The 72,089-nt window shown below is 42.1% G+C and overlaps 1 protein-coding gene and 1 pseudogene across 2 annotated transcripts; both read left to right on the top strand.

The window, feature by feature from the left end:
* The first annotated feature begins 989 nt into the window (after positions 1-989).
* LOC110196087 (aurora kinase A pseudogene) lies at positions 990-1,966 on the top strand (annotated as a pseudogene).
* Positions 1,967-38,686: 36,720 nt separating this feature from the next.
* On the top strand, positions 38,687-59,459 carry STC2 (stanniocalcin 2). Of its 2 annotated transcripts, none has more exons than XM_020969154.2 (5): positions 38,687-38,954; positions 41,371-41,785; positions 44,505-44,647; positions 48,835-49,046; positions 56,647-59,459. In XM_020969154.2, exons 2-5 carry the CDS (start codon positions 41,635-41,637, stop codon positions 57,047-57,049), a joined length of 909 nt encoding a protein of 302 aa, XP_020824813.1. In that variant the 5' UTR covers positions 38,687-38,954; positions 41,371-41,634; the 3' UTR covers positions 57,050-59,459. The 2 variants fall into 2 exon arrangements, with proteins under 2 accessions (XP_020824813.1, XP_020824812.1); XM_020969153.2 differs by lacking the exon at positions 38,687-38,954 and adding an exon at positions 40,979-41,118.
* The last annotated feature ends 12,630 nt before the right edge of the window (positions 59,460-72,089 follow it).

The raw sequence follows: 72,089 nt of genomic DNA, 5'->3' as shown, positions 1-72,089 counted from the left end.
CCTCATAGGTCATGTCATCCAACCCCCTCATTTATAGATTAGAGCCAGAGCCTGGGTGGGGAAGGAAACATAGGCACAGTACCTTTTATGTTCTGGGCACTGTGCTAAATATTATCTCATTTGATGCTCACAACAGCTCTATAAGGTGAGTATTATTATGATCCCCATTTTACAGTTGAGTAAATTGAGGCAGACAAAAATTAAGTGACCTGTCAAAGATCACACTGGTGGTAAATGCCTGAGGCTGTATTTGAACTCAGGTCTTCCTGACTGCAGGCCTGGTGCTCTGTCCATTGCGCCCCTTAGCTTCCTCTATAATTGAAGTGGATTGCCAAAGGTCACACAGATAATAAGTGGCAAAGCTGAGGTTCAAACCAAAGTCTTCTGATTCTAAAGCCAGAACCTTTTCCACTAGATCACGATGTCACGAATGAATGAATGAATCCCCAATTATATGTTTGTGTAGGAGACAGAACGACATCCTGGGAAATGCTTCCATAAGGGGAAAAGATTTTGCATTCAGATGAACTCTGGCTTGACTCAGCACAGCTTCCAGTTTACCTCTAGTAAGGTACTTGTACAGATCATGTTTCCCCATGAGGCTATATTCCTGAATAATTTCCCTCAATTGCTAGTACAACTTGTTCCCATCCCCCACAATAATGGAAATTAAATACCAACAAAGTGAAGAAGTTGCTGGGACTGAACGTGGAGTCAGAGCAATATATGTGAGCAATGGATGGAGCAGATGTCTTGGACTTGAATCTGAATCCACCATTTATAAGCTGTGTGACCTCATCTCTCTGTGCCTCAGTTCTCCCAACTATTAAATGAGTGGGTTGCTTAATCCAGGAGTTTAATCTTCCTGGGGAAGAGCAACATGGGCAAACCCAAAGAAAACAGTGTTTCAGGACCTAGCAACAACACAACGACTTCGCTTGGGGAAGGTCCAAAGCGTGTGCCTGTGACTCAGCAGATTTTTTCTCGGAATGTGCTACCTACAAGGAGTGAGCAAGCTCAATGAGTCTTATGTTCCTCTTCAAGTTTCTTCCCAGGCACAAAAGAATGTCTCTAGTCATGTGACTGAAGTAATTCAGCTCAACAGCCCAGAAGTCACAGCCAGCACCTGTAATTCATCCTACATGAAGACCACCAAGTAGCGCTCTAAACCCCGAGCACTCTCAGACATCAGTGCCTGCAAGCACTCCTGGAAAGGGAGAGCCAGCAAGGCGGAAAAATGAGCAACAAAAAATAGGCGGTGGGTGTTGGATGACTGTGAAATTGGTCACCCTTTGGGAAAAGGAAAGTTTGGAGATGTTTACTTGGCACGAGAGAAGCAAAGCAAGTTTGTCCTGGCACCGACCGGAGAAAGCAGGAGTTGAACATTTGCTGAGGTGAGAAGTAGAAACACAGTCACATATTAGGCATCCTAACATGCTGAGATTATATGGTACAAGAGTTTACCTAATTCTAGAATGTGTACCTCCTGGAGAAGTCTATAGAGAGCTTCCAAAGCTTTCAGAGTCCAATGAAGAAAGAATGGCTATTTACCTCACAGAGCTGGCAGATGCCTTACCATACTGCCACTGATACATCGAGATATTAACAGCCAGAGAATTTACTACTTGGATCAAGCGGAAAGCTGAAGATTGCAGATCTGGGCTGATCAGTTCATCATCTTGGAGGACAGTGCTTTATGGCATACTTGATTATCTACCTCCTGAGATGACTGAAGGTAGGATGCACAATGGACCTCTGGAGTCTGGGAGTTCTATGCTATGAATTTCTGGTCAGAAAACCTCCTTTTGAGGTAGAAACATATCAAGAACCTTACAGAAGCATGTCAAAGGTCAAATAGAAATTCACTGACTTTATAACAAAAGGGGTTAGGGATCTCATTTCAAGACTTTTGAAGCAGAATCCTTACCAAAGGCTGACACTAAAGGAGTCCCTTGAACATCCTTGAATCATAGTAAATTCTTCAAAATCACCAAGCAGCCAAACAAGCAAAGGCGCAAACAGTGCAAAATCTTAATATTCTTGCCTTCTGGGAAATTTGAGCCAAGGTCACTGTGTTACCACACAAGAAATGCTACTAAAATATGATGTAGTTTTGAGAAATTGCCTTCTGTCGGGGCTGTTGAAAGGGAAAAACAAATTAACTTGAATGGTCAATACCTTGACTTGCACTAGTTGTGATCTTCAATTTTGTGAGGTAAGGGAGAAACCTCAACTACACTTAAACGTCATTCTGAAGGAAGACAGTTAAAGGAAGAAGAGCAAACACAAATTCCTGTTGCTTATTGGCTCAGTCTTCTGAGGCAGGTTGACATAGAGGAGCTGCCAAAGAGCTTATGTTAGGGTGCCCTAGACACAGAACGTTGAATTTGCTGAGAAAGTTGGACTATAGTTGTTCTCATCTTGGTATCTTTTAAAGGACAGTGCAACAGCTTCCCAATAACCCCAAGTGGTGGTGGTGGTGGTGGTGGTGGTGGTGGTGGTGGTGGTGTTTTAATTTATTGGGCAAATGAGGCTTTTGTCATGTGGCCTGAATCTGAACAAAAATGGTAAATCCTTATGAACACTGATTTTCTTTTCTATACTGTTTGGGTGTTGACTGTCCTACCAATTTATTAAGTAAGACTTTGAGGGGCAGCTAGGTGGCGCAGTGGATAGAGCACTGGCCCTGAAGTCAGGAGGACCTGAGTTCAAATCCGGCCTCAGATACATAACACTTACTAGCTGTGTGACCCTGGGCAAGTCACTTAACCCCATTGCCTAACCCAAAAAAAAAAGTATATTCTTTGTACTTGATGGATAAAAATGGAAGAACAAGGATATAGTTAGGCTATATATACTTGTAGTTGCAACCAACCAATATTTTAAGAGTTCGGTATGTTTTATAACTAAGCAAGCCCTCCTAGAATATGCACAGGATAGTTGGCAACAATAGTTACCTATATATATTTAGGGGTAACGTCTGTTGCAAAGAAAAACTATTTAGAATGTAACCAATTCATGAAGTTTTTATAATTGCAATAAAATCATTTGCTAACATATTTACCTCATACCATGATTATAACTTTTGACAGAAATATTGACTGACTTTTGGTATAAAATAAAAGAATTTCAATTAAAAAAGGAAGAAAGAAAAACAAATTCATGGTCCCCTGAACTAGTTAGTCAGCCAGTCAAAAAAGACTGTGCTAGGCTCTGGGGTGAGCGCTAAGCATGTAAAGAGAAGCAAAAACCATCCCTGCTGCAATCAAGAAGCATACATGGTGATCTTGGATAATCTCTAAAGTTATGCCACAGTGGAGAAGGGGTTGAAGTAGGGATCGAAAGACATAGGTTTGAATTCTAGTTCTACCTATGTGACTTTGGACAAGTCACTTTACTGGGGACCTCAGTTTCCTCAACTATAAAAAAAGGAAATTGGACTAGATCAGTGGTGTCAAACTCAAAGGGTATAGATTGACTTAAAAAACTATTAATTCACATTATCTAGGTTATGTTGTATTTTTTATTTATTTTGTTAAAGATTTCCCAATTACATTGTAATCTGGTTCCTACCACTTGAGTCTGAACTAAATGACCCACAAGCTTCCTTCCCCCTCTAAAGCTACCACTGTCCCATCTCTAAATCCTATCATCCTTTCTTGTCCCTATTAATTCCAATCTCCTTAGGGAGAAGATATTTTGCCAATACCTCATTTCCTCAGCTATCTCTCTTCATTTACCCAAAGGCTGAAGTGAATGAAAGAAGAATTTCTTATTACTCTGGGACTATTCTGTACTGGGTCCAAAATGAATCTCAGGTTGTATCTACACACACCAAACATCTGGATGGAAACACAAAATCTGGCCCGTAAATCCAAATATCCCCAAATATTTGGTTGTCTAGCATCATGTAGATCAAACATCTAGACCACTGACTGAATTTCTCAGTTTTCCATCCAGATGTTTGGCATCTGTAAACAAAGCGTATACCTCCCTGAATATAGGAGCCATTCAATACATAGATGTCTACTGCCCCTGGAAACACTCAAGCAATGCCAAGCCTGTCACTTTGTGAATAAGAGCTCTACTTTTTTTTTTTAACCTCTTCATCTAGATAGTAACATTTGGCATCATGAATCTCATAGCCTTTCAGCCAAACCTAGTACATGTTTCAACAAAAGCAGTAGTTAACAGAACCCCAGCCTGTTTATCATTCTCTGTCCAGCATTAGCTGTAATCACATCATATTTTTGTTTATATCACAAATAACAAAAACCGTGCATATTTTAACTTCATCTTTGAGATTAAAGTAAATACATAATTCTGGCAAATTACTTGGAATTACGGGCTAGCAGCATCTGGTTCGGATATTCTGTAGTCAATTGTTGGCATCAGCCCTGATACATTTTTCATTTGAACCAAAATGTTCTCAGAAACATGTGTTTTTTGTCCAATTTGCATGTAATCAGTTTTAGAAAGTCCATAAAGCTTAAGTAGAGGTTTTCAAAAATTAGCCACATTACCTGAAGAGTGCAAAGGTCTCCAACCCTCAAAGAAGTACCCTTGACACACAAAGCCATTGGAGCTTTGTTTTCTGGTCCCAGGATCTAGGGCTAGAAGGAACCTCAGAAATCATATAATCCAACTTTATTTGACAGAGGTCAGAAGGCCAGAGACAGAACGAATAAGATGCCTAGGGTCAAACAGGTAGTTTGATCTTAGCCAATCAAACCCTAGTAATACTCAGGTTTGAACAGCCAGGGCCCTGTGCCTCCAAAGCCCCAATGTCCATCTACCACATCATGCTCAGGTATCCTGGCTATGTTCTACTCTCTCTTCTCTTTGCTCTGAAATCCCATACCTCTCTTTTATGTCAAGTCCAATATAGCTTCCTTAGCATTTTTCCCCTTATTCCACATCAAGAGTACCCAATTACTTTTATAAAGACTTGTTTTAAAAAGATCACAGTGGTTTCCCACTGCTTCAAATTCTGAAGGGCTATGCAGGATTTCTGGGTTCTTATAAATCTTTCAAACAGTTCATATTTTATCAACAAAGTGTGCATTTTTGTAAGCCCTGAGGATAACTCCTCACTGAGACCATTTTTTTCAATTAGGTGACCTTTCCTTTTAAAAGAGCAAAAACAGCCATTTAAAAAATAATTTGTGATGGCCACCTGGGATCCATTCACTTTGTCTCCCCCACCTACAAGAGCAGTGTTTTGGGTTAAAAGAAAAATCAGAAGGGATAGCAAATTCAAAAACAGGCTGGCGGAGGTAAGGCAGGGTTAGACACTGGATTATTGTGTTTTCTGTATTTTTTTTCCTGAATTTAATTCCAGGAAGGCCTTGGCTTCAGTTAAAACCAAAAGGGTCTCTTAACTCCAAGCCTGGACCTCTTCATCAGATCATCAGTACTTTTATGCCATCACATGGGGAAATATTATGAGGGTCACAAATGGGATTAGATTCAACACTGTCCCTGGCCAAGGTCCAGTTGCTCAGTTTAACACTGTGTCAGCTCTTATAAGGCTGCCTGGCCTGTATCTGCAAGGCTGTGGTTACAGCTGCTCAAGGGCCTAAAGAGAGGGACAAATCTCAGGGATCCCTGCCGAAGTGGTAAGATCGATCCAATCCAAGAGTGTTTGTTAATGAAAGGGTCTGCTCTGGGTAAGCCAGCATGAATGCAACTGAGCATCCAATCACTAAGCAGCTACTAGGATCCTAGGATTGAAAGCTGCTGGGGGTCTTTGAGACAATCTAATCCAATCCTCTCTTTTGACGGATGAGGAAACAGATCCAAGAAGGCAAAGAGTGTTGCTCAAGCTCACAAAGTTAGGCACAGGCAAGATCCCGATCTAGGTAGTGATAACAAAGGTAGGGTGGCTGGGCTATCATAGATGTTGCTATTGACTTTCAGACATCACTCTAGGAAAAGGGTCCTTAATGAAATCCACAGACCACCCCTCCAAGTGATTTATGGGCAGATTTCATGGGGTCTGTGAACTTGAATGAGAAAAAACTACATCTTTATTTTTACCAACCTCTGACTGAAACTTAGCATTTCCTTGAATTATTTAAAAACATTATTCTGAGAAGGGGCCCCTAGGCTTCACCAGCCTTACAAAGGGGTTCATAACACATACCCCTGTTCTAGGACTTAATGTTTTGGTTAACTGAAGTTCTAAAATACATCTTGGGGCAGTCCCTGTTCTCAACCCCACATTTTTGATAAGGAATCAGAGAATTAGATCTGGGATAGACTTAGATGTCAGTGAGTCCAATCCCTTAATCTTACAGATGAGGAAATTGAGAAATAGAGAGGTTAAATCATTTGCCCAGGGTCACACAGATACTAAGTATCTGATGTAGGATTCAAACTCAGGTCTTCCTGATTCCAAGTCCAAGGCTCCATCCACTGCACCATGCTGCCTTTCAAGGAAAAGTAATCACACATAGAAACAAACGCTCCATAGATTTTCATCCTTTGGACCTCAACTACAGGGCAAATGAATGGGACTAGGGACTTTGAAGTGGGTCTCTGGCTTCCATAGCATTGTTTTCTCCCCCCGGAGTATGTGGAAAAAACCCTTTCATTAGCATCCTACCGTTTTTTTAGTCATTTTCATAGCAATTAGTACATTGGTTAAGGGTTTCGTCTCTTTTTCAATCAATAATCTCCTAAATAATATTCCTGACTCCAAGATCTTCTTTTTTCACTTCATCCTTCACACCACTAAACAAGTACTAATGTTGTTATTTACTTGTGTCCAACTCTTTGTGACCTCATTTGGGGTTTTCTTGGCAAAGATACTGGAGTGGTTTGCCATTTCCTTCTCCAGGTCATTTGACAGATGAAGAAACTGAGGCAAACTAGGTTAAGTGAATTGCCCAGGGTCACACAGCTAGGAAGTGTCTGAAGCTAGATTCGAACTCAGGAAGATGAGACTTTCTGACTCCAGGCTCAGCACTCTGTGCGCTATGGCACCACCTACTGCCCATTATGTCTCCTAAGTCTGTCCTTCATGTACAGTTTATCCCTTCCACATCACTAGGGTTAGGGATGCAGTGCCCCCCCCCTAGAAAATACCCGCAAAATGTTTTGACCCTCCCTTGCTATTAGAGAAGAAGTTGTCCAGCTTTGCAGAGTTCCTTCTCTTTTTTTGTGATATTATACAATGCTCTACATGTATTACATGCATTTCTAAGTTTCTAAACTTTTTTATGTCATCTGCTGGCCTTTGTGTGTCATCTGTGGCTTCTGCAAAACTCCCAAAGAATTCCCCCTTAATAATATCGAAACCTCGATGGAGAAAGTCGTGATGTGGAAGGGATAACTGCACTCGACATCACAACCAAACTTGATTACTCTCCATCCTCAGTTCTCAGCTATTCTCCCTCATCTCTGTACCTCTGTTCACTCTCGCTTAGAACAGACTTCACTGCTCCCTAACTTTACCTTTCTAAAAAAGACCAGTTTAGATGCTTCCTCCTTCAGGAAGCCTTCCCTAAACTCCTTCCCCACTCTCTTATACCTCTCAGAGCACTTTGCCAGACTTCTGCTTTACACTTATCCCAGTCTCTCTTATATCACAGTTAGCTGTGTACATGTCTTTACCTCTGTTACTTGTGAACTCCTGAAGAACAGCTTTATAGCCTGTCTCTGCATTCCTAGCACCTAGTACACAACAGGTATTTAACACAAGAGCTTTGTAAGATTATAGGATTCAGAGCAAGAAGGAGCCTTAGCAAACCTAGTGAAACTCTCTCATTTTACAGAGGTCTCTAAAGGCTATGGCTTGACCAAGAATGATGCAATGGAAAGAGGCCTGGATTTGTAGGCAGAGGACCTGGGTTTGAAGTCCAACTCTATTACCTTTGTAATGGTACCTTGGAAAGACCATGGACTTTGGAGTCAGAGGGCCTGGGTTCAGATCCTGCTGTATGACTTTAAGCAAGACACTTACTCTGAGCCTCCCTTTCTTTATCTATAAAACAAGTGATTTGGATAAAATGGAATCTAAAGCTCCTGCCGACTCTCAGTCTATGATCCTAAGAGTAATTCTAGGGACAAATACTAAACATTTGTAAGTAGCTAGGATTCATTGGATTTACAGCTTAGTTCAGCAGATCCTGGATCCAATGTGCTTTCCCACATTGTCTCTCTTCTATTTGTTTGCTAGTTTTAGAGGGAGGGGGCAAGAGAGCATAAAGAAATCTAAGGAAAGGTCCCTGTCTTTGTCATGCTTACAATCCAGCTGGGGAGACAAAGAGAGACAGGCATTTAAATAACAATGTACAAGCCGGAAAGCCTTCAATGTGTGTCTGGTGATGGACACTACTTCCATTTTCTGAGGATCAGACTAGCTAAATTTGGAGAGACTCACGCTGAGGATGGCTGTAGGATGATGAATGTTTTGGCAACAACAACTCCTTAAAACCATCTACTAAAGCTAGAGAAAGGCTGTGATCTGCGTTGGCAGAAGGAGCCCCCACACCACTGAATTCAGAGCCCCTTGGAATGATGAAGTAACAAGGCAGCACATGATTAAGTCCCCAACATGGGGTATAGACAGGAAGGGGGACAGGGGTTCAGAACAGGGAGAGGCCATTATAGGCTATAACAGTTGGAAAAGGCTTCAGGCAAGAAGTAGGACTTTAAAAAACAAATAGAATTTGAGGAGGAAAAGGTAGGACACAAGGAACAAAGGTAGGGAGACAAATATGCACCATCTACTGGAGGAAAGGCAAACAGAAGCATTTGGCTAGGATGATGGAATAAGAGAGTTTATGGAGAAATAATAACAATAGCTATTATTTACATGACATTTTAAGATATACAAAATACTTTACAAATATTATCTCATTTTATCCTCCCAATAACCCTGGGAGGTAACTGCAATTACTATCCTCATTTGACAGATGGGGAAACTGAGGCAGGGAGTAGGTAGTGACTTGCCCAGGATTATGCAGCTAGTAAGCATCTGAGCCAGAATTTGAACTCAGGTCTCCCTGCCTCCAGGTTTGTTGCTCTATGCACTGCACCACCCAGGTGGTAGATTTAAGGAATCTCAGGATTTAGAATTACAAGGGACCTTAAAAGTCATTAGGAATCATGGGAAGTTGGAAAGAGTGCTGAGCTTGGAGTGAGAGGACCTGGGTTCAGATTCTGCCTCCTGCTACTTACTAGCTGTATGAGCTCAGATTAATTACTTAACTTCTCTAGCTCCCTGCCGTCTCTGATCTCTTATCCTATTACCCCTAAGAGACCTTCTAACTCTAAATCGATGGTCCTATTGTCTTGCTAAACTTCTCATTTTACAGATGAAGCAAATGAAGTTCAAAGAGGTAAACTAACTTACTCAAACATGCGGATCACACAGCAGCAGAGCCAAGATGAAACCTCTCATACCCTGACTTAAGGTGGTATTCAAAGATAAAGCTGGAAGGATGATCTGCTTCCCCCTCCCTCCAAAAAAAAAAAAAAAAAAAAAGAAAGAAAGAATCCTGGAGAAGAGGTTATGAAATCTACCTTTTCCCTCATGGTAGAGAGGTGGGAGACTACTGGAAAAGAATACTGCTTACATCCTTGGACAAAGTTTCTGGATCAGATGTTTTTACTTAATTCTTTTCTTTGCCCACAGGAGGGCTCAGTCTGGTAGGAGCTGGAAATGACAATATAATGACAAAGAGTATTAAAAAGAAAAAAAATTAAGGTAGTGTCACATGAAGGACCTAGGACTTAGTCCTATACGAAACAGGGAGCCATTAGAAGTGTTGGTTGGTTGGTTGGTTTTAAACAGAGAAAAAAATAGGAAATTTAATTAAGTAAATGAAATTAATTAAAAATTTTAGGAAAATTAATCTAGCAGGGTGTCTAAGATGGACTACAGGCAGGAGAGACTAGAAGCAGGAAAGATAGGTAAGCGATAATAGTGGCAGGAGCATCATAGATTTAGAGATGAAAAAGGCTGTCAAATCCAAGCCTAGGTCATTGGCCTAACTTCTCTAACCGAGCTTGTGGCAGAGCCAGGAGTTAGAAGCTGCTAGTTGCAGCAAGCACCAAATACCATCCTATCAAATGCAAACTGATTCCATTCTAACAGAGAGGAAAAGATGGGTTACCATTGTGGAAACCATTTCTAAATCAACTGTCTATTTATAGCTAGACCACAGACTTGTTAGAGAAAAGACCAAAATCAATACCATATTAAAAGAAAGGCTGAAATTGACCTCTAAAGTGTTAACATAAAAGGCCTATCTGTCAAAAAAAATATTACCAGAAAAAAATGAAAGCAACCAAAATGTCCACCAATGGGAGAATGGTTGAATAAACTGTGATGTATTCGTATTGATGAGTATCAAGATTATAATAAAATACGGTAAGAATTTTATGAAATAATGTAGAGTACGGGGAAGCCTTATCAGAAGAGCACAGTTTCCATTAATTATTACCATATGAAAAGAAAAATAATTGGGAATGAATGGACAAAGAATCTTACTGGACATTCAGCAGGAGTGAATGAAAAGCTACGGTATTTTTATGTGTGGGATTTCATTTATTTAAATGTAAATACTTATAAATAAAGTTTTGTTGTACTGAAATTAAATAATGTTTATTATAGTTGTTGGGCTGTTTGTTTGTTTTTAATCGAAGGAGGCAGTGAGGAATATGGCCACAGCACTAGAATCAGGAAGACCTGGGTAAAGCATTTAAAAATAAAAGAGCCTTACACAATTTCCTGGAGGCAATCCCACCTGCTCTCCTCCTCCTTATTTCTAGGGCTAACTTATTATTAATAAATAGGTGAACAAATGAATAAATCTCTATCAAGAGAGAGGAGAGAGAGAGAGAGAGAGAAGAGAGAGAGAGAGAGAGAGAGAGAGAGAGAGAGAGAGAGAGAGAACAGATGATCAGGTCCACAAAGGGAGAGGAAAGAAGAGAGGATGTCACCTGAGGGCTGGTCGAAAGAAATGGGAATGTTTAGGCCAGAGAAGAAAAGACCCGGGGACATGATAATAGCCTTCAATTATTTGAAGGATTGTCATGTGAAAAAGAGATAAAATTTGTTCTGTTTGGCCCCAAAAGAAACAACTAGGAAGAAAAAGGAGGAACTTGAAAAGGGGCAAATTTCGATTCAACAACCAGCTTGCTAACAATGGAAGTACAATGGGCTGTCCCATGAGGTAACAGATTTCCCATCACTGGAAGTTTTCAGACAGAGGTTGGCTACTTGTTGGTACTATTACAGATAAAATGTACCTGTTATGGCATATGATGGACCATGTGACCTCCGAGATGCCTTTAAGATTATCGGATTCTAAGATGGAACGAGGTCAGATACAGTTTTCTGAGATACATAGCCATGCCTAAATATTCAAATAGATCTGGGAGCTTACAAACTTGGCTATTTCCTCCAGTGATGCAGAACTGGAGCCTCCCATCCTGAGACTCTTGTCCATGTCCCTCCGTAATCCACCACAAGGGGGAGTGCCTCCAACATGCTGGGACCTTCCCCCAAATTCTCTTGATATCACAATGGAACACTTAGTCTGCACCTTTTAGCCCCCAAACTGGCCACGTGACCAGTCTGTCTTCTTTTCTAGACATACATTTTACTGATGATATCCTTTACTTCTCCCAAGACCCTTCTTTGTTATATGGTGCAGTCTTGCACCGCCCCCCCACCATGTTCTTCTCCATTACTTTCTGTGTGGGGCTGTTTTAATTCTTCAAAACCTTTTCATCCTATGACTCACCACCATATAACAATATTGATTGAGTACTAGTATTAAAAAGGTGGACTTTTTCTTCTGAAAGAAGTGTGTGTCATTAAAGGTGCCTTACAATTTCCTGGAGGCAATCCCATCTGCTCTCCTTTTGTTTAATTCTAGGCCCATGTTGTTATTTATATTGACTGTCCAAGACAAATCTACTAACAGATAAGCTCCATAGGCCACTCAAAGACCCACACTCAAGAAATATTGTGAATTCCCCATTGGCTGTGGGTGAGCAGCTTCTTGTAAAGCAGATAGACATTTTGCTTTTTGCAGCAGGATAACAGGCCATTTTGAAATACTGCCCCGTCCCACCAAAAAAAAAAAAAGCCCTCTTTCCACTTCCTCCAAACCCCACCCAGTGGTCTGGAATCATGGAAATGTGCCTGGCCCACTATAAAGAGCTAATTTGAGTTAATGGGGATTTGGCCCATGGAAAAAATGTAGAGAATGAAATGATGGAATCATGTCATCATCTGTCACACCATCTCTGTAGCTCACTGTGTGCTGTCAGTCAACCTAACCTTACCCTATCCAGGGCAGAGAAGAACAGGCCTATTTAGGATCTGAGTAGCACTTTACCTCCCAAGATCGGTCTTCACTCAGAAAAAGGCCAATGACAATGGGCCTCAATTTCCTCATCTGTAAAATAAGGGAGTTGGAATAGATGACCCCTAAGGTCCCTTCTAGCACTAGGCATAATCCTATGGCATTCTAGGAAGGTGGGACTGGGGCCTGATTTCACAAGATCTCAGATTCAGGATGCTTCTCAGAGAAAATACACAGAAAATTTAGAGGGATACCTCTAAAAACTGATGCCATGTTACTCAAAACATGGTCACAGGTGAAGTATAATTGCAAAACTAAGGAAAATATTCTTCCTATCTCCCGGTTACTGCTCTACTGCCTTTAAACGTGTCCAGGTCTCACCCATCCTTTAAAATCCTTCAATAGGCCCTACCATCCTATACTGCGCCTTTTTCTTTCTCAAACTGTTTACACTCCAGGCCTCTACTTCCTCCTCTCTCATTCATTCCTTAACCCTTTGTGATCCAGCTTCTGATCTCATCACTCAACTGAAACTTTTCTCTCCACAGTCCCCAATTACATCCCAGTTACCAAATTCAGTCTTTTTCCAATCCTCATCCTTCTCAATTTCTCTGCCATACTTGACCCTGCTGACTATCCTCTCCTGGAGAATCTCTTTTCTGTAGGTTTTCATGGTTCTCCTCCTTTATGCCTGACCACTCCTCAGTATTTTTTGATGGCTTATTCATATCATGCCACTTCTCTATGAGTGTTACTTATGGTTCTGTCCTAGACTCTTGTCTCTTCTTCAGCTATGTGTCTCTCGATGACCTCATCAGCTCCCATGAATTCAATTATCATCTCAATACAGATGACTAACATATGTACATGCACATACAAATGTGTACTATGCATGTATGATATGTGTTCCATTCATGTTATACATGTGTCTAAATAATAAAAGCTTACATTCATATAGTATGTACTATGTGCCAGGCACTGTGCTAAGTGCTTTACAAGAATTATTTCGTTTGATCCTTGAGGCAAGTGTTATCGTTATTCTCATTTTACAGATGAAGAAATTGAAGCAAGCAGAGGTTAAATGATTCACGCAAGGTCACAAACCTACTAAGTGTCTGAGGCTGGATTTGAACTCAGGTCTTCCTGACTCCAGGCCCTAAACTCTATCCACTACACCACCTAACTGCCCCAAATGATATGTACATATCACCAGATAGATAGATATGTATATGTATGTAGAGTATATGTAAATATGTGTGTATATGTGTGTATTAGACATTTCAAACTGAATGTCCCAGGACATCTCAAATTCAACATATCCAAAACTAAACTCATTACTTTTTACCCCAAATCCCCCTTTTCCAAACTGCCCTATTTTTGTTGAAATCATGACCATTCTCATAGTCCCCCAGGTTCATAATTCCAGCATCATCCTGACTATCTCACTCCCCCTTGCCCTAAATATCCAATTAGTTGCCAAATCTTGCTGCTTCTGGCTCTGTAACATCCCACCAATCGAATCACTTCTCTCTACTCCCCCCAGCTACTTAGTTCAAGTTATCATCACCTCTCGCCCAGATTATTTCAAGTCTCCTCATTGATGCCCCTGCCCCCCGGTCTCTCACCGTTCCAGTCCAGCCCATCTCACACAGTAGTTGTAAAGCTCAAATGAAATAACATAAACTGCTTAGCAAACCTTTATCGAGTTCTATATAAATGCTAGATATTATTCCTTCACTGCAGATCTGACCTCCATAATCAACTCTGGTGGCTTTCTATTGCCTCTAGGGTAAAATCATAAATTTATGTTTAGTTTCTGAAGACATTCACAACCTAGCCCCAGCCTATCATTCTAGATGAGCACTGTTCCTCTCTCATACTCTGCCAAGCTGCCCTTTCCATCTCTATGCCTATGCCCAAAGTGCCTTCTTCTTTACCTCCACCTCTTAAACTTCCTCTCTTCCTTTAAGACTCAGCCAAAACATCATCCTTTGCATGAAAACTTTCCCAATCCCCCTCAACTGACTACATTCTACCTTCCAAACTGCCTCCATTTTGACAACTTTGTTTATATTTGTATTCATGTTGCAGTGAAGAGCATGCTGGGCCTAGACTCAGAAAGATCTGAGTTCAAATCCAGTCCCAGACACTAGCTTTGTGAACTTGGGCAAGTCATTTAATCTCTGCTTGCCTCAGTTTCTTCAACCATAAAATGGAGGTATTAATAACATCTACCTCAGTTGTTTTGAGAATCACAAGAGATAATATTTGTGCAGTGCCCAGAACCCAATAGGTACTTAATAGATGCTTATTCTCTTCTCTTATTCATTTTATATTTATGCTGTGTATATTTAAATATCTGTTTATTGTCTCCCCCATTAGAACTTAAGTCCTTTATGAGTCAGGATGGTTTCATTCTTTGTACTTGCATCCCCAGCACTTAATATGGTGCCTAGAGCACAGTAGGTGCTTAATAAATACTTATTGATTTTACGTTTGAGGAAAAAAACATGACTACGCACTCTTCTCTGAATCCCCTGATCACTAGAAATATCCCTAGATCTCCACATAGAAGGGATGCTTTTCCCCTAAATACTGTGTAGAGTGTCAGAGTTAGAAGGCCCCCAAGCACAGAACAAAGAATATCAGTGCCAGAGTGGAACTTGGACTACAGAATAAAGAAATCAAAGCCGGACTATAGAATACAGAACTAGTCTGTTAGAAATAAAATGAACCTTCAAAAAATAAAAGACAGAATTGCAAGGCCCAAAGAGACCTTATGCTCCAGTATGTGTGATCTCATTGATGCAGACATTTCTTCCAACAATACACATCACAACCTACTTACACCTTCCTGTGTGCATGGGGAGGTCAGGGAGGACTACCACCTCTGGTGAACGGGCTTGCTAAGCCCTTTTCGGGGCTGCTCACGCAACCGTTGGTGTCCACCTGTCACCCAACTCGCACCAGAGGCTCCAAGAAGTTGCAGCACGTATAGGGGCCACACCCTAGTAAGACCATCTCAGCAGACAAGCTAAAAAACGTTTACAGGTTGAGGGCAACTGACAGGCCTCAAACTCACTGATGAGTTAGGGGGATGTCTACCCCAAGCAAGACAAGACTTCTCCCAGCAGAATGGGCAGATGAAGACAATTTATTCTAATGGCCATGAAGCAGAGTTTGGTTAAACATCAAAGACTCCAACATCATCCACTGCATTCCAAGCCATCAACCTTGTCTTGCCACTGGACTTTGATGACTCGGAAGTAGAGAGTAAAGCTAATGACTTTGCACAACTCTGCCTACCTTAAATACAATTCATACATGAGTCAGCACATCACCCATGACGTCATTGGTCCTCTTAGAGAACAAAAGAAGTACAACAACACTAGAAATGTTGAGGCCTTCCAGTTTTCCCGACATTTCAAGTATATCAATGGATCTCATTGATTTGGTCATCCTTCACTCTCTCCACATAACAAGCCATCTTCTTCTTAGATCAGATATTTCTTTGTTCACATCCTTCACACAGTTCGTGCCTCATAATTTCCCGCTGATGATGTTCTGGAGCCTGCTCATGCCACCATGTGCCTCCATTATGCTTCCAATAATCACCCATTCAAATTCTTCAGAGATTGTAATATTGTTGCATAAGTTATAGCCATACAACAGCGAAAGATTTTGCTGTTTTTCAGTCATTTCAGTTGTGTCCAACTCTTTGTAACCCCATTAGGGCTTTCTTTGAAAAGATACTGGAGTGATTTGTCATTTCCTTCTCCAGCTCATTTTACAAATGAGGAAACTGAGACAAACAGGTTTAAGTGACTTGCCTAAGGTCACACAGATGGTAAGTATCTGAGGCCCTATTCAAACTTAGGAAACTCAGATCTTCCTGATTCCAAGCCCCATGCTCTATCCCCTGCAACACCTAATTGTGACACCCTCAATGAAAGGATATTGGTATTAAGATGGCCCTTTGTTTCAGAAAGAAACTTGGGATCATTATCTCAGACTATCAAAAAAAAAACAGAATTTAAAATACAGAACAAAAACTGTTTCTTTTTTTGATTTACAAAGTATGTCTAAGTCACAACGATTCATCAGATATAAAAAAAAAAAAGCGCTTTCCTCACAACCCAGTGGGTTAAGAGAGTCAAAGAATTATCATTCCCTATAAAGGAGGGAATGGTTGGGAGAGATTGCAGAATACGTTCTGCAGAAACTGAAAGCTAATTAGAAATGGGTAGTGAAGGAGAAGAAGGAGCCAATGATGAATTCTTGGTTTGGGGTCTGAGTGACTGAGATAAGAGAAAAAAGGGATTTGCTGTGTTGAACTGGGAGATCTGTAAAGTCTAGCCCAAGCACTGTATTCATCTGAGATCATTGGTAATGTTAGAGACAGCAGTTTCTTTAGATTAATGGGGGTGGAAACCAGATCAAGAGGGTAAGGAATGAGTCAGCAGAGAAAAGTAGCTTGAAGGAATATTAGGATAGAAGGAAGGGTGGGTGGGTGGGTGTGTTTGTTGATGGGTGTGTGGGTGAAGGTTAAAGACTTTGTCACTAGAAGGTTACTATGGGTGTCAGAACTGAATCTAGTGGGGGGGCAGAGAAAGCAATACAAAACCACTTTTGAATCAACTTTAAAGACAAATGAAGGGGAGGGTTGGGGGGGCTAGAAAAGGAGATGGAGCAGGGAGATCCTGGTGGAGAGGTAAAATAGTAAAGACCTAATCTTTGTAAGGAGAGGGCAAAGTGGCTGGTAGTGATGGAGAGAATGAAATTTCAAAAGAGAAGTGTAAAATGGAGCCAGATTACCCGACTCAGACTTTGAATTGAGAGCAGATTTGGTCTTTATACTCTGTTCCTACCAAACAATACAGTTATCATGCATAGAGTAGACCCTAGAAAGACCTGTGTAATTGGATGCCAGTAAAGTGAACAAAACTAGGAGAACAATTTATACAGTAACTACCATATGGTAATGACAAACAATTTTGAAAGACTTAAGAACTCTGATAAAAGCAATGACCAATTACAATTCTAAAGGACTTATAATGAAACATGCTAGCCACCTCCTGGCAGAGAGATGACTTAACTCCAGGTACGACTAAGATGTCTATATCTTGGACATGGTCAACAAGAGAATATGTTTCGCTTGAACTATGCATGTTTTAAAAAGTGGGGGCGATTGTGCTTTTCTTTCTTTTTGCAGTGGTGGAGAGGAGTTAGAAGAGACAGAAAAGATTTTAGTAATTGGAAAAAAATTAATTTAATTTTAAAAAACAAAAATAATATTCATACCCAGTTTTGTACACTATAGATGCTTTATCTTTGTAAAAAAAAAATTACTGATGTATTATTCAAGAGCATTATGAACCACATAAAAATAAATCTGTGAAAAATATCTTTTTCAGAAATATGTATGTGAAAAAATGCTTTCCACTCTATTATACAAACAGATGCTTACAATAAGATAGAGAAGGGATTTAGACCTGGAGAGGACCTCAGAAATCATCTAGCCTAGCTCCACTATTTTACAGCTGAGAAAACTGAGGGACAGAGAGGAGAAGTAACTTGTCTAAGGTCATGTAGCAAAGACTCAAATGCAGATCCTCTGACCAAAGCTGTAATTAAGGAGAAGCACAGAAGGCTTTGGCCTGAGTGCCAAAATTTGGAGGGCACTGACAGCACCTCCATTCTTTCAACAATTAGAAACAACTGAGCTCAACACCTAGTTAACAGGAATAATGAGGTAAAATAGGCCGCTCCACCCCAGGTGACCTCTTCCCCAGCAGAATCAAGTGGCCTTGCTATCTCCCTGCTCTGTCCCTCCCCCCCCAAAAAAAAACCTGAATTTGTCTTAAAAGTTGCTTTGACAGTAGTTTTCTGTGGCTTGCTGTGCACCCCTATCAAAAAAAAGGGGAGGGGGGAGTTCTAGCTCCGCCTCTGACCCTTATAATTAGAACCTTCTAATAACAAAATCTCTCTATCCTGCATCACACACCTTCCAGGAAAATGAATCTCAAAACAATTTGGAACGTAGAGCTATTGCAATCAGGCAAAAGAAGCAAAAAATTCCATAAGACTTACAGCTCATAAAACATACTGCCAGCCCTCTTGAGATGTGAGCCCATGCGAGAAAGCAATGAAACCATTCTGTGCTCACCTGGGCATTGAGGGTCTCCCAGGGACTGGCAGTGGTGAGGTGGAGTCTCTCTGAACTCTAATAGCATTCATAGGCTGTGCCTCACTCGCTAGCCTTTGACCATATGTTCTGTCTCCAGTTTTCTAGTCATTTCTCTATTATCCATCTCTTCTACCCAACCAGAAAGAAGTGACTCTGTCTCCTATGCTCTTGTATTCCTCAGAGCTGGATACATAGCAAGAATTTAAGAGATTAATTATAACAAAATGAATCATTAATGTTTGACAGGTTGATGAAACATGTAAACATTGTATGCTTAGGGCATCTATATGTTTCTAGCATACGTTATATGGCAAATTCATGTTTCCTTAAGAATGCATAAACAGATGCATGTCCTTAATCTAGATGCTGGGTGTGTTTCCTTTAGAAAATCCTTTCCTCAGGCTCCTCTTCTGGATTTTTTCCTTTTTGTTTGTTTTCTTTTCCTTTTTTTCTCAGTGATTCTTCTTTCTCCCTCACTATAACATCCATCTGCCACCTTTCTCTTTTTGCCTGTTCCTGTTTTTAGCTGTTGCATTGAAAAAGAAAAGAAGAAAATGTTAACTCTTCATTTCTTTATTAGCTTATTCTTAACTTCTATACATCTCCTGCCTGTCACCTTCTTCTGAGGTCTTTCTCTTATCGGTTGTGTCAGAGCTGCACGAAACCTTAAAATTTGACCTGCCAGTTGTGTAGCAATGGCCAATTCGCTTATCTTCTCTGAATCTCAGTTGCATCTTCTGTAAAATGGGAACAATAATATTGGTATTCCCTACTTCACAAGGCTGTTGTGGGAAAAGCTCTTTGTGATCCTGAAAGTGCTTTGGAAGCTCTTTAACTATTCTTCTTATTGTTGGAAAGCATAGACTATCTGATCTAGAAGAAGCATCCAAACCCAGATTGGCAGGGCTGGGAGGGGCCTCAGAACAGAGTATTAGACAAGGTAGGGTCTCATGGTATGAATACTATTGGGCTCAGAGTTCCATCTCAGATCTAGTGCTAGCTGTGTAACCATGGGCAAGTCCCTTGACCTCTCTGGGCCTCAGTTTTCTCATTTATAAAAGAGAGGTAATAATACTTATACTAATCCTCTCCCCAGGAGGCTGGTAGAAAAATATTTGGTAAATATGAAAGCGTTACAGAAAAGTGAGTTGTCAATGTGAAAGCTAGAAGGAACTTGGAGCACAAGCTATTGGACAGAGCTAGAAGGGACCTGAAAACAGAATGGCAGAAGTGAAAAATACCACACAGATGAACCATTGCAATCTTCTCATTTGACAAATAAGCCAAAAAGGGGAGGGGATGGAGGTGGGGGACTGAATGTCTTACCCAAGGTAACACAAGGAGTTAACATAACAGCTAAGGCTAGAACCCAGGGCTCCTAGCCACTGACTCCAAATGCAGTGTCCTGGAAACTTACAATCAATCTCATAAGACAAGTTCAGATCAAGAATATGCAGTGGCATTTTTTAATATCAGGAAAGTGTAACATTCATTATCTGTGCCTCATCTATATGCTGACGGTTAAATCATCTTCATCATTTAAAATAGTGCAGTGAAAAGAGAGTTGATCTGAAGTCAAAGGACCTGAGTTCAAACCACTTGCTACCTGTGTGACCTTAGATAATTCCTTTCCCTTCATTGGGCTTGAGATACCTCATCTATAAAATGAAGAGGTTGAACTAGAGAGCTTTAAGGTCCTTTCTAGCTTTACAGCTATGAGTCTCTTATTGAAATTATTTTATATTTGAAAAAATCAATACCTTTCTTTGATGGATACATATTTTCTTAAGTGTATAATAGTTTTTGTTATAAATTTAAGCAATGTTAGGAAAAAAGAACCTAGAAAACATGTAAATATGTCTGTGGATCAACATAATCTGTTCCACATACTTTTGAATTTAACATGTGCATAGATTTTTAAACATTTCATCACCTAACTTTGAGAACTAGAATAAAATTCTATGAAACTTAGGAGAGATGTGAAGAAATGACACCCTAAGAGTTGACAGATAATAGAGAAGATGGAGGAGGCAACCCCCTTTTCCCCACTACCACCACCACTTTATCCAGAAGTCATCCTTTTTCTCCCCCAGCGAAGTTATTATGAAGCTGGATAGCTTTAAATTCAGGAAAGTGATATGGTTGGAATAAACGGGAAACCAATCAGTACATATACTTCCTAGAGCTAGCAGCATTCTGGCAGTGAATCCCAGCTGTGCTTCTTACTGTCTTAGAAAAGTCAGTGAACTCTCTGGGCCTCAGTTTCCTCAACTGTAAAAGGAGAGATTTGGACCACATGGTCTCTAAAGTCCCCTTCTAGCTCCAAATCTTATAACCCTTCCGTACAGTGACATCCAAATAAAATAACTAAATTTATTAATTTATATGATAAACCTTACAACTTTTTTATTCTAAAAAAACTTTGAACATATAATATTTTCCCCTTTTGCTGTACTTTACACTTTACTCTATTTAACATTGAGCTGACAAGATTTTGACATTCTTAAATCTTGATCATAAAACTACACTTATTACATTAGATATCTCTCTTGTTTTTAATGAGCAGTCCATTTTTTCCATATCTAGCTTTGATTACATTCATAGATTTTCTTTTACTTTTCTCTTTCTTGTTCTCTTTTCTTGCTTTTTTATCAAGGATTATTTTATTTTTATTAGTCTAGCATGGTATATTGTACATAGTAGAAATTAATTTCTAGAACTTTTTAATTGAAATTACATTCATATAGATCCATAAGGGAATCCCCTGTGGTCATTTTTTATCTTTTTTTTTAATTTTATTTTCATTCTGAACTTAAACATCAACAAAGAACATTTCTACATACACAAAAGAACATAAAGCAGAGTACAAATGAAGCTATAAATCTCAATTTCATGCCACTTGCTTTTAAAAATAAAATACATATTTCCACACATTAATTTAACAACTGCCCTGCTTATCTGTGCCCCATTGGAATGCCTTTCTGTTTTCTTTTGTACCTTAAAAGAAAGGTGCAATGACTGTCTTTTTGTTTTTAGTATCACTGTTACTAGGTCCCCTCTCTATTAAAAACAAAAGGGAGGGACAGCTAGGTGTCGAAGTGGCTAGAGCCCCAGCCTTAGAGTCAGTGGAATCTGAGTTCAAATTTGGCCTCAGACATTTAACACTTACTAGCTGCATGACCCTGGGCAAGTCACTTAACCCCAATTGCCTCACAAAAAAAAGAGGGGGAAGCCTTGTGACAAGTAATCGTGATAAATTAAGATAAACAACGCCCATGTCCAAAAATGCACGTCTATTTCTGCACCATCACTCTCAGTCAGGAGGCAGAAAATATGCTTCATCATAGTCCTTTGGTGATATGGCTGATCAAAGTTCTCAAGTCTTTCTAAGCTGTTTTTCTTAATGATGGTATCATCTTTGTATAAATTGTTCTTCTGTTTCTACTCATTGCACTCTGCATCACCTCAAACTACCCAGAATTCTCTGAAATAATTTTCTTCGTCATTTCTTTTGACATAAAAATACTCCATTGCATTCATATGCCACAGTTTGTTTAGCCCCTCCACAACTGATGAACACACCCTAAGATTCTAGTTCTTTTCTTTCCTTTCAATCACCACTTTCAGATCAGAAGGTTTGCTTTACTTTCCACTAGTGCCTCCAGGGTAATACTGTCCTTCTTAAACCCTACCTCTATCTGTGTTCATTTCCCTGTTGAATTAGATATATTTCTACAACAAACTGCATGCTTAAGTGTGTTCAACCCTTCTTTGTCCATTTCAGATAAGAATGTGGTTCATCTGATTCTTGGTTTCCCTACTGCTTCCTTCACATTGGTGTGTTCTTCTCACAACTCAATTGTGAGAAATAGCAAATTTCAAACCCCTTTATCCTCCTTTCTCCACTAGTGTATTCTTTAGATCTTCTTTTCTTTCCCCTCAAAACAAAACCAATCCATCCTCTGGTCCTCTGTATTTCTCATTTAACTCCCTCAATACTCTTTGAAGACATTAACTTCATAAAGGCACATTTGCTTCTTTTCCCTCTTTAGAATATTAGCACTACATCACTATAGAGCCCCTTCAAATTCCTTGAATACATTTACCTCGCTAGTCAAAGGTAAAAAGAAGGCCAGAGGGCACCTTTCTAGTATCACTGACTTCTTGCCTCAGACATTTTTTAATTACAGAGTACTGTACTGGGTGGTGAGCAGGGAGATGAGGGCAGAGAATGAAAGAGGGAGTTCTGAAGAAAAACAAGTTTATAGTCTGAGACTGGCATTATGATGCACATAACATGCTACACATTAGAATAAATCTTATGGGTAGACATGGACAAGAGTTACACCAGATGATCAGGCATGGGTGAGTTGTGCTCTGCTTCATTTGAGGGAATATCCTCATTGATGGTGTCACACACAAGTTGGAGTTATTGCAGTCAGGAAACAAAGTGAGAAAGAAATTAATTCTTGGTGAGACACAATAAAAATGAACACTTGAATCCCTCATATTTCTAGAAAGCATACACACATACACACACACACTAACTCACTCACTCAACTCGAAAAGCTCCTATTGCCTCTAGGATCAAGTATAAACTCCTCTGTTTGGCATCTAAAATTCTTCACAACCCGGCCCCAGGCTACACTTCTAGCCTCCTTATACATCATTTCCTTCCACAGTCTCCAGTCCAGTCACACTATTCTCACTGTTTCTCATACTTGACGGCTTATCTCCATTCTCCTACCAAGCATCTGACTGTCCCTCAGACCTAGAATACACTCCCCACTCACCTCTGTCTCACAGAATCTACGGTTTCTTGCAAGATTCAGGGAAAGGATTCCATCCCACAGGAGGTTTTTTCTGGTCCCATCAGCTGCTGATAACGTCCCCTTCAAGGTGATCTTGTATCTGTTCTATATTTGTTTCACGCATACCTGTACACATATATGTTGTCTCGCCTATTAAAACTTCAGTTCCCTTCAGTCTGATTGTTCTCATTTTGGTTTTGTATCTCCAGAGCCTAGCACAGTACTTGGCACACAGCAGTCACTTACAACATGCTTATTGACTGCTCCAATTCCCAGAAGAAGCCAGTCCACAAATCTGTGATGCGGCTGGGGCTAGAAATACATCTCACTCAACAGGGCAACAGGAGGGAAAAGGAAAAGAGAGGCGAAGAAAGAAGAAGAGAGGTATATTAAGTGATTTTTTTTTTGGAACATGGACAATGCAGGAATCTGTTTTGCTTGACCATGCATATTTGTTACAAGGGTTTTGTTTTTCTTTCTTCTTCAATCGGTAGAGGTAGGAGGGAAGTGGGAGGAAGTGGGGTAGATTCTTGCTAACTGAAAAAATAAAGCTGTTTTTTTAAAAAAATGTAAATTAAATGCAGCTAAAATTAGAAGAGAAATGGTTAACTGGGGAGGAGAAAGTCTTTGCACCAAGTTTCTCTGATAAAGGTCTCATTTCCAAGACATGTAAGGAAAGGATTCAAATTTATAAGAATAAGAGTCATTCCTCAATTGATAAATAGTCAAAGTGTGTGAATAGGCAGTTTTCAAAGGAAAAAATCCAAGCTATCAATAGTTATATTGAAATATGTTCCCAAATGCTAATAGAGAAATGAAAATTAAAATAACTCTGAGATTTCACCTCACACTCCTCAGATTGACAAAACTGACAAATTTAACAAAACAGAAAGAAAGAAAATGACAAATGTAAGAAGGGAAGGTAGGCTGATTAATGCAAGATTGATAGAGTTGTGAATTAGTGCAGTGATTGTGAAAAATACTTTGGAACTATGCCCCCCAAATTAACAAACTGCATATTCTTGCACATAGAAATACCACCACTAGACCTACACACCACAGAGACTAAAGAAACAAGGAAAATGCACATAGGTACAATGTTCATAGCAGTTCTTTTTGTAGTGGCAGCTGAATGGTCCAGTGAATGGGCTGCTGAGCCTGCAGTAGGGAAAACCTGAGTTTAAATCCAGCCTCTAACTAGCTGTGTGACCTTAGAAAAGTCACTTAACCTCTATTTGCCTCAGTTTCCTCAACTGTAAAATGGGGACAACAGTACCTACCTCAAAAGGCTGTAGTGAGAATCAAAAGACATATTTATGGATTACTTAGCACAGTGCTGGCTGCATAGTAGCTGCTATGTAAATGCTTATTCCCTTCACTTTCCCCTACAGTGGCAAAGAAACTAAAAACAAAGTATGTACCTATCATTAGGAGAATGGCTAAACAAATTATGTCACATGAATGTAACAGAACATCATTGTGCCATAAGAAATTATGAAAGAGATGGTATCAGAAAACTCTCATAAGACTTGTATGAATTGATGCAGACAAGTGAGCAGAACTAAGAAAAATTTATGCAACAACATTATAAAGACCGGGAACTTTGAAAGACTTAAGACCTCTGATAAATTAGATGACCAACCACAATTCCAGAAGACCAATGGTGAAGACCGCTACCTACTTCCTGATAGGAGGTGATAAACTCGGGATACAGAATGAGACATACATTTTCACTTGGCTAACGTGGAAATTTGTTTTGTTTGACTGCATATTTCTTGCAAGGGCTCTGTTTTGCAAGGAAAAAGCAGGAGAGAAAATGAGCTTTTTTAATTCTTTTTTTTTATTTTAAAGCAAAAAAATATGAATTATAATAATAATAATGCCAAGGGTTCATATCTTGGCTCTGACACTTACTGGGTGACTGTGGACAAGAAACTCACCTACTTGAGCCTCCTTTCTAAAAGTTGTCTACTAATTTATATATGAGTTTCAACGTATCAATAACAGCATACAAACAAAATCAGAGATCCTTGATACAATAATAATAATGCTGATGATATTAATAATACTTAATTCAATACTTCAGTTTAGCTGTAAGCTGAATAGGGTGGGTTTTCCTTCTATTGGTACAGAATATAATCCATCCATACCTTTTCATCTTTTGTAGGGTTTTTTTGATAGATTCTTCAATGGATCCCCTCACCTCACTGAAGGTCCACCTCTAGGCTTTTTTTTTTTATTTCATGGGTACAATTGTCATATTTGCCAGCCCGTTTACTATCCCTCATTTCTACAAGGTGATTGGCCCACCTCTTTTTACATTTCAGGTCATTTTTCCATTCAAATCATGGTTGACACCCAGCTGTGCATTCCATTTACACTCTTCATGACTTTCTCTATTCTCTTTTGAATTTTGATGCATGGTAAATAATAATGTTCTAGGATTCACAGTGCTTTAGCATAGCCAAAAGCCACATCTATGTTCAAGAGTTCCAAAAGGAAAGAACTTTGAAAGACAAGAATTCTGATAAACGCAACAACCAACCACAAACACAATGTTCCAGTAATGAAGCACATTATGCATGATCTGACAGGGAGGTAGGGTTCTAGAAATGCAGATTGCAATAGACATTTTCAGACATGATCAATGGGTTGATTTGTTTTGCTTGACTATGTTAATGTGTTACAGGTGTCTTTTTGATTGAGGTTGGAGAATTTGTAAGGAAGAGGTGGACTATAGAGAGAGATTCCGAGAAAAGAAAGAAAAGAAGGTCGTTGCAGCATTTTTTAATGCAAAGAAGAGAACAGAAGGTTCACAAGGAGAAAAAGACAAGCAGGACAATTTTGCTACTAATGTGTTGAAACTTTTTTAATGCAAGCTGTATATAGTAGGTTTATGATTTCACATATAATACTCCTTTTCTATTCTACCGCGTACATGAAAATGTTCATGTTAGTTAAATTTAGAACAAGTAAAAATTAAATTTTAATTTTAAAAAATACAATTTTTGCATTAAGAGATGCTCAAGAACATTCTAAGTCCTAAATAATTCTCCAAATGCAATCAATCTAGGCCAAGCTCCTCTTCTTATTCATTTTTGGACCCAGTATATCATCCACCCATATTTTCTGTCCAGTAGATATGTACATGTACATATACACACTGATGAACTAACAGTATCCTACCCATTCAACTACATATCATAATCTGAACAACAGACATTCTTCACCAACTTGGTTTTTCCTGTGTGAATCATTAAATCACTCTCTTTTGAGCGCAAGTAGATCTCACTGAAGGGGGCAGCTAGGTGGCACATTGGATAGAGACTCATCTTCCTGTTCAAAGCCAGCCTCAGACGCTTACAGCTGTGTGACTCTGGGCAAGTCACTTAACCCTATTTGCCTCAGTTTCTTCATCTGTTAAATGAGCTGGAGAAGGAAATGGAGAATCACTCCAGAATCTTTGCCAAATGGGATAATGTCAGATATAACTGAACAACAAAGATCTCACTGAAGTGGCTCTACAGTATCCTGGGATTTCCTGAAGTCAACACAATAATATGTGCAGACAAGATCATCTAGAAGAACTTAATCGATACAAAGAAACCCTCTTCCACTTGCACTCTATTCAAGACATCCTCCATGACAGTGACAGTAGCAGTGGCATCAATCTATTGATAATCAGAACCACTGAATAAAACTTCAGTCCTAGCAAGAAATATCTTACAATCTTTATATGTTTATAGGTGACATTTTTGGAAGAGAGCCTTTTTAAGACTTTATTCTGCTTTATGGTGCCAGTTTTTTTTTTTGGTTTTGTTTTGTAATCAAAATGATACACATGGCAGGATCTTATATCTTCTACATCATTCAGTTGACTATGACTGAAGATATGTCTCCTATAAAAATGTAGGAAAATATCTATTCCCTTATTATATTTTCATTAAGTCCTAAATAGTGGACTATACTCATAAAGATTTTATACCATGAGAAAAACCTACATATGTCAATAGCTGCTGATGTCTTCTTGTTCAATCTTTTTTCGATTATTTTGCTGAGATATCCTGAAAATAAATTGCTCATTGCTTTTTAAATTGTTTTGCCTCCATCATATTTCTTGTGTGTTTTAGTCTGATCCAGCTGCTCTTCTCCAATTCATCCACCTAAAGTAGCATTTCAACTAACTCACAGAGCACATTGAGATTTAGGATAGTAATATCCAAATATGGTGGTGCCACCATTATTGATAATGACATTAAACCAATGCAGAAATTAAATTCACGCGAATCTGTTCCATTTCACATCCGTCTGTTGGCCTCCATCCATTTATATCTTTAAATGCTCTTGAGAGGATGTGATTTAGCTATATCTCATGCCAAGATTTTTGCAGGCTCATTTTCCCCTCCACTATTTTTTCTTCCTTCTTTTTTTAGGCAACACTGGTCATAATCTTCAGCCATCTGCCTCTGTAATCTTTCACAAATTATCTTTTACTCTAAACCAGTGGTTACTCTCAGCTTCAATGTGTCTTCACTTGTCAAAGTGATCAGTTTTGTTTATGGATCAGACAGTTTGGGGGTTCTTTTGCTCTCCTGATTGTGGTGACTGTTTTGTGCTAGTTAGAATTCCCAAAGACAGACTGATAATCAGAGTCAATGCATTTACATTTGATTTCCCATTTTTTTGAGTGAAAATATGTTAAATTGAATTATAACTTCTGTAATTGCATGCAATCTTGGGATCATAACATTAGTGGTAGGAGGTATCAAAGGTTCACAGAATCATAGATTTAAAACTGAAAAAAGATCTTAAATGTCATTTCAAGTCAACAAGTATTTATTTAGTACTTCTGCCAGAAACCGTGCTGAGTGCTAGGAATACACATACAAGCCAAAAAAAAAAAAAGTCCCTTCCCTCAAGGAGTGTATATTCTGGAGTCTGAGGAGTGGCAGGGAGATAGTACCGACATTGGGACACTGTAAAAAAAGAACCTAGAGAGTCGGGAGCAGAGTGAGGAGAGGAATGAAGAGATGAACATGGCTAATCTGGGCACTTTCCTTAAAATGGAGGTTCTGGGAAGCACTCACTAATCAGAGGAAAGGACAGCAGAGGCATCTTTTAGGATAGGAAGGATTACTATGGCATGGTGAAGAAAGAATTCTAAGGAGCCCAAAAGAGGCATGGCGGAATGAGTCAATCTAGTCCAATAGCAAAACTTAGATTTGAACTCAGGACCTCTAAGTCAAAATCCATCACTCTTTGCACTACATTTTATAGCTTCTTCTAATTTTGCATGGGTTCTAACCTTTGCTAAAATTAGCAAAAGATTTGACTTAGACACACATGATTTAGAAATGACTACAATGTTAATAACTGCAAATTTCCAATCTACTAGTATACAGTATAGTCAATCTCATTTTGCATAATATCACTCACACTAAAATCAATGAGTGTCTAGGCCAGGTGCTCTTAATTGAGGATCATGGACTGTTCAGGGCCTTCTGAACAGATTTCAGGGAGTCATTAGGTTGGATGGGGAAAAAGATGCATCTTTATTTTAACTAGCTTTTAAATGAAATTTAGCATTTCCTTCAATTATTTAAAAACATTATTCTGAGTTCATAGTATCAACAGATGGCTGAAGGGATCTATAACACGCACACACGTTAAAAATCCATAGTCAATCTATATGTTGACTTGGTTTGAAAGTTTTCAAACATTTCACAATATTGCTCTAATTGATTTTCTGCAATAAACATTTCTATGCAAGCAATATTACATGTATGCTATATGGTACATAAGCTGTATTATATCATATTCACAGTGGGGTTTATTGTTACTTTGCTAATGCTCAATAGGAGTATGTCAAGAGAAGTCAATCAAATGTCTGAAGAAATCATTATTTCTTGTTGCCTTTGGGTGAACAATGGAACTCATTCTTTTAATAACCGAAGGAAAACCTGGGAGCTGTCTTTCCATTTTGCTACTAGTTCTTTAATCAATCAAAAAATATTAAATGCCTTTCCGTGACAGGCACTGTGCTAAGCACTAGGGATACAAAAAGAGGCAAAAGACAGCCCCTGCCTTCAAGGAGCATACAATCTAATGCAATCTAATCATAATGTTCATTATACTTCTGGTTCCATTTATACGGAAAAAGGAAGAAAGGCACAGTATATCCAGAGTACTGGATTTAGAGACAAAGGAGCTAAAATCAAAATCTACTTCTGTCACTTATTGTTTGAGTGATATTAGTCAAGCTCCTTGCCATATCTGAGTCTGTTCATTCACCTGCATAAAGAAGGGATTGGAATACATGGCCTCTAACATCCCTTCCAACTCTAAATCTATAATCCTAAGAATGTTGATATTATTTAGGTTCAATGAGCCTCATTAGTATGCTAACTCAGTGGTCATTGGACAAAGCTCTGATATTTAGAATAACAGCTAAGGTAATATTTCTAGGCGGTCTAAAAACTACATTATTCTTAGAAATTTCCAGTTCATTTTCTTCTACTTAGTGACAATTCACTAACAAGTGAGAAGTAGGTCACACAGAACTACAGACTGACTTCTTATTTTTATTTGTTTCAAGGGTCACCATGGACAAGGAGTATTTTGTGTCCAGTCTACTAGTAATGAGCCTATCCATATTAAGCAAGGCTGATCCTGGGATAGCAGAAATGGTCAGTCATTGAGACTGTCCCAGGGAAGGAAAAGAGGGGAAAAGAACAAAGGAGGTAGAAGAGAGGAGGATGAAGAGGAAGATGAGAGAAATAACTTACATTTCTATAAGAACCTGAGGTTTATAAATTGTTTTTCTCATAAACACCTTTTAAGGCAGATAATATGAATATTATCACCTGCTCTCTTCTAGATGTAAAAAGGGATATGGATAAGAAAAACGACTGGCCCAGAGACACACAGCTAGTAACTGCCAGGGTAGGACTTTGAACACAAGCCTCCTAACTCCATATCTAGCACTCAGCCAGGTGCAATATGCTAATTCTCTGAGAGCAGTTAGCACATAGCAGGCACATAATAAATATTATCTGAATAAATGGACAGATAAATGGATGAATGGATATTGTCCAAAGGATCCTGGAAATGTTCTCAAAGGTTCAAGAGGTTGATAGACCTGACTTTTTATTGTGTCTGTTTCCACCTCAGAGTTTATTTACAGCTGTCTCTTTCCATGATACATGTGTACACTTGATACAAGTGTTTACACATTTGTAAGTCCTGAGACTTCCTGAGGTAATGGCAAGATCTGGAAGAAAAAAAGATGGTAAGGAAGATACAAGGTTAAAGATAATATGCACAAAGCGCTTTATAAACTTTAAAGTGACAAATAAATGTCAGTTAGAAATTCTCTGTAGCGGAATCAGGACATAAGATTTAGAGCTAGAACTGTTCTTAGAGTTTGTCTAGCCCAACCCATTCGTTTTACTGATGAAGAAACTGAGGCCAACGGGGAAGTAACTTGCCCACATTCACACAGGTAATAAACAGCAGTGACCAGAAATCTCCATGAAGGCAGAGATTATTTTACTTTTGCCCTTGTATCCCCCAATACCTGCCTCTCCATCTTTTTTTGGACTAGACCTGTGATTTCACTGGTATAGGAAATTCCCAGTGAGGAAACACCTTCAATTAAAGCAAATTAGCAACCATTCTACAATTAAGAGTCTTACAGCATTGGCATTGAGGGGTTAAGTGGCTTGTCCAGGGTAACATAGGAAGTATGTGTCACAGATAGAACTTGAACCAGTTCTTCTGACTCCCAAGCCCATCTTCTAGCCCCTACGTGGCACATAGTAGGTGCTTTTAAAAATGCCTGTGGTATTGAACTGTGCCAATGTCTTTTGGTTCCAGATCCAATTCTTTCCACTATAACACTTATTCACTAAATTAATTCGGAGAAGTGAATAACAGAGGAAAAAGAGGAAGTCTGCTTTCCTCCACCCCTCATCTCATACATTTGAACTATCTTCTGCCCAGAAGTGGAGGTTTAGAGGTGAGGGCAATGAGGAAATAGTGAAAAGAGGAAAGATACATTGGATCAAAAAGAACTATGCACTCATCACTAGATAATGCAACTAACCTAGTCAGAGTTGGCTGAAACTTGGAGAGGGACATATCAGAAACATCTATTCACAAGTAAAAGATGACCTGATCGCAAAGCTGTGCTTCAAGAGAAAGCTGTAAGATGATAAGCAGCAGCTCAAGCTTTATTTCATCTTCCAGAAAGTCCTCTCATGCTCTAGGTCCCTAACTATTCACAACTAGCCAGATGAGAATACCACTCAGGACAGAGCCACCATCCTCCCTACCACCCTACCTTCAAATTTCAGTCATCTTTACTCTTCCCCTATCTCTCAACTCAACTCAATTCAGAACACACTTATTAAGCATCTACTATATATTAGGCCTGCCACAATGTCCATCTCTGATGCTTCATTGAAAACTAGGGCTTTGGAGCCTATAGAAACAGATTCTACAACATTGAAAAGATTTCACGTATGGCTCTAACAGACTACGTCTGCTTTCTGAAGACCAGTTGACTAAGTATAAAGGTATCATCAAAAGCTAACTTTATATACCAAAAAAAAAAGAAGAACAAAAATAGAGTACCATCCCCAGTAGACTGGTGGTTGGCCATGGCAACCCATGAAACAAAGAAAGATACAAAATGGTCACTAGTCATATGTGGCTCCCTTCTGCTTCTATAGTTAGAGTAGCAGAAAATGAGGCTGTGCATATGAAGAATTATTCTTTAGTAGACCATAAAGAAATACTGACTTAGCTGCTGGTACCCGAAATGTAAGACTCCTGCCTAATCGCCAACAAGTAGGCATAACACTGGAGGAAATGAATCATGTGAGTCTCAATATTCTCATTGTTAATGAAGCTAGAACACAAAATGAAGTTGCAGGTAAGTAGAAAGCTGATTTACAGGTCATTCTTGGAAAAGTAAATAAGGATGTTGATGGATTTTGTTTTAAAGTGCATTAAACAAGAGAAACATCATCATTCATTCAAATCAAGGGAATGGATTAGGAGAAAAAACCTTTAATACTCAATGACTTCGGTGCAAAGATGGGCAAGAGGAAAGAAACCAAAAAAAGCAAGAGGGGGAAGTCTGGAAAATGAAAATATGGTTCGGTAATTTTTTTTAAAATGGGTGGCAACTAGGTAGTGCAATGGATAGAGTGCCAGGCCTGGAATCAAGAAAATTCATCTTCTTGAGTTAAATGCAGTCTCAGATACTTCTAAGTGTGTGACCCTGGGCAAGTCACTTAACCCTGTTTGCCTCAGTTTCCTCATCTGTAAAATCAGCTGGAGAAGGAAATGCGAACCACTCCAGTATCTTTTCCAAGAAAACCCCAAATAGGGTTACAGAGAGTTGGACGCAACTGAAACAACTCACCAACAGAAGTAAAAAATGAAAGAGGCCAAAGATTGTAGCCTACACACAATCCTCATATGTTCTTCAAGAAGAGAGTTGGGTGGTCCTGAACACAGCAACCAACGAGTAATATTACCAAAAACTGAAACTGCTTATGTGCTAACAAAGTGATTGGTTATTACTAATAATAATTTAGCATTTATATAGCACTTTAAAGTTTGCAAAGTGTTTTACATGTTATCTTATTTGACCCTCACAACAATCCTGTGAGTTAGGTGCTATTATTATCCCCATTTTATAGTTGAGGAGAGCGAGTCCAAAAAAAGGTTAAATGACTTGCCCAGTGTCATACATCTAGCAAATTTCTGAGGGAGGATAGAACACAGGTCTTCCAGAGGCAAAATTCAATGTTCTGTCCATTGTGACACCTAGTTACCTAATACAGGAGTCATTTTTGAAATATCAAAAGCCATAACAAATTAAAAGGGGGAATAAAAATGAAAAGATGTGGCGAGAAATCATGGCAGTTCCAACTTGACCTATTTAAACAAGTTGTTGAAGCAGAAAACAATGGATATGGATCACAGGTTCAGAGCTAAAATGGATCTCAGAGGCCACTGAACTCAATCCTCTCATTTTGCAGATCAGGGCAATTCAGAGCCAGACAGGTTAGGTGACCTGCCCAGGGTCACACAACTAGTGAGTATGTGAACCCAGATTTTCATTTTTCCAAGTCCAGTACTCTACCTATCCTGCCTCCAACGTATTCCTTAGTCCCAACACTGCTTAGCTTCCAAAATACTTCAGAAAAACCTGGACTTACATGAGCTGATGCTGAGTGAAATGAGCAGAACCAGCGGAACATTGTACACAATAATGGCCACGCTGTGAGATGACTGACTTTGATAGGCTTGGCTCTTCTCAGCAATGCAAGGATCTAAGACAACTCCAAAAGACTCATGATAGCAAATGCTGTCCACATCCAGAGACAGAGCTATGGAGTCTGAATGCAGATGGAAGCAGACTATTTGCTCTCCTTTTCATTTGTTGTTTTGATTGCTTCATTCTCATGGTTCCTCCCATTAGCTCTAATTGTTCTTTACATCATGACTAATGGGAAAATGTGCTTAAGAGTACTGTAAGAGTATGTATAAATATGTATAAGTAGAGCCTATATCAGATTGCACACCATCTTGGGGAGGGGTAAGAGGGAGAGGGAGAAAATTAAAAACTTAAAATCTTATGGAAGTGAATGTTGAAAACTAAAAATAAATAAATTAATTGTTTAAAAATGGGTATGTTCAAAGTGGTATAGCTGTTGATACTGATATAAACTATCACCCTTTCCCAAGAAAATTTAACCAATGAAAATCACTTGCCATCATGGAGACCAAAATTGCTTCATTCAGCAAACCTCTGATGTCTTTGCCAAGTGGAGACATATGACAAACATGGGCAACTCTAGTTTAGAATCACTCATTTGTAAAATATTGCATAGGAAGGCAGAAGATTATTAGCCATATCGCCTCACAAAACACCAAGAAGTAATGGACAGAAAAACAGCTGAACAACAACTTGAGAGATTCAACTAAAGTATATCAACCCAAGCACATTTAAAAATAAAGCTAAGAAGACAACAAGCAAAAAATAGAAAATAGACATAAAGATGTATATAACAAACTTTTCACCATCAATGATAGATGAGCAGCCACATTTGGACTCTAACATCACAGTGCCCAACGTAAGTAGACATGACACTAAAGAAAACAAAGACGAGAAAACCAGTTGGACCAGACCAAGCACAGACACATGAAGTATAAACATCAGGAAACACAATTTTGAAGTTGTTAAGGAATTGATTCAAGATATCTGAAAGTGGATAGGATACCAAACATTCGGAAAAAATCACAGATGTTATTACTACTGAAAAAAGAAACTAAGAAAATATTAACTAGCAGCCCATATGCCTACATTTCCATTCATACAAAATTTTAATGAGAATATTCTACGTGCTTATCAATGGCATCCTTGATGAACATACAAGAAGGTTCTAGCCAGGCTTTCAAAAATGGTATTCCACACATCATTACAGTCACATAATTAACAGAAAGGTATGAAGAACACAGGATTCACTCTGCTTTTTGTTTCTTGTCTAGATCAGAGGTTGGCAAACTATGGAACAAAGACCCCAACCTGTTTGTCCAGTCTACACGCCTTTAGACTCTTATTTTTTTACTCCTGAACTATATTCTTCAGCCTCTTATTTTTTTTCAGTTCTTCCTTTTTGCCCATCTTTGTACTGAAGTCCCTGGGTTTTTTTACATTTTAATAAAATAAATCATTCTTAGCCCTAGTCCTACAAAAACAGGCCATGGACAGGATTTGCCCCATGTAGAATTTGCAAGTTCTGGTCTAGACTACGATCTACAGTTTGACGAACCAATCATAGAGCTGGTCCACTGGTGTGTATGTTTGCGTGTGTGTGTGTGATATATACATACACACACACACACACACACACACACACACACATATATATATATATATCCGATAGACATTGCACATGAACAATCAATTGGGACCAGAATTTAATAAAAAGTAGAGAAGGGGGTGGGCAGGATAGAATTTGGCAAATTGTATTGTGCTTTTAATAACTCCAAGCTTCTCCCTGAAACAAGTTCCATTTTAGTGAATTGTATGTCTATGAGTCATGGAACACCATAGTCTCTAAAGAACTAAAGTTGCAGGTCACCCAAAGGACACTGGAGAGGTATATGGTCTGTATGGACCTATTATACCTAGGACATATTACTAATGAAGAATTGTGTAGAATCCGCATAAAAGACATCATTAGAGTGATTCTGGACCAGAAAGGAAAGTTCGCTAGTAAATATCAAGAACAAGGGATGATCGAGAGTAGCTAGGTGGCACAGTGGATAGAGTTACGGCCTTGAAGTCAGGAGGACCCGAGTTCAAACATGGCCTCAGACACTTGACACTTACTAGCTCTGTGTCCCTGAGCAAGTCACTTAACCCCCGATTTCCTCACCAAAAAGAAGAAGAAAAAAACAAGGGATGATCAATGAACACAACTTCTATTGGTACCTAAATGATGTCAAGAGACCTAGAGGAAGGCCCTAAAATTCTGGGTAACCGTCCTCAGCAGGATTTATAGGATATGGTCTAACAGATAAAAAAGTGTGCACAGGAAGTGATCTGCACTCTCAGAAAGGCATACCCACAAAAGTGAGCTCACAAATCCATCAAAGTAACTGTCCTAGGCACTGGGGATAAGAAGGAAAAAAATTACATAGTCCCGGTTTCCAAGAAATTTACATTCTCTTGGGGTAGGAGATATAACATGAACACAAATAAAGTATATACAAGGTAGGAAAGAATAAGACAAAGGAAAGATCCAGACAATCAATCAACAAGGAAATGCCTACTATGTGCCAGGCAAGGTGTTAGATGCTGCATTTACAAATATAAAAATGAGATGGTCCCTCCCTACAAAAGACAAGTGTTCCAGGAAAAATTGGGCAGGAAGAGAATACTTTTAACCAGGACAGGATCAGGAGAGGCTTCATAGAGAAGCTGATACATAAACTGAGCCTTGAAGGAAAAAAGAGATTTCCATAGGCAGAGATGAGAAGACGTTATATTCCAGATATGGAGAAAGACATAAATGGACAAAGAGTTGTCAAGTCCCGTCAATTCTACTTCCACAATATGTCTGGCATTTATCCTTCTCTCTACTCACTGCCATTGTCCTAATAAAAGCCCTTATCACTTCTGGGATGTAGCAAGAATCTCTTTAACAAGTTCTCCCTGACTCTACTCTCTCCTCTTGCAAACTCATCCTATACAGCTTCACACAGACAAAACAATCTTCCTAAGAAACAAAGCTGACCAAGTTCTTCCCCAGCTCAACAGCTCTCAGTGACTTTATTCCCTCAGCCTGACTTTCAAGGTCCTTCACAATCTGGATCCAATCTACCTTTCCCTTCCTTACTTTCTATTCCCCTCTCTTCAGACACTCTAGTTCCAGCCAAACCTGAATATTAATTAGTTCTCTGATCCTGCCAGTTCTCTGGATTTTCAAGCATTTCTGAAGCCTGAAACACTCCCTCCTCATCTCCAGTGAAATCCTTTTTCTCCTTCAGAGTTTAGCTCAATTGCTAACTCTCCTATGAAGTCTTCCCTGACCCCCCAAGCAGGAAGGGAGCCTTGGCCTGGAATTTTCCTAAAGCACTTTGGATCTCTCCTTTGTCCCACTGCCTTTGTATCATGAGTGTATGTATAGGCTGCATCCAGCATTATCCCCTCCAGGGAAACTGAGAGCATGAACTGTTTCCTTATACTTATATGTATCCACAATAGGTAGCAAAGGACCTTTGTTAAATTGAATTTCAAGTTGGAGGCTGCTGTAAAAAATGATGAATATGAAATATGAAAATATAGATAAGTATGGGAAGACATATGAACTGATACAGAGTAAAACAAGCAGCACCAGAGAAACAAAGGGAATTTGATGATCAAGCTTGGCCCAAAAGAAGAAAGAAGAAAATCCACTGTTCTCCCTTATTTTCAGAAGTGGAGCACTTAGTGAGCCATTCTGGAAAGCAATACGGAGCTTTGCACCAAAAGCTCCTAACTCCTTAGACCCAGTGATACTACTTCTAGGCCTATAGCCCAAAGAAATTAAAGAAAGTCAAAGATTATATTACAAAAACATTTATAGTAGCCCTTTTGTGGTGACCAAAAACTGGAAACTAAGAGTGCCCATCAATGGGGGTAATATTTAAACAAATTGTGATATATGAATATTATTTTGCCATAAGAAATAATGGAAGGGATGGTTTCAAGAGAAACCTGGGAAGACTTGTGTGAAGTGATGCAGAGTTAAGTGAGCAGAACCAGGAGAACAACTGATAAAACACTGTAAGAACAAACAACTTTGAAAGACTTTAAAACCCAAAGACCAACTAGGATTCCAAAGGACCAGTTATGCTACCCACCTTCTAATAGAAATAAACTAAATATGTACAATGAGACATGCAATTTTAGACACTGCCATGTGGGAATTAGTTTTGCTGGATAATGTACATTTGTTTTTACAAGGGTGTGGCTTTTTTTTTCCTACATGAAGGAAGGGGAGCTATGTGGGCAAAAAAAAACCAACTGCTTGTTAACTGAAAATAGATAGAATTTAATTTTTAAAAAAAGAAGTGGAGGACTATAAGTGCAGAACATTGCATAGATGGTCAGACTGGGTTGATGTATTGATTGGTTTTGCTGAACTTTTTTTTCCTCTTTTTTCTTTGTTACAATGGCTCTCCAGGGACAGGAAGAATAAAGAATATATTTTTAAATGAAGGTGATGTATGTAAAAACAAAAGATGTTACTAGAAATAAAAGAGAGGTCAGCCTGTGAGTAACCACAGCTCTGTACCTTTGAGATCCTTAGTAAAAAAAAATAAAAAGTCAAAGGTTTCTTTCGTATAAATACTATCACCACCAATGTGGTTTCTTAGTTGCTGAGGATGAAGAAACTTATCACTTAGTAATCATAATCAGCCTCTCTAAATTTGATTAGACTGGTCCTTAGACAACAGATCCGCGGTCTCTGCCCAGATCCACAGCTCGAATCTTTTTCAGCTTAATGGGACCTGCCAGAACTTGGCCTCCCTGGCCATAACCTCCCAGAAACCAGGGTCCCCTCTTCTTCATGACGACGATTCTGGGTAAATTCATTCATTCAACACATCACCTACAAATAAGAATAAAACAAAACAAAAACACAAAAAGCAAAATAAGTGCTACAGAAACGCTCGTCAGCAATGTGAGCAGGAGAAGCATTATCTTCACTACTCTCATTTCCTTCAGATAAGTCCCATAGGGATACTGCACAAGAGAGAATTGGGTTTCCTTTCTCCTGCTGCACTTTTTGCCAGAGCTCAGCGAGCCTAGAAGGAGCCAGTTGTTCGCGGCTTTTATAGCCTCTAATTATTCATTTTCACACCTGCAAGGCGGAAACTGTCTTTTCTTTGCAGAAGGTGAAACTCAGCAAAAGCCGGATGGAGAAACCGGCAATCTCTGGGAGCGGGTGTGGAATGAGAAAGCCAACTCAGCCCACGGAAAGGGAGCCACTCGCAGGATTTTTTGTTAGTTTTTAAGGCAAATACGATCTTCGAAAGGGAGTCAGTGAACCATAAAGGAGGGTAAGTTTCTCCGCAAACATAAATTCAAAGTGCACTATACTTAAAGCGATAATGAGCTGGAGTGGCCGCCTTTCCGCCGGCCACTTCGCTTCGGATGGGCAAAGTCACAAGTGGCCACGGTTCCGGACAGGCGGCCAGCAGCTCCCAGCAGCCCAGACGTAAATGTGCTGGTCAGTCGGCCGGCCAGGGCCATCGGGGTGAGCAGCGCATTCCAACGGCCGCCCCCCTCCCTTCTTCCCCCCCCCTCCTTTTCCGCCGCCCGCCCCCAGTTCCCGTGCAGGCACAGCTCAGCTTCTCTGACAGCTGCGGCCGGCCGAGAGGTTTCCAGCCGCCGCAGCCGCCGGGGCTGCTCGCGTCGCTCCCATTTCTCCTTCCCCCTACAGTTGCACGGACTCAGATGTGGAGCGCGGTTGGGGGAGGGGGGAGGCGAAGGCAGCTGCGGACGCCGGGAGAAGGACCCGACTGGTCCTGCAAGAGCTTTCTCAACCTCCCCCTGCCCCTCTAGCTTTCCCTTTCTACCAAGCCCTTTCCCCACCGAGCCCCGTCACATGGCAGCAGCAGCCCGGCCGCCTTGTGTGCCGCGCTGCGGAGGGAGGGGGCTGAGTTGGCTGGCGGTGGGTGATGAAACCTCTGAAGTGGATTACCGCAGAGGGAAAGGGAGGGAGGGAAGGAGGAGGAGGAGGAGGAGGAGGACAGGGCTGGGCCAGGGGGTGGGGGCTGGGGGACCCCGGCCTCACCTGCTGCGGCCCGTTCTCCAGCCGGCTCCGGGCAGCCGGGAGCAGGAGTGGCGCTGGGGTTGGGGGAGGGGAGGGAACTCTTGCGCCTACGGAAAGCCGAGGTTAATTGTGGAGCTATCCCCGGAGGGAGTCAGTTTTGGGGCTTAGGTCTTGGGCCCATCCCAAAACCTGAGGCTAAGTCTCCATCAAACTCAGCCAGGCGGGTTTTGTCCCACACCCCCGAGCAGCGAATACGTGTGCGCACACACGTACACACACACATATACATATACATATACACACAGACACACACACACACACCCAAAGAGACACATTCCCAGCTACTAACTTTTCATCACGATCCCGCAGCTGGAGCACAATACAGCGGAAATCGCTTTGGGGTCTCTGTTAGGGAGGGGTGGCGGGGGGCTGGGAGGGGAGTGGAGAGGAGACAATCGCCAGGACTGCAGACCAATGCCTTTTCCCCACCTCAAGACTGGAAAGGGCTGCCCCAAGAATGGGGTCCAGTAAGTGCAATAGCAGTGTTTCTGGACGTTCTGGGCGCCTTATCAGGCGCGTATTTGTAAGAAGATTCAAGTGGTCATTGGACTCTGGGTCCGCCCTCGAGGAAGGCCTGGGCTACCAAGCTCCTCTTGACTGCTTCGGCTGCCCTCATTTCCACACTGGGAGCGTGCAAAAAGAAAGTGGCGGGGGGAGAGGGAGGGGGAGGGGGAGGCGCAGAGACAGCTTTCCACCTGGCTCCCGCGTCCAAGCCCAGACTGCGGCCTGGGTGCAAGAAAAGAACTCACGTGGTACCCCCCCCGGGTCTGGCACAGTCCGTGTCCGGTCAGGACGGTTTCCCGCCCAAAGCTATGCAATTAGTAAAACCGGAGGGGGAGGGGGGTGCTTAAACAGAATAATATTTCTAGTTCCTCTGCCCCTGGAACATTCTCTTCATACCCCCCCCACTACTATCACCCCCACCCCCAAGTCAAACTGACAGAGACCAGAATTAGAGTGCTCTGGGCTGCGCTGTTTCACCGGAAACCCGGCTGAAATTTGCCCTAGGTTATGCAGGAGGTTTTATGAATTGATTGATGACTGGAATCGGGGAAACTTTCCCAAAGGTACAGACCAGTACCCTCCTCTCCCTAATAGGCTATAGATGTAAAAAAAGACCTTTGAAAAATAGACGGTCTAGCCTAAAGCCTTCCTTTCACAGATAAGGAAACTGAGGCCCAGATAGGTGAAGGGGCTTGCCCAAGGTCACGCAGGTGATAAAAGGCAAAGCTACCATGCTAACGCAGGTCCTTCTACTACAAATTCAGCACTGAGCTACACCGGGCTGCCTCTCCTCTCCTCGGATCAGTAGCACTGAATCCCAGAAAGGACTGGAGCTGTCTCCTGGCTCCCGTTCCTGCTTCTAGGCCCTAACGCCCGAGCCTCAGGTAAATTCGAAACAGCTGTGATTTTTTTTTTCCTATTAGCAACGTATATGAGCATATGTAGATGGGTAAGGATATGTGTATAGATGTGAACGCTTGCAGCATCCAGGTCTGCAAGTTCTTCCCTAATATTAGCTTCCCTTAGCGTGTAGTAGTTAGGCACAAGCTCCGCCCCCTGACCATATAGTCAAACGGGGATGGGGCTGGGATTGGTCGGGGCTCGGGGGTAACACCTGCTCGACTCCTTCATTCAAGTGACACCAGAGCTTCCAGGGATATTTGAAGCACCATCCTTTCCATTCCTGGGCACTTCCACAGCGCTGGCAACGGCACGGGTCACATGCTCCCCGAAGAGAGGTTACCGAGCTCCCTTCCCGAGCGCTCTGTGGAGTCAGAAAGGAGGAGGAGGAAAAAGGAGAAGAAGGAGGAAGAGTGGAAAGAGGAGGAGAATACTCCAAGGAAGAGGAAGAGAACACAAAGAGTAAAGGTTCTCAGAGCGGGAGCTTTGTAACTGCAACCATGTGTGTGGAGCGGCTCAGCCAATTAGTGACCCTGGCGTTTGTGCTGGCCAGCTTCGATCCCGTGCTGGGGACTGAAGCCACTAACCCACCCGAAGGGACGCAGGACAGAGCCTCTCCGCAGAAAGGGCGGCTCTCCCTGCAAAACACAGGTAGGTTCATTGGGGCTACGGTGACTAAAAAAAAAGCTGGGTTTTGCAGTCAGTGACCACCACCTTCAAAACCCCCACCCCTATAAATGCAATGGGTGCACAAGTCTTTCACTCTCACTCTCCCTTTCTCTCTGCCCCAAAGAGAACATGAGTTATCGGGCAACGGTCGGGCATGCAAACTCTCCCGGGCCACCTCCGGATCACCCGGCACGCTGCTCGCCGGCTCCCGACTTTTCAGCTGCAAAGAAATGCTTAAGCTCCAGTAGCCCTGAATCCTCACGTGTTGCCGTGGCAATGAGCTGCCTGGGTTGGGGTGGGCTGCTTGCTGCTGTTCTTTTATTTGAAAGCTTTAAGGAAGCGAACACAGTGCAGCAGCATCGCTTCCCCTCTTGGCTTCAGTTTCCTCGTTTGTTTGGGGGGGAAGGGCGGGGGGCGGGGGGGGGCGTTGGGGATGGGTCTCTGAGATTCTTTCTACCTCGCAGTCCGATGACCCTGGGCGGATGATCAGTGTGGAGGAGCGTGGCTCCCAATCTTAGACTGCAGACATCAGGCGTAAGCTGCGCTCTGGGAAGTTGGCTCGTGCCCCCACTTTGCTTAAACTCAGCCCAGCGCCTTGGCTTCCATCTGGAAAGATGCTGTGTGAGCGAGCAGCTAACTTAGTTCTCTCTCCTGAGCCGGGGACCTCGGGTTCTTACCGGCTTTTGGTTGAGACAGAGCTCAAAGAGTTGGGTATGGGGTGGGGGAAGCGGGATCGGATCCAAAACCCTCCGTTGCCTTCTTCTCTGGCGCAGAGCGGGGAGCGGAAAAAAAAAATGATGCAACTGGCCGGGAACTGGGCTGCTGCTGCCGCTGCGCCTCAAACCCTCGTGGGCGAGCTGCCTGGAAGAGCCCAAGCGTGCAATGCACGGGGCTGGACCTTTTCCCAGAGCGAAAGAAAAGCTTCCTGCAGCTTCTTCGCTCTTCCCACCCCCGGACGCCTTTTTTTTTTCCCCTTTAACCGTGTAAATGCTGCAGCGGCACTAGTTCAAACCCCGTGCGAGCTGGAATGCACGAGTGCCCATTAGGGCTGGCCACACGTGAAGCCCAGCAAGTGTGAAACATTCTCTGCACCCTGCGACTGCAGTGGGGGAGGGGAGTTTCTAGGGAAGGGGGAGGAGAGGGTCTTTACCACCCATATGCCAGCACAGGCTTCAGCTGAGTTTCCAGCTCCACGTCTCCCAATCCCAGATCTTATCCAAACCTTGACAAAGAGTCAGCCACCACCCCAACCACTAGTCCCTCTAGTGCTGCTTGTAAAGCTTTCTCAGAGAATAGCACAATATAGTTCCTAATATAGCATGAGAGGCAACCAAGTGTGGTGGGGAAAGTACTGCCTGGAGCCAGAGGGAGGGACTGGGTTCTTTCCTACTGTCTGTGTGACCTTGGACAAGCTCCTTAACCTCTCTGGAACTGTGAAATGAAAGGGATAGCCGGTTATCTCTAAGGTCTCTTCTAGCACTGACCTTCTAAGGTCACTTCCAGTTTTCCATCCTGTGTCCCCAGGTGCTGCCTAAGTTAATGGCTACCCTGGAGCTGGTTGTCACAGCTCCTCTGTGGGCCTGTCTTAATTTCATATTCATTCATCACCCGTCAAATGAAGTTAAGAGGGAACAGGGGTGGAGTGTCCCATAGAACCTAGAGCTGAAAGGGGCATTAGAGATAGTCTAATGCTCACATTTTACAGAATGAGGAAACTGTGGCATGGGGAGAGGGTAAATTACTTGCCCAAGGTCATACAGATAGGGCTTAGCAAGCCTAGCATTCAAACCCAGCTCCCCTGGCTCCAAATTCATTGCTCTTTCTACTACCTAATTTATACAGAGCATTTAAGCCTGTCTCTTCTTTCTTACTCCTTTCAGAAGAAAAGAAAATGTTGCCCTATGGGGAGGAGGAGGGGGAGAGAGGGAAAAAGAGACAGAGCCGGATCATACTGCTGGGGTTTGTGGAAAATCAAATGAAATCTTGTCGCATTCTCGAGTTCTAATTAAAGGAGCCTCTAACTGAGTAGATCATTCAGCTTCTGGGCATCATTCACTTAGTCCTGAAGGCTGCCCCTAAGTTGACTCTCTTCCTAAGCTCCTTGCAAACCACAGCTCCGCCAGCTTGGTATTTTTAATGCAGATGGTTTTCGAGGCACTGCCTTAATAGGAATTTTGTTTTAATTTTTAGGTGTTGAATCATAAAGCTGAATTGAAACTCCATTTGGCAGAGATCCTTTTCTGCCAGGCAGGAAATGGATGGGATTTAATAGGCAGCAGCTTCTACAGAACTAAATAGAGACAAATGTTTTATTTAACTGATACCACCAAAATGGTGAAGTATTGCAAATGTAAAAGGGAGGTAAGGAGGCTATTAAAAAAATTTTACTTGCCTGGTAGGCTTAATAAGCAGGGTTTAAAATAACATCTTCTCTAAAGCAAAATATTACCTCTAAGGGGTTCAGTGAAAATGATAGGATGAAATGGAATGGCAGGACACTGTCCTTTTTGGATACTATTTTTGTAATGTAGGTTTGGTCTGAATTCTGCAAATAACTGGGGTTTTGTTTTTTTGCTACATCCCAATGTCCTCTGCTCTGTGTGCCCTAAAACAGTCATTAGGAAATTTTGTTTCTGTTCATGTTTCTTTGGTCCCCCAGTCTAACTAGCTGTATGGATTTGTCTTGAAATCTTGATTTTAGCGGAAATCCAGCATTGTTTGGTAAATGCTGGCGACGTGGGATGTGGAGTATTTGAGTGCTTTGAAAACAACTCTTGTGAGATTCGAGGTTTGCATGATATTTGCATGACCTTCCTGCACAACGCTGGAAAATTTGATGCCCAGGTAACGAAAAATCTAATGGCATTGGACCTGGGATGTGAATAGGCTTTGTGAAATGCTCGTGGGAAAAGCATTTTTTAAAAAAATCTCCCCAGCCTTTTAAAAAAATCTAGTCTGTCAGATTTCATAAAACTTCAAAAGGAGAAGTTAATACTGATGTCCCCTCCCCTAGTGCTCAGTTGGGCTATTATGGGGGTCACAGAATTGACTCTATGTTAAACCCTTCTGGGCTCTTATGCTACGTCTGCGTAAGCAAAGGGAAATAAAGAGAGTTGAGCAATCATCTGGGAATCTGAGCAATGTAGACCAAGGTCAGGACAAAGAGTGCACACCCAAGAAGGCAGCAAAAGTCCTGAGACAGCACCCCAAGTTGCCATCCTTCACTGCTGCTCCCACACTAATGCAAACACATAGTTTAGGGCTGGGTTAGTCCAACACAGTATTTTAGAAGCTACTATAGGCTGATGTGGAAGGTTAGGTGAAGCTGAGAAGTCACAGAAACAATTCCCCTCTTAATAGCATCATAGGACTTTAGACTTGAGGGTAAAAAACCCAGAACATCGTCTAGTTCATCCCCATCTCATCCTCCAGATGAGCCAACTGAAGCAGGAGAAAGGGAAGGGACTTGACTAAGGATTGCCAGAGTCAGAATTGGACCCCAGATCTTCTAATTGCAAACACTGAGCTCTTTCCACCATTCTTCACTGCCCGCAGTGGGACAATCTGAATGGTTCCTGCCTTCCTCCGATCTCCACCCTCACCGAAGAATCACCATGATCCTTCAGCTCTCCACTTGAACTAGATCTAATCTAGGTGGAATACACTCCAGCTAGCTTCATGTTAAGCAGAATTAAAACAGCCTCACTACATCGGGCATGGCAGCCAAACAGCAAAAAATCTTTGGCTCTAACACTGACAATAAAAATATATTTTCAGAAAGCATATGACATTAGGCTCCTTTCCTTCATTTTCTCCTCAGCCCATTTTATACATGATTGAAGCATGCAGTTATTAAATCTTGTAAACCTACTCTCCTTTCACTGGGGAGAGATGAGAATATTTGGATGGGCCAGCTACTTTTGGCTTGACCTTGCAGTTTATACTGTAGTTTTAGAAAATACCCAGCCATCAGCTGGTCATTCTGTAGGCAATGCATACAAAGCAGTCTTGTCTCTCGTCTCCAATGTTTTCCCCTTGATTTTGGCATTGAGAAGTAACGATGGCATCACCTACCCTTCCTTAGAAGTAGGCAAAAGGAGACTGGCAGGCTAGAGGCTGAGGTAGTGGCTGGGAGATGCCAGAGGTGGCAGGGAGAGATGGCAGAAGAACAACAGTAGAAGAGATGTGCTCTGAAGCTCTGCTTCCCCATCCCTCCTCCCTGTGGACAAAGATCCGTTGGCATTCCCTGGAATTAGGAAACCTAGTAGAGCAGTTCTCTACTAAAATCCTGGTTTGATGCCTCACTGAGTATAGGGTTGGCCCCAGGCTCTAAAAGGCTCTGCCAATGAAGCTAACACTCTTGGCCGCCCCTACCAGGCTAGGAGGACTTTGCATGCAGACCTGGTGATGGACGTGTATCGGTCCTTATAGGAGCAACTTAGCAAAACTGAAGAGGTCCTTCACCAGTGGCTTAATTGCCAGATGATAAATTTTTTTTTCCCCAGGAAGTTCCCCAAACACCATGGCATGAAGGGATCATATGGAATTGGATCTAGAAGGGGTCTTTGAGCTCATTTAGTTACACTGTCTTCTTTTACAGAAACAAACCCAGAGAGGTGAAGCAAGCACCTTGTCCAATATCCAAGATCACAAAGCCAGTAATGGCAGACATAGGTAGACGTAGGTCTCAAACCCAAGTCTTTTGATCCCAAGTGGAATGTTCTTTCCACTAGACTAGCTTTCTCCAACGGATGGAGCAGCAGTATATATACTCAATTTTTATACTTCACAGATCCCTAAAACATTGAAATAATGGAGCAAAGGAACAAAAACAGAAGAGAGAGGCAGTTACCTGGAATATTTTTAAATTACTTATTTCAGAACTCATATACACACGTACACAATTCTCAGCATTAGAGATTTCAGTTTTCAGATATGCCTGTTACCGTGTGCAATGAGTGATCTTTTTTCCTGGAGGAGGGTGGGGAAAGGGAAAAGGAGAGCAAAGAGCTAAAGAGAAAGGAAAGGGAGCTACATGGCTTTTTTTTTTCTGTTGCAAAGAAAATATATTCAAATGTTACAATTGCTTCCAAGGAGAGCCAAAGAAATGTGCTGAATAGCCACTGAATTCCAGCCCTCACCTACTCCAGTGTGTCTCCTTATGTCTATCTAAAAACCATGAGGTAAAGTCATCTGCAACAGCTTAGTGCTATTGGAATGGAAAGTGTGAGGACTTGGGCATACTTTGATGCATAAGCCTGATCTGCCATTGGAGGTTGATAAAGGAGCTAAGTGCTCCAAGCTCCCTTCTGAAGCCCCTAACAGCTGTCTCCTTTCTAGGATAAGAGGAGACCAATAGGGCTGCCAGGAAAGAGAACTGCAGGCCAGATGTGTGCCTAGCTAGCTGGCTTGGCCACTCCAAGGCAGGGAGAGTGAGGAGGAGGGGGAGTGTCTATGTCATCTGGCTAGTTCAAATCTCCAGATGCTGCCAGGCAAGTGTCACAGGGACAACGATCCTAATAGCTTAAAGGAGTAAGGATCATTTTCCAATGAAAAGGAATTTTCCTCCGGAAGGTGTGGGAGGAAAGTTCATGGGGATTTAGGGAATCGGGATCCTAGGCATGAGGGATCATAGGATTTAGAGCCGGAAGAGACCTCAGAGGTCATCCAATTCAACCCCCTCATTTTACAGAGGAAGAATCTGAGACTCAGAAAGGGGAAATGGATTGTCCTTGGTCACAGAGGCAAGAAGGAGAAGAGGCCAGAAGTCAGACCTGGGCCCTCTGATGTCTTTCCACTCCAGCTGGCTTTCTAGCAGGAATGAGAAAAGCCAATGTTAATACCTCTCCCGGAGATTGCAAATAGAATCAGAAGGAAAAAAAAAAAGAGTAAGGCGATTCATTGCAGCTGACTGAGGAATCCATGTACAATCTGAGCACATGCAAAAGGAACCTTCCACTAGGGGGAAAAAAAACAGAGCATTGTTAACCCTGAGGGAGCATTGGGGTCGGGAAACAGCAGGTATAAACCCAACCAGTGATAATTCTGAGGAAAGCTACAGTTGCCTAAAGTCGGCTGGCTGTAACCGAGGCTTCCATCAGAGAGAGCATCTGCAATAGGTAGAAAGAAAAAAAAGAGACTTTAAGAAGGCAGAGAGAGCCTTGCTATTTCTCAAGGTCTAGCTGACCATACCTCCTGACTAATGAGTGACAACAACTCACTTTTTTTTTAACAGCACTTTGAGGTTTACAATGTGTTTTTTTTTCTCTCAACAACCCTAGGAGAACGATTGGGTTTTTTCGAGGTAATGGGGGTTAAGTGACTTTGCCCAGGGTCACACAGCTAGTAAGTGCCTGAGGCTGGATTTGAACTAGGGTCCTCCTGCCTACAGAGCCAATGCTGTGCCACCTAGCTGCCCCTAGAGAAAGAATCCAAAGCTCAGAGAGGTTTCAGTTGTTTGCCCAAGGTCACACAGCTAGTAATTGTCAAAACCAGAATGTGAGCCCAGATCTCCAAGATTCTTGATTCCAATTCAGTTACTTTTTCCACTATAATATTTCACTTATCAAGTTATTCTAAAGTGGAACTATTACTGCTGTCAGCCCTGAATTGGTCCAGGAAGAACGAACACAAAACATGAACATATTGAATCATAGGCTGTTAGAGCTGTGAGGGACTTAGAAACTGTCTAGTTCAACTGCTTTATTTATAGGGAAGGAAATAGAGGCTTGCCCAAGGTTATACAGCAGGAAGCAGTGGAGGAACACGGAAAGAATTCAGGCTTTGGAATCTAAGGAGCCAAGTTCAAATCTTGACTCTGTCACTGCTTATGTGACCTTGGCAAGTCACACACTCTCTCTGTGCATTAGTTTCCTCATCTGTAAAATGAGAGAGTTTGAGGCAGTGGCTCCTGGAGTCATCAGGGTCACTTCCAGCTCTTGTTCTGTGAGTGACAGATCGGGTACAAGAACCTCTATACCTTCCAATGTGCACTTTTTTCCCCTCTTTTCCTCCCGTCTTCCTTTGCTCAGGGTAAGTCCTTCATCAAAGACGCCCTGAAGTGCAAAGCCCACGGCCTGAGGCACAAGTTCAGCTGCATCAGCCGGAAGTGCCCCGCCATCAAGGAGATGGTGTTCCAGTTACAGCGGGAGTGCTACCTAAAACACAACCTCTGCTCTGCTGCCAAAGAGAACATGCAAGTGATGGTGGAGATGATTCATTTCAAAGACCTGCTAGTGCACGAGTGAGTTCTGGCTGCTTAGTCACAAGTCAGCGGCGAAAGGGATTTCCCCTGCTTTGGTCTGTTTGGGAATGATGTTGGGAGAATCCGGGGGGGCCCTCTTTTTGAATGATTACTTTTCCTGAAAAATGGAAAGGATTACAACTTTCTACCCAAAAGCCCCAGTGGCCCCTCTAGGCCTTCCCTTCCCTCCCATTGGCATTTGTGTTTGTGGTAAAAGGTGTCTGCCACCTTTTCAAAAATGGAGAAGCATCAGAGACAGGAAAGCTTTGCTAAAACAAATATTAGGGCAGTTCTTAAGGAGACCTTAGAAATATTTTTCACCTTGGTGTCACTTCAAGAAGAGAGCAGTTCTCTGGTTATTCTAATGAAGTCCTATAGGCCCCTGCTAGGTTAAATCAACAAAACATCTTTAACCCAGCCCCATCATAACATCAGAGGCTTCAGAGACTAAAGAGACCTTAGAGATAATTTAGGCCAAGCCCCCATCTTATGGAGGAGACAAGTGAGGCCCAGAGGAAAAATGACTTGTCCAAGGTCAAAGGCCCAATAGGAATTCAGGCCAAGTTCAACTTCCCTTTAGGTAAACTATTCCAACTTCTGTAAGACCGTAGTAGACTCTGAGAAGGTCAAAGACAACCATGTAGTATCTCGCCCAACAGTAAGACACCTTTATGAAATAAGGGGTATGAGCCTTATTATGTAACTGTCACCCTAAAAAAAGAAATGTGACTTGTCATAAGCCACACTAGAGAACTCATTCCCAAAGTCCCACACACGAGGTCACTCCTCCTTTATCCCCATTCACCCAGACTCTCCCAGAGAGAGTTACTGTGTTTTTTTTAACACATCAGAAACTAAGAGGGAAAATGTTTTTTAAATTCTGAAGTGCAATGAGATATTGGCATGTAATTATTCTGAAAAGTAAAGAGTGATCAATAGGTTCAGGAGGATGGAGGCCAACTGGGTCAAATAACAGCAGGCCTTTATGTCATAATTTAATTCAATTCAGTAAATACTTATTTAACCCCTAGTATGTTTTTGAAAAAAAAAACTGTATTAATAGATGCTTTAAATTGATCAAGCCTTTTATTCCCACACCGGATCTCTTTGATCCTCACAGCAACTCTGTGAAATGGGTAGTGCAGAACTTTTTTGTCCCCATTTGACACAGGCATAAACTGTGACTATGAATTGTCCAGGGCCATATATGACAGGCAGTTAGTTACTTGTAGTTATGAAGGATCTCTGAACTCCAAACCCAACATTCTTTCTACTATGCCCCAGAAGCCTCTCCAACGATTTCTAGTGAGTTGAGGGCCCTGAAATCTGCCATTTGCAATTCAAACCCACCAAATCTCAGTATTATTTGGTGACTTGAGATGCCTAGATTTATAGCAGGACTTGTTTCCACTAACGTCATTTGGGACTCCAAAATCCACACTATATAAAAGGGGGTATGAGGACCCTGCCAGTTTGTCCTGAAGAGGGGACTGCCCACCTTGAGACATGTGACAGACTGCCCTTATGTCCAATGAAAAGGCCTAATAGTACCAGGAACACTCACAAACACAGTAAAAAAAAAATGTTGAACATTTCAATACCCTTGCCCCAAAGGATCATAATTTTTCCATCTTCAGAGGATTCCAAGTGCTTTGTGATTATTCAGCCTCACACCATCCCAAGATGGCAAAGGCTGTGCTTCCCACTTTTCAGTTAGAGAAACTGAGGCACTCAGAAATATGAGTTGACTTACCAGAAACCAAACTGAGATCTTGCTCCCAGGTCCTTCCCCTGACCCATGATGGTAGCTCACTTATAGGTAAAAAGGAGAGGGTCCCCTAGCAAATAAGTAAGCCATTTCAGAGTTCTTCGACTTGGCCTTGCCTTAATCTCTCACACAAGTCTGTGATAGGTGAAGGGGGAGTTGTGAAATTCTCTCCTTTCTAGGCACCTCTGGGAATGAGAGCTTGTCCCTCAAAACTCTTAAGTAAGACAAGAGGCAAACAAGCTCCATGGCCAAAAAACACTCACCAAGTTCATTCACGTGCATGCCCAGCACACATCCTTTAGGAGACAAAAATGTTGGCTCCATGTACTGAAAATGGGAAGGTTAACTTAGACACCTCTAATATTCCTCCACAGCCTGGAGAAATCTGGTCTTTCTGGAGTGGTCTCTGTTACAATTAGGAGTTTTTGAAGAGGTGTTGCTAAATTTTCTGATTGGGACTGCTATCTGTTTTTGAAGAAGAATGGTGGAGCCCTCCCTAGAAGTGCTGAGTTTTCTAGTGGGACCTGGAATGTGGGTCAGGGCTTGACCCATTTTGAAGAATTGGGAATCTCCTCAGGGACCCTACCACAGCCCTCACCCCCATGTCATTGGGGTTATTTCTGGGCTCCTGGGGACGAGCTGAACAGATCCTTTAGTGTTCAGGGACACTGAGTGGTTCTAATAAGAAGTGAAACAACCCCAATGGGAAAACCCAGCCTTCAGCAGGATCTCCTCATGACAACAATTCATTTCTTTGACTGCTTTACAGTAGACAAAATCCTTTCCTCACAACCCTGTGATACTTAATATGGTTTTATCATCCCCATTTGATAACTGAGGAAACTGAGGCTCAGGGAAATTAGGTGCCAAGCATCACACAAGTTTGTGTCGGAACACAGCTCCCCTTGTCCGTGTGGCTTGGGTACTCCGCAACCAAAGTAACTGGTACAAAAAGATTTCTGTGCTCCATGTGGAGATCAGGGAAACAGTCACTCGCAGACTATCCACCAGCCCACTTCCCTACCTCAATCTTCCTTCATCAGGAAAGCAGTCTGTAAATAAGTAAACCTTCTTTTCTTGACTGTTGAATGAAAAAAATAAAAATTTAAAAAAATTCAGTCTGGAACAGAACTTGAATCATGGAGTTGTACAGACTGGAGTTCAAGTTGGGGCTGTGATACTTACTAGCTGTGTGACCCTGTGAAAATCATTTCACCTCTTTGTGCCTCAGTTTCCCCATTTGTCAAATGAGGATAATAATCCCTGCACTACCCACTTTACCAGATTGTTTCAAGGAAAGAAAGTGCTCTAGAAATGTGAGGATCTTTGCTCTTTTGTCTCCTCTAACACCACCACACACACACACACACACACACACACACACACACACACACACACACACACACACACACACACACACCCAAACCCAAGAACTTTCCTGGTGTCATCAGACACTCCTCCAAGTTCAAGTCACCCTGGCTCTCCAGCTGAGGCACTGTTGCTGTTTTACTGGCAACAATCAATGGTTTGGAGCTGCCAGGCACGTCTCCTTCCAAGTATTTTTTTTTTAAATCCTTTAGCCTTGCTGATACCCAGTTAAGGGAGCTGGGCTTTGTCATTAGACACAGGCTGAGGCTGCAGTATGAGGAGGCACCGTGCCAACCCAAGACGCAACTTAGATTAACTGTGTTCTGCACACCCTGACAGTATGCAGCTCTCTTGTCAGGCAGAGAGAGTTCCAAGCTGAGTGAATAGCATTGACTAGCTGAAGCCCCCTTGGGCTGCCAAGAACTAAATAGCATGCCCCCTGCTGAAGGAGAATAGAGATCAGCCAACTACCCTGGATGGTGGACAGCTGACCCCACCCCTCTCTTTGGAGAAAGAGATAGTAAAACAGGGAAAATAGAGTTACAAGAATAGCTCCCAAGTTTACAAAGCACTTTCCCTCACAACAACCACAAAAGGTAGGTGATATATTATTACTAGTAATAGTAGTATTGTTGTTATTATTACCATTATCCCAAATTTTAATAATTGGGAAGCTAAGACTTAGGTAAGTATAATGACTTATCTGAGGCCACGAAGCTTCAGCTTCCTAAGTATCCAAGTTGGGATTTACACTCAGGTCTGCTAACTCCAAGACATCATTCTTTCCACTACATTGTTCTGCCTCTTAAGAGTTCAATATGGAGATTGGATGAGTTAAGCAGCCCCAGATGGGCCCCGGACCGTATCTCATTTCTCTGCTTCCCATAGTGGTTTCATTTACAGTTAGGGGCTCATTAAATGCTATTTGCTGCTCTTTCTGTTGAAATACTGCACCACATCAGACTAATCAAAGGATTTAGAATTCAGAGCGATCTTCTCATTTTACAGAACAGTAAACTGAGGACTAGAGAGAGAAATTGAATTATCCAAGATCACACAGCTGGTAAAGATAATGGGAGAGGAATTCAAACCCAGGACTTCTAATCTCAAATCCAGTGCTGTTTTCTACAGCACTGTGGGTCAGTCCCTGGTTCTCAGTACCAGCAGCAAAGTATCCCTAGGAATTCTGGAGTCTCATCATCCGATATGAAAGCTTGAAAAAAGTACCTCGTTCCTTAGGGCTTTGGTTTTTCCCTCTAGGAGGATTTATCTGACTGAGGCTTGGGAGTGCTTGAGGATTGATGGATTTAAGTGCTAGTCACTCCATTTGCAGATCTCAAAGCGTGGCATACCTGCTAAACAAAAAGTCAAGTCTGCCCACGGCTGAACATGTCTTATGTTAACGAATATGTGTATTATATATATATGTGTATGTATATACATATGTATGTATCTAATGTAACTTTAACTATGATGTAAGACAGCGAAGCAGGCCCTCGTTGCTCCTTCTTGGGATCCAAGAGCTGAGGCCTCAGAAACCGCCCAGGCCCACCTTCTTGAGATAGTCAACTGGTGCAGTGGATAGAACACTTTTTTGGCCCGGAGTCAGGAAGACCTGAATTCAAATCTGGCCTCAGACAGCTTACTAGCTGTATGACCCTGGGCAAGTCATTTAACCTCTCTGCCTCCGTTTTCTCTATGGTAAAATGGGGATAATAACAGCACCTATTCCCAGGGTTGTTCTGAGGATCAAATGAATTGATATTTCTTTTAAAAAATGTGTAGCACAACGCCTGGCACACAGTGGATGCTATATGAATGCCTTCCCTTCTTTATTATAGAGGCAGCTGAGACTCAGAGAAGGGAAGCAGACTTGCCCAAGACCACACAGCCAGTAAAAGAGCAGAGCCAACAAGAATAAAGCCTTTTCTGGTCTTTCTCTATTGAGTAATAAAGAACCAGGATTCAAACCCAGTGTACTACAGCACACCATGGGGAGTTTCGTGCCTTCTCTTAAGTGATCACACATTCCTAAGTGAACTTTGTGACCCAGGTAATGGCTCAGTGGCAATATTTGCACACTAGGGGCCCTGTGAAGCAAGAACGGCTGAACCAGATGGCTTGGGAGCTCTGGTTAGCCACATTCCAGAGAGCAGTGGCCTTCTAGGCTGTCGTAGCCCCTGTGGGCTAAGAAGATCTCAAAAAGCAAACACTATAAGATGAGCTAGAGGCTCTCTTGTCCCAGGCTGGCCGTGGGACATGGGAAGGAGACACTGTGCCTGGTTCTGGGTGGTTCGCACAGCTCGGCCATTCCTTCTCTGGCACCGTTTTCCTAACAACACGACCCAAGGCAGGTGGAGTGGCCAGAGAACTGAATGTTTCTGCTTGAGGACACTTAGCCCTCATTCAGGGAAACTCAGTGCAGCCATTCTGCACGTCTCCAGTCTTGGGAATTAAAGCGAACGACTACTGGCGTTTCTTAAGCCCTTTTAATCATTGAGAAGGTTTACTTTGCTCCCCACAGCCTGTGAGGTAAGGAAGGCAGGCATTCCCATGCCCATTTTATAAATGGAAGGTCAGAGAAGCTGTGATTTGCCCACAGTGATGTCAGTCCTGGGATATAGACCCCAGTGTCTTGACATCAAATATTGTGTTCCTTCTATGACCTCCATGGAATAACCATTCCTCCTTCCCTTCATCCTGGGAAGGTCCCAGACCAAACTGACTTACGCAAGGTTACCCTGGCGGTAAGTCCCCATGTCAGAACATAAACCTTTATGGGTTCAGGGCTAAGTAAACCACGTATAGATGTGTCTGGCTAATGCATTTATTTAGCACTTTTTTTAGGGGCTTTCAATGGAATCCTCCAAGCCAGCATTCCTCCTCTGAGCCATGTGATGCAACCCTACATTCAGACATGGGCAAATCAGTTCCCTTTTCTGGACCTAGGTGTCCTCTAAAATCAGAGGTTAAATCAAATAGTTTCTAAATTCCACCCCTCTAAAGTGGAGTGGGTGGCATTTATAACACCTCCTTTGTAAGGAAAACACTTTGTAAACTATAAATCACTGTATAAAAGTGATTAGTATTTTATTAGCTCTTCCAGCCAACCCACGAGCAGATAATATTATCTCCATTTCACAAATGGAGCAACTTTTGTCTCTCCGACCCATTGTTTTTCTCTTTTGAAGCATGTGTAGCTCTTTAAGGTTTGCAAAACACACGTATCATGCCATTTGATCCTCACAACAGCCATGTGAGGAAGGGGCTATTATTACCATCTCTATTTTGCAGACAAAGAAACTGAGGCTGAGAAAGGTCAACTGAGTTGGTCAGGGTCACATAGCTAGGAAGTATCTGAGACAGGATTTGAACTGGAGTTTTCCTGTCTCCCAACTCCTCCAATCTATCCACTGTGCCAGCTAAATGCCTGTGTTTAATGCTTCTTGTATTCAGCCTTGCATTGTTACAGAGGCTGTGGGGATTCATGAAGAGAATGATAGGATTGGGGTCATGAAGACCAGGGTTCAAGTCTAGCAATACCACTAGCTTTTCAACCACAGGCAAGTCATTCATCTTTCTGAGACTTAATTTCCCAGTCTACAAAGTGGAAAGGGTTATACCTGTAATATCTGCTATTCACAAGGTTGTTGTGAGTCTTAAATAATTGATGGAAAGCAACTTTGAAGTATCATATCAGTATCAGTTATTGGACTGGTCATATATACACCCACACATATACACATACACATGCATGGATGTGTATTGGAGGGGAGAAAAGGGATGTGGGGGTATATATTTGTACATATACATCCCTTTTCTCTCTTCCATGTCTGTGTGCATACATGTATGTGTCGATAAATAAGAGCAATTACTGTATATATGTGTATTGTGTATTTATGGGTATACACACACACACCCCTTTTCTTCCTTCCAATTAATAATTGGAGGTCAGAGCCCAGGTCTCATACCTCTTCACATCTCCAGCATTTAGCATAATGCCTTTGCACCTTAGATCATAGATTTAGAGTAGGCCATGAAGGCCAATCCCTTCATTTTGTAGATAAAGAAACTGAGACCCAAAGAGGTTAAATTACTTGTCCAAGGAAAGAAATTAGGTATTCACTGAACGCTTGGTTTTGCTCATGAAGATACATTCTAGTCCAATTAGCTTGAATAGAGGGTCATTCTCCTAAAACAATTCTATCTGAAGCCCCTTAAAAACGTTCAGGCGATAGCTGAGACATAAATGTATTGAACCCTTTCTGATTCTGGAATTGTTCTTTTGTAGCCCATGCAATATTTCAGGGAGGGGAGGGTGGACCAGCCCCTCATGCTCGAGCTTCCTAAGCACTGCCCACTGCCTTGCTTCATTCTTAGTGTCTCTTTTCTTCTCTCTTTCTCTCTTGCCACCTCCACCCCCACCCTGGGCATCCGACCACTTCTTTGTACCTGCAATTCCAGACCCTATGTAGACCTGGTGAACATGCTGCTGACCTGTGGGGAAGAGGTGAAGGAGGCCATCAGCCGAAGCGTGCAGGCTCAGTGTGAACAGAACTGGGGGAGCCTTTGTTCCATCTTGAGCTTCTGCACCTCAGCTGCTCAGGGGGAGCCAGCAGCCACTCCTGATAGACAGCTGCAGACCGAGGGATCCAGGGCCATCCGGGCTCATCCGGGGGATCTAGGCTACCACCTCCCAGAATCAAGTGGGAGGGATGTTTCTAGAGGTGTCAAGGGGGAAAAAGGTAGCAAGACTCACCCAAATGCCCACCTCCATGGCAAAGCTGGGGGCCATGGAGCCCAGGGATCCCAGGGAAGCAATGAGTGGGAGGAGGAACGGGCTGAGTATTCAGATATCCGAAGGTGAAAAGACACACAGGTGGTCATGAAATCTTTCCTCCATACTGTCCATTTTCTTATCTATGGACATTCCAAAACATTTACCATTAAAGAGGGGGGGATGTCACATGCAGGGTATTAAGGGAATCGTGGACTTCATCACAGGTATATAAAGAAGTTGGAAGGGCAGCTGAGATGGAGAGCCCGAGAGCAGCCAGCTCTTGGCCGTGCCTGGTGAATTCAGCACTTACACATATTCAAGTGAGCGCTCCTAGCGTTGTCCTCATTTTAACTTTTGTCTTCTTTTGAGCAATAGGGCCAAATGGGCGTCAGTCTGATGGTTCGCTCTGTTGTGGGGATGGGGAAGGGGAGTGTGAATTGGGGAGGGGGGAGGGTCATGGCTGGGCATTTCCACCTGGGCCCAGCCATCTCACCAACACTAGGCTCAGCTTTGTGGCTTTTGGTGCTGGCTTCCCAAAGAGTGGTTGGGTTCCCTAGATCCAGCTGTGAATGTCAAGTCATCACTGGGGATTCGGGGAAGAAGAAGGGCTGAGAGGAAGAGTCAGCCGTGATACTTGGTGCCAAGCTGACATTCGGTTTCTTGCCCAGGTCCTCAAATGCAGAGAACTCTGGGTTTTGTTCTGAGCCATTGTTCCCTGTATGGGTGAAACTGCCTGATCAAGTGGCCCCCATGTGTATCTTAACCACTGCTTTACTTCACAATTTGGCTTTTTATTTATCCAATGACATCTACTTGTCTGTTGTCTAAATAAATGGCTTTTAAACAAGGCTACTGGGTCATTAAAACCATGGGATCATAGGAGTCAGCTGGAAAAGACCTTAGAAATCATCTGTTTCTGTCATCTAAATAAATGATGTTTAGACAAGACAGCTAGGTCATTAAAAAGCATAGGTTGTGGAACTAGGAGGGACCTTTAAAAGGATCTAGTCCAATCATTTCATTTTATGGAGCAGGAAACTAAGACCCAGGAAAGTTAAGTAAATTGCTCAAGGTCATACAAGAAGTCAGTTACTGAGCTGCGATTCTAGCCTATGTCTTCTGACTCCAAATCTAGGGCTCTGTCCACCACCATTACTGCCTGTTAGTTTTTCTTTCTTTTTCCCCCCAGTCTGACCAACATTTATTTAGGCACCTACTACAATCCGAAGCACTGTGCTATGACCCAATGTATATGATGCAAACATACACTGTTTTGTTTTCATTTTTCAAAAGTGATCTTTAAACCATTGGTAGAATTCAGGCAAAAGCCCTGTAAATGAATGTATAACTAGTGTAGACTGTTAGCCCCTTAGGAAAGGGCCTTCCAATTGAGGAAAGAAGCGCTCTCGAGTGTACGCGCACTTACATGGCATCTGGGAGAGCCTCTCTAATTGTGTTTCTCCCTGTTATAAGATTGCTAAGTTCCCTGGAGCTGTGTCTAAAACTGGGGTCTATGCTGCCAAAATCCAAGAAGAGGGAAAACAAAAGGTGTGTTCTTGGCTAGCCTAGATGGGGGAGAGCTTACTTTTGGGGGAAGACTGTCTGTTTTGAGGAGAGACTGATATTAAATTTCCAAGGAAGGGGAGTCGAAGGTTTGCAGTAAGGAAGCAAGTCAACATGAAGAGTGAAAGGAAACAGTAGGCTTAAGCCCACTGTCACTATTAATGGATTTATGATTCAAACTCCTCTCTTCCTAGCTCTTTGCCCTCTAGACTATCAGATAAAAATTAATCCTTTCTTGCCTCTACTGCATATTACCCCAGGCTACTACAGGAGCTCAGGGGGCTCCTGGTGTAGCTTCTTTCTTCCCCTAGGAAGAGAGTCCAAAATATTTCTGTCCAAGATGTACACATCAGCACATTGGGTCTCCCTTAGAAGAATCTTCAGGATAGGGCAGAAAAGGAGAAGCCAAAGCTCAGGTTCCTTCTGCATCTAAGTGTCTCCACTGCCAAAGGCTAGTCTTAAGGGTCCCAACACCCTCTACCCCTAGCTCAATCTTTGTCATCTCACCCCTTGCATGGTCCACAGCTCCACTGGACTGGAAGGAAGCTTCACCAAGACTAGCTTTTGCCTAATAAAACCACATTCTGCTGCCAGGAAAACCAAGGACTGATTACTGAGCTCCTCGTGCCACTGCCTTAATTGGGGAGGAATAAGCCCATCTGGGGCTCCCCCATTATTTTGCAGGCCACCTGAGCAGAATGATTTTGATTGCCAGAGATGTAGCCATGACTCTTGCATTGATCAGCTGGCTCCCAGTTTCCTGGTGTTGGGCTTGTCTGCGGCATGACTTTTTCTGTTTCCTCAGTGTAAAAACATTGTATTCATTCATCTACTGGTGTCTCATGTCATTGCTGCAATTGTAAATACTTAATCTCTGTATTTATTATTTTCCTGTCTTCATTTCAGATATAAATGGCTTACTCTGGAAATTTAATCACATGCCTTGACCTGTGTTGTGTGTGTGTGTGTGTGTGTGTGTGTGTGTGTGTGTGTGTGAGAGAGAGAGAGAGAGAGAGAGAGAGAGAGAGAGAGAGAGAGAGAGAGAGAGAGAGAGAGAGAGAGAGAGAGAGACGCCACTGGTTTGTTTCTCTTATCAAAAGTCAGATAAAGTGAATTCCTTGCTGGCCTACAACATTACTGGGAGCAGAACATACTGCTTTATTAATAAGTTTTTCTTTCCCCTCCCCATTGAATACAGAATGTTGCCTGCTAATGTACTCTGGAAATTTGACAACTAGAAATTTAAGGAAAGTAGAAGACTCTCCATGTGGTCCTATCATACTCCTTTAACAAATATTTTGAATTAAATCCAGGAAAGTATTTCTCTAGTCCCTTCTATTCCTGAGGACTTGTGCTAGGCTCAGGAATGAATACAGCACAAACTTTCTTATGAACCTTCCTTGGGGAAGGCTGTTGGATCTCCAAATAAAGATGAGATGTTTACTTTAAGCTCTGCATCTCAAGGAGAGGATCTGAACACCTCTCCTCGGTATGAATAGCTCTCTTATTCTGGAATGAGATGCCTGAGTACAGGGAAATGCTGACACCCAAAGCTAAGTCAATAGAAAACACCAGCCCACATCACTGTCGTACTTTGACAACAGAAAATAAAAGAGAGAGGGGAGGGAAAAAGAACGTTCAAAATCCAACCAAACAGTAACTTTCTGGTAGAGAATAATGCTTATTTGGACCATTCCCTTAAGAGAAACAACCCAGTTTGATATGGGACCTGACACTAAGTAGGCTGGGTAAGTTGTGATATGGATGTTTGTTGTGGACTGAGGTCTTGAGATCTGTACGTTTTCCCATTGCATTTTTTTCTTTCAACACTAATAAACATTTTGAATAGATAATTTCTCTTGCGGTTCAATTCTGTAATCACTGTTTGAGCCCCCCCACCTGTGCAAAAACCACATTTGGTTAAATTAGAGATGCAGAGAAAAAAGATTTAAGACCCTGCTCTCTAAGCGCTAATGATCTTCCCAAGGGTAGACATACAATGAGCGTGAGGTATGAGCCTCTTAAGTCTCCTAGACAATTATACAAAGAAGGACCTTTGTCACCAAACATTTATTAAACTCCTTCTGCATGCCAGGAAACCATCTGGTCCAGGGATTCTTGGGGTCCATTAAACTGAAATATATACATATCTAGATATACATATACACACATACAGATATATACACATGTAAATACAAATATATGCATATACCTCAATGACTCTATTTGATTATAATAGGTTTCCTTATTAATCCTGTGTAGTTTACTGAATGCATTTAAGACCATTATTCTGAGGACGGGTACATAGATCTCTAGGCTTCCAAGGCATCCATGACACAAAAAAAGTGAAAGAACTACTGCTTCTAGTTTAGCGCCATTCTATTACAGGTAGAAAAACTAAAGACCAGAGAGTTGAGACAATTTGCCCATGATCCCTTGGCAAAGTCAGCATTTGTACTGAGGTCTTTTAACCTCAAGGCAGAGAGGTGGCTCAGTGGATAGAGCTTCAGGCCCTGGGGACAGGAGGACCTGCATTCAAATCTGGCCTCAGATACTTATGAGCTGTGTGACCCTGGGCAAGTCCCTTAACCCTGTTTGCCTCAGTTTCCTCATCTGTAAAAATGAGCTGGAGAAGTAAATGGCAAACCACCCCAGTATCTTTGCCAAGAAAACCCCAAATGGAGTCAAAAACAACAGCAACTTCTAACCTCAGATGCAATGTGCTTTTTAATACACTACACTAAAATACCTCTGAGGCTTTCATTTTTCAATGAAGAAAAATGACCAGGTGAATTTTAATTCCTTCTCTGGTGTCACTTAAGGGACCTCATTTCTCCCTGCCTCTCCCAAGAAGTTACCAGCCACATGGCCTCTCAGTGTAGACAAGACAACAATTCCCTCCGTCTCCATGTGATTCACCTTGACAAAGAAGAGGATGAAACCTCAGCTGCTATGTGCCCCTCCGATTGCTATTCCCATTCATTCTGAGCTAATCAGGGCCCGAGCAATGGCCAAGTGGGGTTTGACCTGGGACCTGCTGTTGGCCAAGCAATGAGAGCCAGAATGAGCTCTGCAGCATAATATCAGTCATGACTTGTACTAGAAGTGGCACAGAAAATACCGTCAAAAACACAGTTTCATAGAAGGAAGCGGGCTGTTCATATAGACAGAGGGATAACAAAAGGGCTGCACCGGTGTCCACAAGACATTAAAAGAACTAAAATAAGGCCTTCAGTACACCAGGCGGGTCCTCTATGGAGAGCTTGTGGAGACTCACATTAGAGTTACCAAGGGTAAGAAGAGAGGTAGGAGTTTTAATTGGCCCTGGTGGATGGTGTACCCATACTTTTGATATCACGGTTGTGAGCTCTTAAGTATCCACTCTATGCAAGGCCCTATGCCATGTGCAAGCGATGCGTGAGCATGAGATCAGACATAAGTCATTCCCTCGAGGAGCTTTCTGGCTCTGCCCCCCCAGCAGTCCGTGTAGCTTTGCGGCTTGTTGTTCAGTCATTTTCAGTCGTGTCCAATTTTTTGTGACCCCCTCTGGGGTTTTCTTGGCAAAGATACCGGAGTGGCTTACCATTTCCTTCGCCAGTCATTTTGCAGATGAGGAAACCGAGATAAACAAAGTTAAGTGACTTGCCCAGAGTCACACAGCTAGTAAGTGTCTGAGGCCAGATTTGAACTCAGGAAGATGAGTCTTCCAGAGTCCAGGCCCAACACTCTATCTACTGTACCACCTACCTGCTCCGTAGCTTTGCATAGAGCCAGTTTATTTGTGAAGAAGAAACAGGGGGCAGCTAGGTGCCACAGTAGGTAAAGCACCACTCCTGGAATCAGGAGGACCTGAGTTCAAATCCAGCCTCAGACACATAACACTTACTAGATGTGTGACCCTGGGCAAGTCACTTAATCTCATTGCCTAGCAAAAACAGAAAAGAAGAAACTAAAATATTCCATATCCCACCCTCTATCCACACCCCAGTGGGCCCTTACCAAACTAACTACTCTTCCCCTTGCACATTCCTAACCCTATTAAAGAGAGTTCATCTCATTGATTCTTCAGAGTCACTTTAAATTAAAAATAAACTTGATCAGTATTATTCCTGTTTTAGACAGGGCTTAGAGGAAGAATAATTACACTCTTGTATTTATAGCACCATGTGGCAGAGGAGCTCAGCTTTGGGAGAAAAGGGAAAATTGATGCTCTCACCTTGCATCTCAGCAGAGACCTAAACTCTGGCTCACATCACAAGGATTGAGACCCTCAGGGCTGCCATCCACTTTTCTTGCCTTCCAAGTACTACACACACACTCACACACCATAGTGTTTAGAGCTGTGAAGCACCTTAGATATCCTCTAGCTCATTCCCAACCCCCCACTATAAAGATGAGGAAACTGAGCTCCAGAGGAATGAACTGACTGTCCAAGGCTACATATATAATAAGTAGCAAAATCTTTCTGAGAACAGTTTAGGAGAGATTGGTTTATCTGTTGAAAATTGACTCACGTATTTTCTATCCAATAGAGCCTATCTAATCAACATTCCACGGAAACTGAGTTGTTAAGCTGACTTTCCAAGCAATGAGGCAAGACAGTGGATAGAGTTCTGGGCCTGGAGTCAGAATGATCTGAGTTCAAATGTGGCCTCAGATATTTTCTAGCTATGTGATCCTTGGAAAGTCACTTAACTTCTCTCTGCCTCAGTTTCCTCTGCTGTAAATAATTAGGCCTACTTTCCAGGGTTGTTGCAAGGATCAAATGAGATGCTATTTGTAAAGGGCTTAGCACAGTGCCAGGTACACAATAGGCACTTATTCCCTTCTCCCATCCCCCCAAGCCTTCTTCTATGGAATCTAAAAACAGGAACTCCCCTATGACCTTAACTTTGGAGGACATCTCTTGAGATCCTCTTGAGGTCTGAATCTATAAATCTGACCATGTCACTCACATGCTAAAAACTTCACAGGCTCCCTATTCTTTTGGGATAAAATACAAATCCCTTAGCTTGCTGAAGCCAGTCTGTACATAACTTCCCTATCAGAGCTTATTTCACGTTGTTCCCCTTCACATGCTCTCTGTTCTAGCCAAATGTACCTACTTGGTGCTCCCCAGACTTGGCACTACAACTCTTATGCACAGTGTCCCCCGTGCCTGAACGCACACCCTTGTTTCAGCCTCTTAGAATTTCTAGCTTCCTTCAGGGTTTCAGCTCACTCAGCATGTCCTAGAAGAAGTCTTTCCTAATCATCCTGCATCTTAGTACTTTCTCCTTCCTCAGATTCTCATGTATGTAACTCTCTCAACATGAATTGTATCTCCTGAGTAGAAAGTAAGTTCCTTCACAGAAGACAGGAACTGGTTTTCTTTTTTTCTCTGTATCCCCAGCACAAGGCATTACACATAGTAGGTGTTCCATAAATTCTTGTTGATTGACTGATCCAGTACTTGTGTGCACATAGTAAGTGCTTTAAAAATGTGATTGAACTAAATTGGAATTGGAGCTATATCCTTTCAGCCAGGGCTTTAGGAAAACAATTAAGAAAGTATTTCACTTTAAGATTGAGCATGGAATTACTTCCAAACAGGTGATTTTTAATCAATCCATCAGCATGTATTAAGAACCGTCTACTGCCAGGTGCTGTGCTAAGCACTGAGGATCCAAAAGAAAAAAAAGACAAAAAACAGTCCCTGCTTTCAGTCTTACAGTCTAATGGGAAAGACAACATGCAGTTAGATACATGCAAAGCAAGCTATCGACCAGATAAGCAGAAAGTAACAAACTGAAGGAAGGCACTGGAATCAAAAGGGGCTGGGGAAGGCTTTCTGCACAAGATGGAATTCTAGTCAGGACTTAAAGGAAGCCAGAGAGCTCAGTAGTCAGAGCAAAGAATGGAGAAGTTCCAGGCTTGGAGAACAGCCAAAAAGAATGCCTTGAGCCAGGAGGCCAATGTCACTGGATGGAAGGTTATGTGTTGGGGAGTGAGGTGAGGAAGTGGGAGCTCCTCTAACCAAACTGAGGAGATGGATATTTGAATTTCTGCCAAAGTCAACAAAGAGAACTCTCCCCCCCCCGCCGCTGGGAACTGGGAAGAGCCTTGGCTGCCAGTTTCATGTTGAATTATTTTTGTGGAAGGGAAGGGGGGAGGGAGAGAGAATAGAAAGAGCAATTGAAGCCTCGGGCTAGAAATCATGTGTGACTGCTTGCATAAGCCTTGCATTTCTTTATTGCTCCTCTGAGAGATTGGGGAAAAATAACGAATCCAGTCTAAATCAGTGGATCAAAATGGATTTCACCAGCATCTATGTGGTCATTTGTCAGTGGCCCAAATCCTGGAGTATTCTATTCTAATAATATTCTGGAGTATTCAGGACCAACCTTGATCCTCCTTCTTCTCCTCCTCTGCATTTCCCAAATCTTGGGTCAAAGAAAAGTGTCCTTATCAGCCATTCCATGAAGGGATGTTCTTCATTATTTCTGGTTTCCAGAAAAGACATAATCCTGCTGAGACCCCATATTATTAGTATAGAAACCAGTACTAGTGAAAAATTGTGCCTGAGGGGTGGAGGAAGGAACACCAACAGAGATATTTATGACTGAAAGAGGCAGGCTAGTCACAAGGCAGCAAGGTGCCATAATGGATAGAGGACTGGACTGGAAGTCAGGAAGACCTAGTTTGAATTCTGCCTCAGAGACTTACTATTTGACTCTGAGCAGATCACTTAATCTCCATCAGCCTGTTTCCTCATTTGTGAAATAGGGATTAAAAATAGCATCCATGTATTTTTTGTGAGAATAAAAGATGGCATGTAAAGCACTTTATAAACTTTAAAATGCTATATACATTAGCTATTTTGTTATTGTTATTCGTATTATTATTAAGTGAGTTTGAAGGATGACCAATTAATAAATCTGTGTTCCATTGCTATTCATAGAGTGTCAAGAGATCTAGAGGAAAGACCCCAAAATGTTGGGTGGATCGCTGTAGAGGATTCACAGAAAAAGATGGAGGAGAGCTGTACAAGATGATCAGGCAGGTATGGGTGGAGACTGCATGATTAGAAAGAGCGTCCACATGAACAACATCACAGAACCATTGTGTTCAGAGCCCTTTCTTAATGTCTGATGTTTATCCATTCAACTTCATTCAAGTCAGGTCAACCATTCATCAAGAGGCACTGGGGAAACAAAAATGAAGAATGAGTCTAGCCTTAAGTTTAGAATCTACTTAAGACCTTAACATCTACTAAGGAGAGATGCCATGCACACAGAGAAGTGTGGTACATGATAGGATGGGATATAGGCCAAAGAGTATAGACAAAATCTCAAGAAATCAGAGGAGGTTGAGACCACTTTCATCAAAGTAGGACACAAGAAAAGGCTTAATGGAAGAGGTGGTACCTTCGATGGACCTTGAGGGAAGGAAAGAATGTTGATGGACAGAGATGAGAAAGAAGTGCATTCCAGGGAGGAAAGATGGTGTACCCAAATGGACGAAGATGAGAAGAGCGCAAGATGAGTGTCTAGATCAATGAGAGCTGTAGCTGAGTTAGAATGCAGAAAGCATGAAGGGGAATACTGAGAAATCAAGGAGGAAAAGCAGACTAGAGAGGTCTGTGGAGGGCCTTGAATGCCAGGCTGAAGAGTTTTTGTTTTAACTTAAAGGCAATAAGGAGTCACTGGTGGTTTTGAGCAGGGGAGTGACATGGCGGGACTTGTGTTTGGAAGGTTTTTCTAATAGCTTTGTGAAAGCTAGATTGGAGAAGGCTGAGGCTGGAGGCAGAGAAATCAGGTGAGTTATTACAATATTCCAGGCAAAAGGTAATGAGGGAGAGAGAAAAAGAGAAGGGGGAGGGGAGAGACAGACAGACAGAGACAGAGGGAGAGACAGAGAGAACACATGGGACCTGGAAAGCAAAAGCCACAAAGTGGAAGAGGCCATGATATCAGCAGTGCTAAACTCTGAAAATAATGATTCAATCACGCACAAGACACAGGGCAAAGAGTACCTTGCTAAAATGTTTTGACTCCTGAGACCAGAGCCAGTCATCTTTCATTTCTCTTCCCATTGTTGCCCTCTCACCAGAGAGGATAGGTACTTGATATCTTCTCCTGGGAGGGAGGCTTACCCTGCTTCTTAAAAGTGTGTTTGTCTTCTACTGTTAAACGTTTCCTTTGTCTCAAGTAAGCAGTTGTGATCAAAGTTAAAGGCACCTCTCATTACTACTCTATGTGTGTACTATTACTGCTCAAATTCAGGGTAGAGAAGCCACTGGTGAGCACACGGGAGGAGAGATTTGTAAAATTATGCTGTGTTGTCTAAGTAGAGCTTAATGTAGCTTGGAGCTATAGAAGCGAGCTATTGATTTATTTTACAATTTAACAGAGCAAAGAGAGAACATTATATTGGGATCTCCTAAGCAATGAGTCAGATAGTAGCTTGATAACCATCTAGGCTAGCACTGCAGGAAAGAGACCATCTACCATCCTTCTGGGTCTTGGTTTGAGAGGAAAACCACCTAGTAACTTTTTTTTTTATTTTTAGGCAATTGGGATTAAGTGACTTGCCCAGGGTCACACAGCTAGTGTCAAGAGTTTGGTCTCAAGGCAGATTTGAACTCAGGTCCTCCTGACTTCAGGGCCAGCGCTCTATCTACTGCGCCACCTAGCTGCCCCCACCTAGTAACTTCTGCATGTGCCACAGTCACTGCCTCCTCAGCAGCCACAAATCTGAGCTAACCAAGACCCAGAAAACAAAATCCTTAGCACTGTCACACAGTCCAACATCAGAAACCTACATGATTTTATCCATGGAAATGACATTGAAGTTGATGCATTGCAATCTGCTTTGCTGATGGGGGACCGGTGAAGACCATGCCCTAAGTACCACCATCTGGCTCAAAACAGAAGCCTCTGACATGTGTTTCTCTCCTCCTTAGAACATAAGCCACTTGAGAGCAGATACTGCCTTGCTTTTCTATTTGTATCCTCAGTGCTCAGAATGATGCTGTGCACATAGTACATGCCTAACTAATCCTTTTAAAATTCATTCATATAGGCATCAATTAAGGCTCTATTATTCATCTTAAAATCCTATATATAAGTGAAAAAGGAAATGAAATGGATAGAGCACGAGGGAGGAATAATCCAACGGATGGCTAGCCCAAATGTTATGCTGGTATCTACAAAATATTGAAATATTATTTTCCAGTTTTATAGATAAGAGGCAGCAGCTGTGATGGATAGAGAGCCAGGGAGATATGAGTTCAAATCCCACCTCTGACACATACTGGCTTATAATCTCAGGGAAGTAACTTAATCTCTCAGTGTTCTCTAACTAGGAGTGTCAAACTCAAATAGAAGCAGGTATTGACTTGGAAGATGACAAATTAACACTATGTTGCATCGCATTTTTATTTATTTGGCTCAACATTTCCCAATTATTTTTTTATCTAGTTGAGGCTGGGGCTCCCTTCCCAGGAGGACCATGAGTTTGACACCTCTGGTCTAGGCAACTCTCTGAGACCTTATTGAAGAGAAAGTGTGGACCTGCCCTGGTGGAGGATGCTTTCTTCCCAGAGAGTTCCTGATACAGGTGAAATCACCAGTCCAGTCTTAGTCCCTAGTACAGACAAAGAATATAAGAGCAGAGAGGAGAAATGATAGATAGATAGATAGATAGATAGATAGATAGATAGATAGATAGATAGATAGATAGATAGATGATAGAAAGATAGATAGATAGATAGATAGATAGATAGATAGATAGATAGATAGATAGATAGATAGATGTCTAGGAAGGGCTGGAGCCAGGACTTAAATAGCTAGGTGGCACAATGAATAGAGTGCTGGGCCTGGAGTCAGGAAGACCCGAATTATGATCTGGCCCCATACATTTACTAGTTGTGTGATCCTGAGCAACTCACCTAATCCTTTTTGCCTCAGTTTCCTCATCTGTAAAATGAGTTGGAGAAGGAAATGGCAAATCACTCCAGTATCTCTGGCAAGAAAACCCCAAACAGGGTCATGAAGAGTCAGGCACAACTGAAATGACTGAACAAGAAGTCCTTGCTCCAAGTCCAGCTTGTGACTCAGTCTGCCTGCTGCGGACCTCCTTGTGATTCCCTAGAGGACTCTCCCCACATTTCTAAGGGGATCAGTTGTCCCCTTGCTAGGAAAGCTGACCCACAGTGAGTGGACAAATGACCAGGGCAAAAGGCCCAGGCAACATTTTGTTCCAGGTCTCTCTATGCAGCTTTGTCCAAATTTTGACTGTTGTGAATTGCCATCTCTGAAATAGATGTTGCCAAAGTAGGTCAGGATGTTTTAAAAAAACAATCTAGTGTAAAGTACAAAATGGGGGAAACATGTGGGCAACAATTCAGGGAGAAAAGATCTGAGAGTCCTAATGGACTGCAAGTTCAGTTTGAGTTAACAGTGAGACACGAGAACCAGTCATCTGTTCAGACACTAAACCAACATTTATTAAGCACCTACTGTGTGCTGGGCTTTAGGGACACAAAGACAAAAACAAAACAGTCCCTGCCCTCAAGCAGCTTACATTCTATTAGGAGGCAATAACACGTATACCAACAAGTAAGTGAAACATGGGGAGGACACTGACAGTGTGGGGGGGATCAGGAAGGCCCTCTGCTAAAAGGCCCAAAAACTAACACAATTTTAGGCTGCATTAATAGAGACAGAGAAGTCAAACTAAGCGAAGTGGTAATTCCACTGTCCTCCAGCCCTCATAAAGACCATGTATGGAACATGGTGTGCATTTCTGGACACCCCCTTTAAGAAGCACACTGACAAACTGGAGCATGTCTAGAGGACCATGACCCAGAGGTTGAGGGAACTAGAAACCATGTCATATAGAAATCAGTTAAAGGAACTGGGGGTGTTTGCTTAAAGAAGTGAATACATAAAGGGGGGACATGTTTGCCTTCCAGTATTTGTGGGAGTTGTCATGTGGAAGAAATATTAGATTTGTTCCATTTGGGCCCAGAGGGAAGAACTTGGGAAAACAGGTATAAAAGTTGCAGAGGAGTAGATTTCAATCTGATATTAGGAAAATTTTCCTAACAATTAGAGTTTGTCTGTAGCAAAGGACCCGTGAGCCTTGGAATTGGCCCTAGCTCAAGAGACTATCTAGCACAATTACTCTGCAAGCAGGGGCCATGGAACACTAAGGGACCCTCCCCCTGGAGCCAGGATGGGTGCCTCCCTCCCAAATCCCCAGTGTCAGGGCAGCCTCAAAAGGAAGAAACTGCTCTCTATGAAGGCTACAGGAGCAGTGCTCCTCTGCCTCCCCTACCTCCCCATCCCCATAACCACCCCCAGTCTGCCCCCTGCAGAACTGGGGCTCAACCTGGGAAAGAGGAGGAAACATAGTTCGGGGTCCAAATCTGTCCCCCTGCTTTGCCTAAGCCCACACGGAGTTGTTAGGAAATAGAGTGACAAATAGAGGTGCGACCTACCTGTTACACACCCAATTTCGGGCCTGGCCTAGGATCTGAGGAAAGTTTAGCCACAGGTGGCCTCGAGGCCACAGGTTCCCGACCCCTGGTATCCTCCTGACCCTGTGAGGAGGGTGCTGGAGTTGCTGCTAAAGGATCAGCAGCTAAAGTAGGGTAGAGAGCAGCAAGAAAGAGTTAACCAGAAGTATTCTCCAGAAAGGAGATATGGGCAGGTGGGCAGCAAAGGCCTTGAAGGATGTCAAAGCTGGAAGGCAACTTGTAGCTTAGAATATCTGAGCTGGAAAGAAGCATTTTATAACACTTAGAGGTCATCTATTGTTCCAGTTCAACTACCTCTCTTTACAAAGGAAGAAATGAAAGCCCAGAGGGTCAAACTAATTTACCCAAATGGGGCATAACCCTAGGTCTTTCCACTGCCACCTCCATCAAAGGATCCCGGAGTGTCAAAGTTGGAAGGAATCTTAGGATTCATCTACTCCAACCTCCCCCTTCTATAGATGAGGAAACTGAGGCCTAGAGATGGAAATCTATTTACTATATGGGGAATATAGAGCAAATAATACTGCATGCACTTATGCAGCACCTGCTGTGTGAAGAGCATTCCCTAGGCATGAGGGAAGACACGAAGTTAAGATGAAACACAGATCTGCTCTCTGGACCTTCCGGGCTGATAGGTAAGTAACGCTCCACCACGAGACAACAGAGTAGAGACTGGTAGCCTTGAATTCATAGTTGGGACACGTGGGAGGAAGAAGGGGGAAGGTAAAGGCAGTTTGGAGGAGAGACTATCATTGGAAGTAAGCCCAGACAACAAGGCTAATAATAATATTAAAACAGCCTTCTAGATTATTCCCTAAAGTCCTCAGCCCACTAACATTTTCACTAGCCATCTACATTTTTACCAGATGTTTGCTCCCCCAATCAGTGGCTTCAATCCATGGAGTCCAACTTAGTCTCCCGAAAAGCATCAAATGCCACTCAGAGCCAGTGATTCATCAATAACGTATGCAGAGCAGTGACTCATTTGAAGACAAGATAAATAAGAGGGAGGCCCAGTGGGACAAGAGGTCCTGTTTCCTAGGAAGGTTGTCTTCGGGAGTGCTGAATGAGTACACAGTTAGCAGGGAGGAACCCCTTCTGCAAATACTAGCACAGCAATTTCTAGACAAAGAGAAAATGCTGCTGCTAATAGAAATGGGCTGAGAGCTTGGAGCAGCAGAGTTATTTCAATACTGAAAGAGCTTTTGTCAAGCTTGGACCACAAGCCTCAGCATATAGAATCCCAAGCTTTTGCCTTCCAATTCCTGCAAAACCCAAAGGGAACATGAGGCAATGTTGCTCTAAAAGACATTTTGCAGGAGTTTCTCATTCAAGGAAACAGTGTGGTGGGGTGGAAAGAGCATTGGATTTTACAGCCAGAGGATACTGATTTAAATACTGATTCACTTAGTCAGCTGTGTAACCTTGGGTAAGTCATTTCACATTGACAGGCCACTGTTTTCTTCATCTGTAAAGTGACGTTTTGGAGTAGAGAGTGTTGAAGGTCTCTTCCAGCTCCCAGTCTGATGCCCAGTGACTTTCAAATGTTTTTTACCGATTTTATTGGACAAAACTCAAGTCCCTTATTCTGCCATTGATGAGTTGTGTGATCTTGGGTGTGCAAGCATACTGTGTTTACTCAACTAATAACAGCTGAGAGGAAGCATGACGGAGCATTGAACTGAAAGTCAAAAAGATCTAACTTCAGATCCTACCTGGGACCCTTACTAGGTGCTAAACCCTGAGAAAGCCACTTTGTTCTCTAGGACTTACCTGCTATGTCACAGGTAGGTGGAAGGAGATCCCATACCAGGAGCTCCCCTTCAGTGCCCAAAGTAGAGGCCCTTTTCATATTCGTGTAGCACACATAGCTGTCAAGTGCTTTCAATCAATGGGGAAAGGAGCTATATAAAGGGACAGTGTGAAGAGGTAAAGGGAAACTATAAGAGAGATATGGAAGTATACTAGAATGGGCTGTAACTCTGGGCAAGTCACTGCTGAACCTCAGTTTCCTCATCTATAAAATGAGGAGAATCATAC

This window comes from Phascolarctos cinereus, unplaced genomic scaffold, assembly GCF_003287225.1.
Source record: "Phascolarctos cinereus isolate Bilbo 61053 unplaced genomic scaffold, phaCin_HiC Scaffold_2;HRSCAF=192, whole genome shotgun sequence".
NCBI lineage: Eukaryota > Metazoa > Chordata > Mammalia > Diprotodontia > Phascolarctidae > Phascolarctos > Phascolarctos cinereus.
This window is presented reverse-complemented; position numbering and strand designations above follow the sequence as displayed.

Bases quoted from the DNA above. Each gene is read 5' to 3' on its own strand.
- STC2 (XM_020969154.2), top strand. From the start codon at position 41,635: ATGTGTGTGGAGCGGCTCAGCCAATTAGTGACCCTGGCGTTTGTGCTG. The intron at 41,786-44,504 runs GTAGGTTCATTG...TCTTGATTTTAG, and splicing joins GCTCTCCCTGCAAAACACAG to CGGAAATCCAGCATTGTTTG. The intron at 49,047-56,646 runs GTGAGTTCTGGC...CTGCAATTCCAG, and splicing joins AAAGACCTGCTAGTGCACGA to ACCCTATGTAGACCTGGTGA.